Source organism: Gorilla gorilla, chromosome 20 (assembly GCF_029281585.2).
Source record: "Gorilla gorilla gorilla isolate KB3781 chromosome 20, NHGRI_mGorGor1-v2.1_pri, whole genome shotgun sequence".
NCBI classification, from domain to species: Eukaryota; Metazoa; Chordata; class Mammalia; order Primates; family Hominidae; genus Gorilla; species Gorilla gorilla.
The window spans coordinates 39,365,593-39,437,681 of NC_073244.2; positions in this window are offsets into that span (position 1 = coordinate 39,365,593).

The following is a 72,089-nucleotide window of genomic DNA, read 5'->3' on the forward strand; positions in this document are numbered from 1 at the left end:
GAAAAAAAAATTAACTCAGCATTTTTTTATCCAGTTAAACTATCATTTAAAAATGAGGGTGGAATATCCACAGTGGTACAAGGCCTCAGAGGGTTTGCCATAAAAGACCACCTCTGAACCACCTGTGTCAGTCCAGGTCCATGGGTGAAACAGAGCTGGAAGCTCAAGCGCTGCAGTGGGAAAATGGAGGAGAAAGATCAGGCAGGGGCAGCAGGGGAGCAGCTCACAGACTGTTCCTTCGGCCCAGGCTCCAATATGGCTCAGCACAGTGCTGTCACTGATGCCGGCTTTATTTAAATATGTGAGATTTGGTTCATTATGGATTTTGCATTAATTTTGATTTTTCAATATTATTTGTCTTTGATTGCTCAGTTTTTTTGATACCCCCTTAAATTTTGCTCCTGAGGCAAATGCCCCACCCACCTCACCCTCTAGGCCTCTAAGGATAGGGATATTTGCAAAACAACCACCTCAGTTAATCAATGCTCCAACCCAGGCACCATCCAGGTTCATGGTTCTTCTCTGGTTGTGAAAATTAAAAACCGGGCCACCACCCACTTCTCAGCCTTATCCTCAGCCAGCCAGCAGAGCATTGTAGAATGTGAGCTTGCATTGTGAACACTCTGAAAATGTAAATTCAGCCTGAGAACCTTCTGGCTGGAGATGGCTCCTGCTGCGAGAAGGGAATATGACAGATAGCATAAGATATTACAGTAATTTTACTGACAAAGCACTAAGCATATCACAAAAGAAGTTCAAAATCAATTCATCTGCTTCCAAGCAGAAGTGAGTCTAACAGGCAGTGAAGCATCATCTTGATAATGTAGTTGTTCCAGAAGAAGAAGGAATTAACCAGGCTACCCTAAATGTGTCTGTATGACATGCTTTTTTGTTTCTGTTACCCTGATAAGGACTTAAAAATTCCATTTGTATGGAAATAAACTAAGCTTCCGAAGTTATCTTCCTGTTGCGGGGAGTTATCTCAGGAGGTTTGCTGCAGAATTTTTCTCTGACTAAATGGGATCTTAGGCTCAGAGGCTGCAAGGTTTCAGCTTTTGTTGTTAAATAGTAAAGCACACCCTACTTCCAGCCACTACAACTGTGCTTCTTTAAGGGCAGTATCCATTAAGGTTGTTTGATTACAAAGAAAACTGGCTCTAAGCAACTTGCTATCCTTCCAACAAGTTCTTTTTCTACTTAATATTAACTAAAGAATCAGCTGAGAAGGTTAAAATTAGAATGGGAACAGTGCAGCGCATTGGGTGGTAGAAAATATTTGACAACTTTCTCAGAGTTTATTCATTCCAACAATAGAACCCGCTGCAACCATTCTTTTCTGCATTCTCTACAATTTTTTCATTTTTTTTTAGTATGATGTTTTGCTATCTAGCATTCTTCCCTCAAGACTGAAAGTCCCAAGAAAATGAGTCCAATTGTCCATGTTTGAGTCATATGCCCATGCTAGGTTGACAGTCTCACCAAGATATTCCTTAGTGAGTGAGGAAAGTTTGCCAAAGAGACATGGCAGTGCTGTTCCAAGAAAAGAAAGAGCTGGGTGCTGGGTGGGCAAGGACCACAGAGGAACTAAGAAGAGAGGCCATATCTCCTACTGTCCCATCTCCAAAGACAAGGAGGAAGTAAAAACTGAAAAATAACAGACTGATTGGCGCCAGTGGCCAGGCCTGTAGGTTAAAGATTAACCCCCACCCAAACCGCTTGTGCTATCTACACATCACAGACAACGGTAAGAAGAAATACTTGCGTTGCTCACCACCCCCACCTAGTCATGTACCCCATGCTTGCTGGATCTATCATGACCCTTTCACGTGGACTCCTTAGAGTTGTAAGCCCTTAAAAGGGCCAGGAACTCCTTCTTCGGGGAGCTTGGTTCTTGAGATGCAAGTCTGTCGACGCTCCCAGCGGAATAAAGCCTCTTCCTTCTTTAACCTGGTGTCTGAAGGGTTTTGTCTGTGGCTTGTCCTGCTACATTTCTTGGTTTCCTGACCGGGAAGTGAGGTGATTAAGGGACAGTCGAGGCAGCCCCTTAGGCGGCTTAGCCCTGCCCTGCGGAGCATCCCTGTGGGGTACTCCGGCCAGCTTGAGCAATGTGGATCCTGAGAGTGCTCCTGGGTAGGCATTTGTCCCAGTGGAATGCCTCATCAGAGTGGTGCATGGCAGGTCCTCATGGAGGATCAACACAGGGGCTGAACACTGGGAAGGAACTGGCGCATGGAGTCCGGACATCTGGAATATGGTAGGACTGGTCCCAGGAACTTACCCACCCCATTTGAGTGGAAGCATGGCCTGATCACCCATGGTGTGCCCTTATCAGCACTTTGGTCTCAGTTTTGATTTTGATTTGGCTCAGCTTGTTTGAAAAAAAGGAAAGTGAAAGTGAGTGAATGCTTGTTTGAGATGGGCAACAGATAGACAGTGGTTGCCGTCCGAAGTGAGTGTTGAGCCCTGAGCTGCAGTTCCGTAGGATACCTCGTACAGCTAAGTGGCAGTTCGTGCTGGCGCCTGGTACCAGCCTGCCTAAGCTAAGAGGATCTGAGATTCCCGCAAGGGAAGTGGCCAGTGTCAGGCGAGGCAAGTGAGTGACCCCTTTACCCTTTCCCTTCTTGTGTTGTGAGCATTGTTTTTGTCTGGCGGGGGTGAGGGTGGTGGAGATGGGTGAGATGCAAAGTAAGCCCACTCCATTAGGAACTATGTTAAAGAACTTCAAAAAAGGTTTTAATGGAGATTATGGGGTTAATATGACCCCAGGAAAACTTAGGACCTTGTGTGAGATAGATTGGCCAGCATTAGAAGTGGGTTGGCCATCAGAAGGAAGCCTAGACAGGTCCCTCGTTTCAAAGGTATGGCACAAGGTAACTGGTAAGCCAGGATACCCAGACCAGTTTCCATACATAGACACTTGGTTACAGCTGGTTTTAGGCCCCCCATGGTGGTTAAGAGGACAGGCAGCAGCAGTACTAATGGCAAAGGGACAGACAGCCAAGGAAGAATCCTGCTCCACCCGCCAAGGGAAGTTGGCTCCTAAAGTCCTGTCCGACCCAACATCAGAGAATTCATGGCAAGAAATGGTGCCAGTAGCCCCCCTCTTTCACCAAGAAGGAAGGCCTCCCCCTCCTGAGTCCACTGAGCCTGAGCTTCCACAAGACCTACGTACCCCTAGGCCACCCAGAGTAGAAAAGAAAGGATGCGAGACCTTGGGAGAAACCCCTCGCTTGGCAGCCCGTTTGAGGCCTAGAACTGGGATACAAATGTCCCTGAGAGAGCAATGGTATACTGGGGTAGACAAGGATGGGCATATGGTGGAAAGGCATGCCTTTGTGTACCAACCCTTCACCTCTGCCGATCTCCTCAATTGGAAAAACAATACCCCATCCTATACTGAAAAGCCTCAAGCTATAATTGATTTGTTCCAAACTATTATCCAGACCCACAACACTACCTGGGCTGATTGCCACCAGTTGCTCATGTACCTCTTTAACATGGATGAAAGGCGAAGGGTGCTCCAAGCAGCAACTAAGTGGCTAGAGGAACATGTTCCGGCTGATTACCAAAACCCCCAAGAGTATGTGAGGATCCAATTACCAGGAACAGACCCCCAGTGGGACTCAAATGAAAGACAGGGTATGCAAAGGCTAAACTGGTACAGGGAAGCCCTTCTGGAAGGGTTAAAAAAAGGGAGCTCAAAAAAAGGGAGCTCAGAAGGCCACAAATGTTAACAAAGTCTCTGAGGTCATTCAAGGGAAAGATGAGAGTCCTGCATAATTTTACGAGAGACTATGTGAGGCCTATTGTATGTGTACTCCCTTTGATCCCGACAGCCCTGAAAATCAGCGCATGATTAGCATGACTTTAGTTAGTCGAAGTGCAGAAGACATTAGAAGAAAACTACAGAAACAGGCTGGGTTTGCAGGCATGAACACTTCACAGTTATTGGAGATAGCCAACCAGGTGTTCGTGAATAGAGATGTGGTAAGCTGCAGAGAGAACCGCAGAGAAAACGAACGCCAAGCCTGGTGAAATACCAACATGCTAGCCGCAGCTATTAGAGGGGTCCCCCCAAAGGGGCGAGAGAAGGGGGCCCCGGGAAAAATACCCAGTCTGGCCATCCACGTTTGCAGTGTAACCAGTGTGCTTACTATAAGGAAATAGAATATTGGAAGGACAAGTGCCCCCAGTTGAAAGGGAAACAAGGTGGCTCTGAGCAGGAGGCCTCAGCAAGGATGAAGAGACCTTGTTCAATCTGGCAGGAGGGTTACTGGACTGAGGGGGACCGGGCTCATGTGCCCCCAAAGAGCCCATGGTCAGGATGACAATCGGGGGCAAGGACATTGGGTTTCTTGTCGATACTGGTGCTGAACACTCAGTAGTAACCACCCCAGTCACCCCCTTATCCAAAAAGACTATTGATATAATTGGAGCCACAGGGGTTTCAGCAAAGAAAGCTTTCTGTTTCCCTCGGACCTGCACTGTGGAGGGGCATAAGGTAATTCACCAGTTCCTGTACATGCCTGACTGCCCCTTGCCTTTACTGGGAAGGGACCTACTTAGCAAGCTGAGATTCACTATCTCTTTTACAAAGCACAGCTCTTTACAGCTAAAGTTACCTGGAACGGGAGTCATCATGGCCCTTACAGTTCCTTGGGAGGAGGAATGGAGACTCTTCTTATCTGAGCCAGGCCAAGACATAGGACCAGCTCTGGCTAAGCGGTGACCAACAGTGTGGGTGGAAGATAACCCTCCAGGGTTAGCAATCAACCAGGCCCCCATACTCATAGAATTAAGCCTGAGGCCCAGCTGGTCAGGCAAAAGCAGTACCAGGTCCCCAGAGAAGCCCTTAAGGGCATACAGGTCCATCTCAAGCACCTGAGGGCCTTTGGAATTATAGTCCTTTGTCAGTCTCCATGGAACACTCCCCTCCTACCTGTTCCCAAGCCAGGGACCAAGGACTACAGGCCAGTACAGGATTTGCGCATGGTCAACCAAGTTACAGTGACTTTGCATCCAATGGTACCTAACCCGTACACATTGTTGGGGTTGCTGCCAGCTGAGGACAGCTGGTTCACCTGCTTGGACCTAAAAGATGCTTTCTTTAGCATCACACTAGCCCCTCAGAGCCAAAAACTGTTTGCCTTTCAGTGGGAGGATCCAGGGTCAGGTGTCACCACTCTGTACACTGGGACCCAGCTCCCCCAAAGGTTCAAGAACTCCCCCACCATCTTCGGGGAGGCACTGGCTTGAGACTTCCAGAAGTTTCCTGCCAGAGACCTAGGCAGTCAGGTGCACCAAGGGAATGGATACCCTGTTTCGGCACCTGGAGGACTGTGGGTATAAGGTGTCCAAGAAGAAAGCTCAGATCTGCAGACAGCAGGTACATTACCTGGGATTTACTACCCAACAGGGAGAGCGCAGCCTGGGATCACAAAGAAACCAAGTCATCTGCAACTTGCTGGAGCCTAAGACCAGAAGGCAGGTGAGAGAATTCTTAGGAGCTGTAGGGTTCTGCAGCTCCTAAGAGCTGTGGATCCCAAAGTTTGTGGATCCCAAATTTTGCAGTATTGGCTAATCCCCTGTACGGAGTCACAAAGAGAGGAGATAAGAAAACTTTCAAATGGGGGTCCCAACAGCAACAAGCTTTTCATGAGTTAAAAGAGAAACTCATGTCAGCCCCAGCCCTGGGGCTACCTGACCTAACAAAAACTTTCACACTGTATGTGTCAGAAAGAAAAAATGGCAGTTGGAGTTTTAACCCAGATGGTGGGGCCCTGGCCAAGACCAGTAGCCTACCTCTCCAAACAGCTAGATGGAGTTTCTAAGCGTTGGCCCCCATGCTTAAGAGCCTTGGCAGCAACTGTCCTGCTAGGACAAGAGGCAGATAAGCTAACTCTTGGGCAAAACCTAAACATAAAGGCCCCCCCATGCTGTGGTAACACTAATGAACACCAAAGGTCATCATTGGCTAACAAATGCTAGACTAACTAGGTACCAAAGCTTGCTCTGTGAGAATCTCTGCATAACCATTGAAGTTTGCAACACCCTGAACCCCGCCACCTTGCTCCCAGTGTCAGAGAGCCCAGTTGAACATAACTGTGTAGAGGTGTTGGACTCAGTTTATTCTAGCAGGCCTGACTTCCGAGACCATCCTTGGATGTCAGTAGACTGGGAGCTGTACGTGGACGGGAGCAACTTGGTCAACTCACAAGGAGAGTTGTGTGGGATATGCAGTGGTAACCCTGGATGCTGTCATTGAAGCCAAATTGTTGCCTCAGGGCACTTCAGCCCAGAAGGCCGAACTCATTGCTTTAATTCGGGCCTCAGAGCTAAGTGAAGGTAAGACTGTAAACATTTACACTGACTCTCAGTATGCCTTTTTAACTCTCCAAGTGCATGGGGCATTACACAAGGAAAAAGGCCTATTGAACTCTGGGGGAAAAGACATAAAATATTAGCAAGGGATCCTGCAATTATTAGAGGCAGTTTGGAAGCCCCAAAAGGTGGCAGTCATGCACTGCAGAGGACGCCAGCGAGCTTCCACCTTGATCACCTTGGGGAACTCCTGAGCTGACTCAGGGGCTCAAAAAGCAGCATCCACCCCCTCCCGGGCATCAGTCACAGCCCCCCTGCTCCCTCAGGCACCTGACCTTGTACCTACTTATTCTAAAGAAGAGAAGGACTTTCTCCAGGCAGAGGGAGGGCAGGTGATAGAAGAGGGATGGATCCGGTTATCAGACGGAAGAATAGCTGTGCCACAACTGCTAGCAGCTGCAGTTGTACTGGCTGTGCATGAGACCACCCACCTAGGCCAAGAGTCACTTGAAAAGTTGTTAGGCCGGTACTTCTACATCTTGCATCTGTCAGCCCTTGCCAAAACAGTGGTGTAGCAGTGTCACCTGCCGGCAGCACAATGCTAGGCAAGGTCCAACTGTCCCACCCGGCATACAAGTTTATGGAGCAGCCCCCCTTTGAAGATCTCCAAGTAAACTTCACCAAGATGCCCAAATGTGGAGGTAACAAGTATTTGCTAGTTCTAATGTGTACATACTCTGGGTAGGTGGAGGCCTATCCAACACGGACCAAGAAAGCTCGTGAAGTAACCCGTGTGCTTCTCCGAGATCTCATCCCTAGGTTTGGACTGCCCTTACGAATCGGCTCAGACAACCGGCTGGCGTTTGTGGCTGACTTGGTACAGAAGAGAGCAAAGGTATTGGGATCACATGGAAACTACATACTACCTACTGACCACAAAGTTCCGGAAACGTGGAGTGGATGAATCAGACTATCAAAAATAGTTTAGGGAAAGTGTGTCAAGAAACAGGATTAAAGTGGGTACAAGCTCTACCTATGGTATTAAGATTAGATGTACCCCTTCTAAAAGAACAGGATATTCCCCTTATGAAATATTATACCATAGGCCCCCTCCCATACTACAGGGACTCCGAGGCACTCCTCGAGGGCTAGGTGAAATTGAGTTACAGAGACAGCTACAGGCTTCAGGGAAAATTACACAAACAATTTCAGCCTGGGTAAATGAGAGGTGCCCTGTTAGCTTATTCTTCCCAGTTTACCCTTTCTCTCCAGGTGATCGGGTGTGGATCAAGGATTGGAACATAGCCCCCTTGCGGCCATGGTGGAAAAGACCCCAGACCGTCATCTTGACCACTCCCACAGTTGTAAAGGTAGAGGGAATCCCAGCCTGGATCCACCATAGCCATGTAAAACCTGCAGCACCTGAGACCTGGGAAGCAAGACCAAGCCCAGACAACCCCTGCAAAGTGACTCTGAAGAAGACGACAAACCCTGCTCCAGTCACACCCGGAAGCTGACTGGTCCACACATGGCCGAAGCATAAGGAAACTCATCATGAGACTCACTTTCCTTAAATTTTGAACTTGTACAGTAAGGACTTCAACTGACCTTCCTCAGACTGAGGACTGTACCCAGTGTATACATCAAGTCACTGAGGTAGGACAAAAGGTTGTTGCAGTCCTATTATTTTATAGTTGTTATGAGTGTACCGGGACTCTAAAAGGAACTTGTTTGTATAATGCTACTCTATACAAGGTATGTAGCCCAGGAAGTTACCAGCCTGATGTGTGTTATAACCCATCTGAGCCCCCTATGACTACCGTTTTTGAAATAAGATTGAGGACTGGCAGCTGGGGAAAAGCTGATACGAGTAAATAACTGGAACAGATGAGAAAGGAGCCCCAAACAAATTATCTTAAAATTTGATGCCTGTGCAGCAATCAACAGTGACCTATATGGAAATAGGATAAGATGTGGCTCTCTAGATTGGGAAAGGGGCTATATAGTAGAAAATAAGTATGTTTGTCATGAATTAGGAATGTGTAGTGATGAATGTAGTTACTGGTCCTGTGTCATTTAGGCCACCTGGAAAAAAAGATAAGAGGGACCCTGTCCGCCTTCAAAAAGGAAAGAGTAACTCTTCCTGCACTAGTGGTCATTGTAACCCATTAGAACTACTAATTACCAATCTCCTTGATCCCTGTTGGAAAACAGGAGAGTACGTAACTCTAGGAATTGAGGGAACTGGACTGGATCTCCGAGTAAATATTTTAATCCAAGGGGAGGTCCACAGGTGCTTTCCCAAACCAGTGTTTCAGACCTTTTACGATGAATGGAATCTGCCAGCACCAGAGCTTCCACACACACACACACACACACACACACACACACACAAAGACAAAGAACTTGTTTCTCCAGTTATTAGGAAATGTAGCTCATTCCCTCAATGTTACTTCCTGTTATGTATGTGGGGGAACCACTATGGGAGACCAATGACCTTGGGAAGCCCGGGAATTGGTGCCTACTGATCCAGTTCCTGACATAATTCCAGTCTAGAAGGCCCAAATTAGCAACTTCTGGGTCCTGAAAACCTGGATTATTGGATAATACTGCATAGCTAGAGAAGGAAAAGACTTCACCATCCTTGTAGGAAGGCTCAATTGTCTAGGACAGAAGCTGTATAACAGCACAACAGAGACAGTCACCTGGTGGGGTCTAAACCATACTGAAAAGAATCCCTTCAGTAAATTTCCTAAATTACAGACTGCTTAGGTCCATCCAACATCTCACTGAGACCGGACGGCTCCCTCTGGACTATACTGGATATGTAGACACAGAGCCTACACTCCGTCACCTGATCAATGGGGAAGTAGTTGTGTCATTGGCACCATTAAGCCGTCCCTTTTCCTATTGCCCGTAAAAACAGGTGAGCTCCTAGGTTTCCCTGTCTATGCCTGAGAAAAGAGGTGCATATCTATAGGAAACTGGAAAGATGATGAGTGGCCCCCCAAAAGGATCATACAGTACTATAGGCCTGCCACACGAGCACAAGACGGCTCGTGGGGATACCGAACCCCCATCTACATGCTCAACCAGATCATACGGTTACAGGCCATATTAGAAATAATTGCTAATGAAACTGGCAGAGCTTTGACTCTTTTAGTCCAGCAGGAAACCCAAATGAGAAATGCCATCTATCAGAATAGATTGGCCTTAGACTATTTGCTGGCAACTGAAGGAGGAGTCTGTGGAAAATTCAACTTGACCAATTGCTGTCTACAAATAGATGATCAAGGACAAGTAGTTGAAAATATAGTTAGAGACATGACAAAGCCAGCACATGTGCCCATGCAGATTTGGCATAGGTTTGATCCTGGATCTTTGTTTGGAAAATGGTTTCCAGCTCTAGGAGGATTTAAAACTCTTGTAATAGGCATAATAATAGTGTTAGTAACCTGCATGTTACTCCCCTGTATGTTACACGTATTTCTCCAGTTACTAAGAGGCTTCGTTACCACCTTAGTTCATCAAAACACCTCAGCACAAGTATACATGAATCACTATTAATCTGTCTCACAGGAAGATCTAGATAGTGAGGATGGGAATGAGAACTCCCACTAGTGAGTGAGGTTCTCAAAGGGGGAAATGAGGAGAGAGGCTATTTCTCCTACTGTCCTGTCTCCAAAGAAAAGGAGAAAGTAAAAACTGAAAAATAACAGACTGATTGGCACCACTGGCCAGGCCTGTAGGTTAAAGATTAACCCCCACCCCAACCGCTTGTGCTATCCATAGATCACAGACAATGGTATGAAGAAATACTTGCCTTCCTCACCACCCCTACTTAGTCATGCAGACAATGGTATGGAGAAATACTTGCCTTGGTCACCACCCCATCTAGTCGCGTACCCCATGCTTGCTCAATCTATCACAACTTTTTCACGTGGACCCCTTAGAGTTGTAAGCCCTTAAAAGGGCCAGGAACTCTCTCTTCAGGGAGCTCGGTTCTTGAGATACAAATCTGCCAATGCTCCCAGCTGAATAAAGCCTCTTCCTTCTTTAACCCGGTGTCTGAAGGGTTTTGTCTGTGGCTCGTCCTGCTACAGAACCAATTCTTCTCAAGTCAGATCCACACTTTTATGAACACTGAAGTTCTGAAGTTTCCCAACAACGAAATGTTTGGAAAATGCACTTTGTACAGTGTCTGATACAACACGCAAAATCTTATCATCTTCACCATCATCAGCTAATGTTATTACTTAGAAAATCTGGCCGAGTATTAATAAAGGTGGGGTGTTTACTGTGGGAAAGTGAAGGCTGTCTTGAAATGGCTTGTTTTTTTCTCAATAGAAGAAATAAAAAAGGGTGGCTGAGAGTGGTGGCTCATGCCTATAATCCCAGTACTTTGGGAAGCCAAAGAGGGTGGATCCCTTGAGCTCAGGGGTTCAAGATCAGCCTGGACAACATGGCAAAACCCCATCTTTACAAAAAAATACACAAATTAGCTTGGTGTGGTGGCTTGTGCCCGTAGTCCCAGCTACTCATGGGGCTGAAGTGGGAGGATCGCTTGAGCCCAGGAGGGGATCAAGAGATTGCAGTAAGCCAAGATTGTGCCACTCCACTCCAGCCTGGGCAACACACTGAGACTCAGTCTAAAAAAAAAAGAAAAAAAAGAAAGAAAGAAAATACAAAAGCGAGAAAACTGGTTATTGTTGGTATCCGCTTCTAGAGAGCCCTGGATTCCTGCTGCAGCCTGTGGGTCACTGCCCCGCCACACAAAGGACCATGTACCCATTAGACACGATGGGCACACACTTAGGGGCACACAAGTTTTTTTAAATTAGAAGAAAAAAATGAATGTTTAAATTGAAGAAAATGCATAATGTTATATATTTGTCTTTATACCAAAGCAGTTGCAAAATTTAACCACAAAAGTCATAATGTAGCCCCAAGTCACCCCCCACCCACCGTGGAATTTGTATGCTCTGTACAGGAGAGCAAGGGCTAACTTTACTCCCATTCCTGACCAATGATCTTCCTCCAGCTCACATGGGACCTTGCTGAATCATCCCCAGTGCTTTTCTCCGAAGTGGGATCTAAAGTTGTTCACAAATTCTGCATTCTTTTCTTTTCTAAAAACTCTACTTCTGTGACAGACTACAAATCCTGCATTCTTTATTCAATAAATATTAATTAAGTATTTAGTATTACACATGCAGATGTTCTGCAAAATACTGGGACAAAATTGGCCAAGACAGGCTTAGTTTTTGTGCTTATGGGGATTAAAGTCAAATTGTAGAAACATGTAATCAATGTGCTTATCTTACTGGGCTGTAATTACTTAGTAAGTAGAGGAATATATATCTATGTCTAAGATTTTCTACATTTACACTGATCATAGCATATATAACCTACCCCCTGAACTTGACATTCGCACACACACACACAAACACACACACACACAGAGTTCAGACAAATATGTTGTCTCTTCTTCTGTAACTTTTCCCCCAAATGCCTATCCTAACTACCCCCATGAAGTCCCCCGATAAAAACCCTTATTCAAACAAGTCCAGAAGACAGACTTCTCATTGGGACCCCATAAGAACAGAGGAAAGAATAGATGAATGGATGGTGTTAAATTAATATGTTAAGACCCTACCCCCCAGATGGATGGTATTAAGACAGTGGGTCTTTAGGAATTAATTAGGTCATGAGGGTGGAACTTTCACGATGAGGTAGTGCCCTATAAGAAGAGACATGCAACAGCTTCCTCTCCACAATGTAAGAAAACCTGGACCCTGCTGGCACACTAATCTTGGACTTCTCAGACTCCAGAACTGTGAAATGTTTGTTTAAGCCACCCAATCTATAAGGTACTTTTGTTACAGCAGCCCAAACAAACTGAGACAAATGGATGGATGGACGGATGGACAGACGGATGGATGAATAATAGACTGAATAGAGGAATAAGAGGTGGATGGGTGGAGGGAAGAAATAACGAGGATGAAAGAAGATGAATAGAGAGATCGAGGAGTGGATGCCTAGATAAATACATACATAAAAGAATAAAAAGAAGATAGAAAATGAAAGAAAAAAATGAATAACTAGAAAGATGGATAAATTAATATACATACAGAACTTTGACAGTAGGGATAAATAAATGGGTAGAATCCCAGCACTTTGGGAGGCCGAGATGGGCAGATCACGAGGTCAGGAGATCGAGACCATCCTGGCTAACATGGTGAAACCCCATCTCTACTAAAAATGCAAAAAATTAGCCGGGCGTAGTGGCAGGCGCCTGTAGTCCCAGCTACTCAGGAGGCTGAGGCAGGAGAATGGCGTGAACCTGGGAGGCAGAGCTTGCAGTGAGCCGAGATTGCACCACTGCACTCCAGCCTGGGCGACAGAGCCAGACTCCATCTCAAAAATAAATAAATAAGTAAATAAATGGGTAGATGGAAGGAGAAAGCAAGAACTGATTTGAGGAAAAAGGGAATGAAGGGATGTGTGAATATATATATTATTTAAAAAAGTATAGAGAATTCAGTAAGCATGAACATAAGGGCGAAATGAGTAAATGGATGAATAGATGGACAATTAGATAAATGAACGTAGTGATGGGCTACTAAATGGGCAGATGGAAGAATCAAGTAATGCGGTAAGAAGGGATAGATGTAGGGAAGGTCGAGCTGATATTTGGAAGGGCAGATATATAGATGAATAGGAGGGTGATGCAAGATAGATACACTGATGACTGAATGGATAAATGAATACACAAATAATGGGTGGCCAGAGTAACACGGTAGACATAGACGGAGTTTCATTTGGTCGGGTACAGGGAATGGTAGATTTGTGGGTACATGAATTTATGAGTGGATTGCATGAATAACTGGATGAGTGGATAGATCAATGGATGATGAATTGGTGAATGAAGATTCAATAAACAGGTGGGCATATGAGCATATATGAGAAGATACTGTATTTAATGCGATATACTAGAATGTGAAACACAAAGTGTTATGTTATAGCTTGGCCTAATACTGCTTTCAACTCTTTGGGGTCTGACTGCCTCAGAAAGCATCTGAGGTAATTAGCTCTGTAAAACCTTGAAAGCAGATGTTCATTTGGACTGCAGTGACACAGGAAGATTTTATAGGGAGGCTGGCATATTCACCAAAGTGAAGAAAACATGGGGCTGAAGGGAGCTGAGGGCCCCATCTTTTCCTCCTCAGGATGAAGAAGTCCTCACCTCCTATTTCTCTGAGACAATTTGTCTGGCAGAGATTATCACTGATAAATTGTTTGTTGTTAATTAAATAACAAAACAGGTGGGGTGGGAAGATATTCTGCAAGTTCTCAGATATTCCCTTTTTGGTTGTGGCACATATGTATATATTCATCCAGTTAGATTCCTGTTTAGAAGGGCCTGCTCTGTGCCAGGTCCTGGGCATGTCCCCATGTGGATGACAGGAAAGAGTAAGACAATCACTGCACTGCACTGAGTCCCAGAGCCTCTACACCTAGCAGCCACATGACCCTGGGCATGCTCCCTATCTCATGTCATTGTCATAGCAACCCCATGAAGTGAGTACTAGGACCATCCCAGTTTCAAAGACGAGAAACCTCAGGCACAATGGGATTGGAACACATAAAACACTCCCTGTATAACAGGCGCTGTTTTAAGTGTCCAAAAACATTAGATTTTTTTGTTACTCTGCTGTAGGTTACAAACTTCGTCCCAATCCCCCACTCTCTCCCTGACTTTGTGATTTTGTAATGTCACTGCAGCAATTCCCATCAAGAGATGGCATCTATCTCCTTAATTATTGAATCAGATCTGACTTTAGCCAACAGAATGTGGGAGATGTGATGCTGTGCCAATTCCAGACCTAAGCCTCAAGGGACACTGAGGTTGCCATGTGAAAAAATTCAAGCTAGCTCCTAGAGGATGAAAGGTTTTATGGATGAGAACTCTGGACAACCAGTGACAAATAGCTAACTTCCAGACCTGGGAGTGAAAGCCTTCTAGACCAGTCAGTCCCCAGATGACCCTCAACTGACTACAACATGTAAGTGAGCCCATCTGAGATCAGCTAAGCTTTGCCCAGATAAGCAGAACTGCCCAACTGCTCTCCAGACTCGTGAGCTAGACTCATGGCTGTTGTTTTAAGCCACAGAGTTTGGAGTGATTTGGGAGACATGACAGGAACCTATAAAGGCCACATAAGTTTGAAAGAGAGATAAACTTAAAATGACCAAGATATGAATATATGGGAGCACAAAAAAAGGGAAGGAATTCTCCTCCACAAGGGAATCAGTGAGGTTCCTGGAGAGGGTGATGTTGGGATCAAGCCTTGAGAAAAGTAGAGTCAAGTTTCTGCCAGGAGTGTCTGCAGGGCATCACCATCACCACTGGCAGAGCAGTGAAACCTAAGCGCCAAAAACCCACCCAAGAGCCTCAGACAAATAGGTGAGTCGGGCTTTCTCCCAGCCACCAGAATCAAGACTTGTGTAGGCAACAAGCTGGTCAGGACAAGCAGCACAACATCTCTACTTCGGGGCCAGACTGCTGGACATCAAGCTACAATCTAAAACACCCAGCCAGGGGCTACGCCCTCCATCTCCCTGCTTCTCCCACCCCTGCACTCACCAAATCCCTTATCCTCCCATACTCCCATCAGCATTCATAACAGCTCCTGTCAAGAGCCATGTAGCTCCAGACTCAGGGAAATGCTCAAAGCCATGTTCAGTATCAAAATGAGACAGGAGAAATTATGTTTAATTCAACAAGGAAGCAACTGGCTTTGGAGATGAGATGCAGTGGGCAAGAAGACGGGGGTGGCTGCCAGCTGCAGTTACCACAAAGAGGTGCTCTGTGTGCAGTATACACCATACACCAGCCACGGGGCTACTGACTCTGGGAAGGAACACACAGCCAGCTACTGAATGGGCAGCTGCAGAGTGAGCTAGGCATGATATATAAACTGCCTTTGATCAAAAAGATATACATACTCATAGTTTAAGAATCCAGTACATTTACAACACTTGCTACAAAAATAGCAGCCTTCTGCCTCTCTCTATTCCTCCCACCCTCAACTCCCAGAGACAACCACTTGCAACGTTTAGCTGATTCATTTGATATTACCTTGATATCTCTGAAATATAAAAAAGGACCAATATAGTGTGCTTTTAGTTTTAGGTATTATCTCTGATCTTCCATAATTGGAACATTCTTCTTTCACAGCTCCCCTGCCCCCACCATACCAACGTGAGTCTTCTTGAAAGAATCTCTCCAGACCATTCGACTTGCTCCAGTCTGGATCAATCACCCTCACATCTGGTGCACAACTATTGCCCTGGGGTCTCCCTTCATTCTCTACCTGAGAATTTCCTTCACAACTCTCTTCAGTTAGATATCCTGCATTTCCATTCTCTGTTTTTCTCACTCCCCTGATTTAAACCCTACTTTTGGTGGAGCACATCTCCTAATAATTTGATATCAAAGAGTACATGAGACTTTAATGTCTAAGAAAGCCATTATTCAGTCCTTACATTTGCTTGATAGCTTGGCTGGATGAAGATTTCTAGGTTGAAAAGTATCGTCCTTCCAATCTTCCCAGGCATTAAACCAACACTGTCTTCTAGCTTCCAGTATTGCTGCTGAAATGTTTCAAGCCATTCTGTTTCCTGATCCTTTGTATATGATGCATCTTTTTTTCCTTCCTGGAAGCGTCTAGTATCTTCCCTTTGTCCTTAGTATAATAAAATTTTATCATACTACAAAAAAGCTATAAAAAGAAACATTCAGAGAACAAGAAAGTATTGAACACTAAAAATTGTAGAACATGAACAAAAATTCCTACCGAAGTGTTGGATGACAAATATTTAAAAATCTACAATAAAGGTCAGGCACAGTGGCTCACACCTGTAAATCCCAGCACTTTGGGAGACTGAGGCAGGTGGATCGCCCTGAGATCAGGAGTTCGAGACCAACCTGACCAACACGGTGAAACCCCGTCTCTACTAAAAATACAAAAATTAGTTGGGCATGGTAGTAGGTGCCTGTGATCCCAGCTACTCGGGAGGCTGAGAATAGCTTGAACTAGGGAGGCAGAAGTTGGAGGGAGCCAAGATCGCACCATTGCACTCCAGGCTGGGCAACAGAGCGAGACTCCATCTCAAAAACAACAACAACAACAACAAAACAATAAAACAGAGAGGAAAGGCAATCTAAGGACACTTCGGGTTGTGCTGACTTCTTTCATGTAACAGGCTTTCCTCAGCTGTCTGGAGATCCTGAGCTGTCTGTGTAATTTAAGGTCAGGACACTAACACACTGATTGGAGGCTCAATCGTATGATGAGATCTATCAACTATGGGCTTTACCAGAGAGGAGTCATGGGGCATTCCCTTAAAGAACCTCCAATATCAGTATCTCTGGGGAAACCGACCAAAAAGAGAGACCTAAAAATTTCTCTAAACCCCTGCCTATAGAGTACAGGCCTGGCAGTCAGCATCCTGGAAGCTGAGTGTGAGAAGAAAACCAGGGGTCATTCAATATAGAAATGTTTATATAACCCCATTTTCAGTACAGTGTCCCTGCTGTCTTTCATGCCTAGTGTTTCATCCTCTCTGAGAAAATATACTTTCTGCTTTTTCAAGCCTCATCTTTACCTCCACTTCCAGAAGTACCTGGAAGTGCCAATTTCCGAGCCTTTAGTGGTTCTTCAGTGTAAATCAGGTTGCTTCTCAGGAGACCAGAGAAAGCTGACTCCTAAGCCAGAGTGGGGAGAAGCAATCAGTTCCCACTTGTCCATGTGCTTTTCAACTCCCCAAATTTCCACGTTTTTGTTTCCTCTCCCTTTTTATGAGTTTACACCTATCTATATTTTAAATCTTCTTACTTTCTGTTTACGCTCAGAACTGCACTAATATGCTAGTTGATGTATACATTCAATCAGCCATCTATACCTAGAACCTAAGCTGGCTTTCAACCACCAAAGAAATCCATACTTCCCTTTTAGTTTCCTAAGACCAACCAAATACCCTTCCTATGGAACCATGAAAGAGAGAAAAGTTCCCACAATATCTCACTCTGGGCTGTAGTAGATGATAATAGCTATTGTTTGGGACTGCCCAGCTCCATTCCCTTTCTGTGGTTGGGCATATAATCCACAAATAATCAATCATAGCATCTCATTACCCAGGGCAGTGATTGGCTCAGGAGTGGACATATGATTCAACCAAGACCAATCAACATCCTCTCCTGGGACAAATATACAGATGTTGGGAAGAGCAATTGCAATATAAAAAGAGTTTCTAAGATGAAAAGTTGTTAATTTGGGGCTGCCAAGGGCTATCTTTTCAACACATAGAAAACGTCTATCTATAATGAGGAAAAAATAAAGCCAAGCAGAGATGTGTGAGAGAGAAAGTGCGTCCAAAAGAGAGGCAAAGAGAATGCTGATGGCATGCAAAGAGCAAAAACAGAAAGAGAAGGGGATCTGGAATAAGATGAAAAGAATTTTGTAGCATGGACATGGAGACTGGAAACAGATTTTTTAGAATGGGAAACAGGGGAAGAAGTACAAAACTAACAACATGAAATAGATGAAAGTATAAAACTCACTGTAAAGGTAAAAATGTAGTCAAATTCAGAATACTCTAACACCACCAATGGTGGTGGATACATAATTTTTAACTCTAGTGTAAAAATTTAAACACAAAAGTATTAAAATAACTATAGCTACAATAATTTGTCAATGGGTATGTGACATATAACAGGTGTAAATTGTGACATTAATATAAAATGTTGGGGGAAGAGAAGTTAAAAGTATAAAGCTTTTGTATAAAATGAAAGTTAAATTGTTATCAGCTTAAAACATACTGTCTTAAGTATAATATGATTTAGGTAAGCCTTGTGGTAAACACACACACACACACAAAAATCTGACATAGATACACAAAAGATAAAGAGAAGGGATTGCCCCTACAAAAAGTCATATCACATAGGAAGACAGCGAGAGAGAAAGAATGGAACAAAGGAAGTACAAAATAGTAAAAAAAAAAAAAAAAAAAAAAAAAAAAAAAGGCAATATTAAAACCTTAACCATCAAAAATTAGTTTATATGTAAATGGATTAAGTTCTCTGATATAAAAATACAGAGTGGCTGAATGAATTGAAAAACAAGATTCAGATAAATTCTGCTTAAAAGAGACAGTTTAGCTTTAAGGACTCAAAGACCTGACTTAGGCTTTCAGTCCATGCCTGAAAGGGATAGAAAAATATATTTGATGAAAATGATAGTCATGAAGTCCTTGCCCATGCCTATGGCCTCGATGGTATTGCCTAGGTTTTCTTCTAGGGTTTTTATGGTTTTTAGGTCTGACATTTAAGTCTTTAATCCATCTTGAATTAATTTTTGTATAAGGTGTAAGGAAGGGATCCAGTTTCAGCTTTCTACATATGGCTAGCCAGTTTTCCCAGCACCATTTATTAAATAGGGAATCCTTTCCCCATTTCTTGTTTTTGTCAGGTTTGTCAAAGATCAGATGGTTGTAGATGTGTGGTGTTATTTCTGAGGGCTCTGTTCTGTTCCATTGGTTTATATCTCTGTTTTGGTACCAGTACCATGCTGCTTTGGTTACTATAGTATAGTTTGAAGTCAGGTAGTGTGGTGCCTCCAGCTTTGTTCTTTTTGCTTAGGATTGTCTTGGCAATGAGGGCTCTTTTTTGGCTCCATATGAACTTTAAAGTAGTTTTTTCCAATTCTGTGAAGAAAGTCATTGGTAGCCTGATGGGGATGGCACTGAATCTATAAATTACCTTGGGCAGTATGGCCATTTTCACGACATTGATTCTTCCTACCCATGAGCATAAAATGTTCTTCCATTTGTTTGTGTCCTCCTTTATTTCGTTGAGCAGTGGTTTGCAGTTCTCCTTGAAGAGGTCCTTCACATCCCTTGTAAGTTGGATTCCTAGGTATTTTATTCTCTTTGTAGCAACTGTGAATGGGAGTTCACTCATGATCTGGCTCTCTGTTTGTCTGTTATTGGTGTATAGGAATGCTTGTGATTTCTGCACATTGATTTTGTATCCTGAGACTTTGCTGAAGTTGCTTATCAGCTTAAGGAGATTTGGGGCTGAGACAATGGGGTTTTCTAAATATACAATCATGTCATCTGCAAACAGAGACAATTTGCCTTCCTCACTTCCTAACTGAATACCCTTTATTTCTTTCTCTTGCCTGATTGCCCTGGCCAGAACTTCCAACACTATGTTGAATAGGAGTGGTGCGAGAGGACATCCTTGTCTTGCGCCGGTTTTCAAAGGGAATGCTTCCAGTTTCTGCCCATTCAGTATGATATTGGCTATGGGTCTGTCATAAATAGCTCTTACTATTTTGAGATACGTTCCATCAATACCTAGTTTATTGAGTTTTTAGCATGAAGGCTGTTGAATTTTGTCCAAGGCCTTTTCTGCGTCTACTGAGATAATCATGTGGTTTTTGTCATTGGTTCTGTTTATGTGATGGATTACATTTATTGATTTGCGTATGTTGAACCAGCCTTGCATCCCAGGGATAAAGCTGACTTAATCGTGTGGATAAGCTTTTTGATGTGCTTCTAGATTCGGTTTGCCAATACTTTATTGAGGATTTTCACATGGATGTTCATCAGGGATATTGGTCTAAAATTCTCTTTTTTTGTTGTGTCTCTGCCAGGCTTTCATATCAGGATGATGCTGGCCTCATAAAATGAGTTAGGGAGGATTCCCTCTTTTTCTATTGATTGGAATAGTTTCAGAAGGAATGGTACCAGCTCCTCTCTGTACCTCTGGTAAAATTTGGCTGTGAATCTATCTGGTCCTGGACTTTTCTTGGTTGGTAGGCTATTGAGTATTGCCTCAATTTCAGAGCCTGTTATTGGTCTATTCAGAGATTCAACTTCTTCCTGGTTTAGTCTTGGGAAGGTGTAGGTGTCCAGGAATTTATTCATTTCTTCTGGATTTTCTAATTTATTTGCATAGAGGTGTTTATAGTATTCTCTGATGGCAGTTTGTATTTCTGTGGGATCGGTGGTGATATCCCCTTTACCATTTTTTATTGCGTCTATTTGATTCTTCTCTCTTTTCTTCTTTATTAGTCTCACTAGCGGTCTATCAACTTTGCTGATCTTTTCAAAAAACCAGCTCCTGGATTCATTGATTCATTCAAAGATTTAAAGTGTCGACTTTAAATCTTTCCTGCTTTCTCTGTGGGCATTTAGTGCTATAAATTTCCCTCTACGCACTGCTTTAAATGTGTCCCTGAGATTCTGCTACTTTGTGTCTTTGTTCTCATTAGTTTCAAAGAACATCTTTATTTCTGCCTTCATTTAGTTATTTAGCCAGTAATCATTCAGGAGCAGGTTGTTCAGTTTCCATGTAGTTGTGCGGTTTTGAGTGAGTTTCTTAATCCTGAGTTCTAACTTGATTGCACAGTGGTATGAGAGACAGTTTGTTGTGATTTCTGTTCTTTTACATTTGGGGAGGAGTGCTTTACTTCCAACTATGTGGTCAATTTTGGAATAAGTGTGATGTGGTGCTCAGAAGAACGTATATTCTGTTGATTTTGGGTGGAGAGATCTGTAGATGTCTATTAGATCTGCTTGGTGCAAGGACTTCATGACTAAAACACCAAAAGCAATGGCAACAAAAGCCAAAATAGACAAATGGGGCCTAATTAAACTAAAGAGCTTCTGTACAGCAAAAGAAACTACCATCAGAGTGAACAGGAACATACAGAATGGGAGAAAATTTTTGCAATCTATCCATCTGACAAAGGGCTAATATCCAGAATCTACAAAGAAGTTAAACAAATTTACAAGAAAAAAACAACTGCATCAAAAAGTGGGCAAAGGATATGAACAGACACTTCTCAAAAGAAGACATTTATGCAGCCAACAGACACATGAAAAAATGCTCATCATCACTAGTCATCAGAGAAATGCAGATCAAAACCACAATGAGATACCATCTCACACCAGTTAGAATGGTGATCATTAAAAAGTCAGGAAACAACAGATGCTGGAGAGGAATTGGAGAAATAGGAACGCTTTTACACTGTTGGTGGGAGTATAAACTAGTTCAACCATTGTGGAAGACAGTGTGACGATTCCTCAAGGATGTAGAACTAGAAATACCATTTGACCCAGCCATCCCATTACCGGGTATATACCCAAAGGATTATAAATCATGCTAATATAAAGACACACGCACACATATGTTTATTGTGGCACTATGCACAATAGCAAAGACTGGAAACCAACCCAAATGTCCACCAATGATAGACTGGATTAAGAAAATATGGCACATACACACCATGGAATACTATGCAGCCATAAAAAAGGATGAGTTCATGTCCTTTGCAGGGACATAGATGAATCTGGAAACCATCATTCTGAGCAAACTATCACAAAGACAGAAAACCAAACACTGCATGTTCTCACTCATAGGTGGGACCTGAACAATGAGAACACTTGGACACAGAGTGGGGAACATCACACACTAGGGCCTGTCCTAGGGTAGAAGAGTAGGGGAGGGATAGCATTAGGAGAAATACCTAATGTAAATGATGATTTAATGGGTGCAGCAAACCAACATGGCACATGTATACCTATGTAACAAACCTGCACATTGTGCACATGTACCCTAGAACTTAAAGTATAATTAAAAAAAAAAAAGAAAGTGATAAACAAAAAAGAGCCAGGGTGGCTATTTTTATATCAGACAAAACAGACTTTAAGTAAAAGAAAATGTCACAAGAGACAGAGAAGGTCATTATATAATGATAAAGTGGTCAATTCATCAAGAGGATATAAGAATTGCAAATATATATGCATATTGGGTGCACATTGGAGCACCTATTAAATAAACCAAATATTAATGGCTATAGAGGGAGAAACAGACAACAATACAGTAATAGTAGAGGATTCCCATTTTCTTTCTTCCTTTTTTTTTTTTTGAGAGAGTCTTGCTCTCTCAAGGTGGGAGTGCAGTGGTATCATCTCAGCTTACTGCAACCTCTGTGTTCCAGGTTAAAAGGATTCTCATGCTTCAGCCTCCCAAGGAGCTGGGATTACAGGCATGCACCAGAATGCCCAGCTAATTTTTGTATTTTTAGTAGAGACAGGGTTTCTCTATGTTGGCCAGGCTGGTCTCGAACTCCTGGCCTCAAGTAATCCATCTGCCTCGGCCTCCCAAAGTGCTGGGATTACAGGCGTGAGCCACTGCACCAAGCCAGTACTCCCACTTTCAACAATTTATAGATAATCCAGACAGAAAATAAATAAGTGAACAGTGGACTTGGGGGACTAATGGGCCTAACAGACATATACAGAACACTCCACCCAACAGCAGCAAAACAGAAATTCTTTTTAAGTGCACATGAAAAAACATCCAGGACAAATCATATGTTAGGCTACAAAACAAGTTTTAACATATTAGAAAAGACTGAAATCATATCGATTTTCTTTTCCAACAAAATGGTATAAAACCGGAACTCAAGAACAGGGGGACAGTTGGAAAATTCACAAATATGTAGAAATTAAACAACACACATCTAAACAATCAACAGGTCAAAGAAGATGTCAAAAGGGAAAACAAAAAAAAATCTTGAGATGAATGAAAATGAAAAAATAGCATATCAAAACTATATGGCATGCAGCTAAAACAGTTCTAAGAGGACAATTTATAGTGACCAACACCTACATAAAGAGAAAACATCTCAAATAAGCAACCTAACTTTACACTTTAAGGAATTAGAAAAAAAAGAGCAAACTAAGGCCCAAGTCAGCAGAAGGAAGGAATTAAAAATCAAAACAGAAACAAATAAATGAAAATAAAGACTAGGAAAATAATAGAAAACATTAAGGAAATTAAGACGTGTGTGTGTGTGTTTTTAAGAGATAAGCAGAATTGAGAAACCATTAGATAGACTAAGTAAAAAAAGAAAACTTTCAGATAAAAAAACCTTTAAAATTAATAAAATTATAAATGAAAGAGGAAACATTACAACTGATATGACAGAAATATAAAAGATTTCTAGAGATACTATGAACAATTATATGTCAACAAATTGGATAGCCTAGAGAAACAGATAAATTCCTAAAAACATACAACCTACCAAGACTGAATCATGAAAAAACAGAAAATCCAAACAGACCAATAATGAGTAAGGAAATTAATCAGTAGTCAAAAATCTCCCAATAAAAACAAGCCCAGTAACTGACGGTTTTACTGGTGAACTCTACCAAACATTTAAGGAAGAATTAACACCAATCCTTATCAAATTTTTATCTGAAAAATTGAATAGGAGGAAGCACTTCCAAATTCATTTTATTAGGCCAGCATTACCCTGATATTAAAGCCAGACATTATAAGAAGACTACTAATCAATATCCCTAATGAACATAGGTGTAAAAATCTTCCACAAAATACTAGCAAGCTGAATTTACCAGTACATTAAAAGGATCATACATTATGATTGAGCAGGATTTATTCTTTGAATGAAAGGATGATTCAACATTCAACATACACAAATCAATAAATGGGAACCCACATTAGCAGAATAGAGGATATAAAACATATGATTATCACAACAGATGCTAGAAAAATAATCTGACAAAATTCAACATCATTTCATGATAAAAACTCTCAACAAGTAACCACCACATATGACAAACCCACAGCTAACATGACACTCAACTGTGAAAAGTGGAAAGCTTTTCATCTAAGATCAGGAACAAGACGGGGTGCCCATTTGTATCACTTCCATTCAATCTAATACTGGAAATACTACTAAGAGCAATTAGGTAAGAAAAAGAAATAAATGGCATCTAAAGAGGAGAGAAGAAAGAAATTGTCTATGTTTGCTGATGACATGATCTTGTATATAGAAAACCCTAAACATGCCACCAAAAAACTGTTAAAACTAACAAATTCAGTGAAGTTGCAAGATACAAAATCTACATACAAAAATCAGTAGCAACTATATATACTAACAAAAAAGTACCTAAAAACAGAAATAAACAATTCAATTTACAATAGCATCAAAAATAAAATAATAAATTTAACCAAGGAGGTGAAAACACTGGCAAAAAATTGAAGATGATATAAGTAAATGAAAAAATATATTTATGAATTGGAAGAATCAATATTGTTAAAATGGCCACATAATCAAAAGTAATCTACAGTTTGAATGCAATTCCTATCAAAATTCCAATGTCATTCTTCACAGAAAAAGTAAAAATAATCTTACAATTGGTATGAAGCCACAAAATAACACCAAATAGCCAAAGCAATCATGAGTGAGAAGAAAAAAGCTGGAAGCTTCCATATTGTTTAGAAGTTAGAAATGAAACAAAACAAAAAACAAAGCTGAAGGCATCACACTGCCTGATCTCAAAAATATATTAGAAAGCTACAGTAATTAAAACAACATGGTACTGGCAGAAAAACAGAAACACAGAACAATGGAACAGAATAGACAGTCCAGAAATATATCCATATGTTTACAGCCAATCTTCAACAAAGGTATTAAGAATACACAATGGGGAAAACATAGTCTCTTCTTCAATAAATGGTATTGGTAAAACTGTATATCAATATGGAAAAGAATAAAATTGGATTATACCATATACAATAATAAACTCAAAATAAATTACTCAAATATAAGACCTGGAAATGCAAAATGACTAGAAGAAAACATAGGAGAAAAGCTTCTTGACATTGGTGTGGGTAATGATATTTTGGATATGACACCAAAAGCACAGGCAGCAGAAACAAAAATAGACAAATAGGATTATATCAAGCTAAAAAGCTTCTTCACAGCAAAGGAAACAGTTAACAGAAGAGACAACCTACAGAATGGGAGAAAATATTTGCAAGCCGAATATTTGATAAAGGGTTAATTTCCAAAATATATGAAGAACTCAACTCAATAGCAAAAAACAAACAAAAAACAACCAAATAACTTTATTAAAAAACAGGCAAAGGGACCAGCTGCAGTGGCTCACATCTGTAATCCCAGCACTTTAGGAGGGCAAAACAGCAGGATCTGTTGAGCCCAGGAGTCTGACACCAGACTGAGCAAAATGATGAGAAACTGTCTTTACAAAAAAAGAAAGAAAAAAATATTAGCTGAGTGTGGTGGAGCACGACTGTGGTCCCAGCTTCTCAGGAAGCTGAGATGGAAGGATCACTTGAGCCTGGGAGGTCAAGACTGCAGTGAGCCATGATTGTGCCACTGCAGTGCAGCCTGATTGACAGAACAAGACCCTATCTCACATATGTAAACACATGGATATATGTCTAAATATAAAACAAACAAACAAAAATCGGCAAAGGACCCAATAGACATAAAAATGGCCAACAGGTATATGAAAAAATGTTCAACATCACTAGTCATCAGGAAAATGAAAATTAAAACCACAGTGAGACATTACCTCACACTTGTTAAAATCGCTATTATCAAAAAGACAAAAAATTAGTATTGGCGAGAATGTCGAGAAAAAGGAATCCCTGTACGTTGTTGGCAGAAATGTAAATTAATACAGCCACTTTGTAAAACAGTAGTGACATTCCTTAGAAAAATAAGAATAGAACTACCATAGGATCCAGTTGTCTCACTTCCAAGTATTGTGAAAGTTGATTATAAAAATTGGGTCATTCTACTGAATGAAAACAGAGTTGAGAAGCCAGAGGGGGAAAACACTCAGGGTACATAACACCGCTCCAAGAATATAATTATTTGCAAGCCTGGCTGTGAAATTGCCTGTAGTAACCTGAAGCCAGTTTAATCTAATAGCTACTGACACAACCTGCTGCAAATCTAGGACTAGTTTTACCACCACCGCCACTCACCAATCAGAGCTTTCTTGCTCCCCAGAACTTTACAAGTGCCACGAACTTTCTTGAAGAACAAATACATAACATTTCTCCTTGTTATAAAACTTCCGACCTTCTCTTTGTTCTTTGGATACACCAAAGACCACCCAGTCTGTGTATATCTTCCCAACTGCAATTTTTCCTAAACAAAACATTTTCATGTCAGAGATTCATCTCTATAGTTTATTTGACTTCAACAGTATATATCAAAAGGAAATGAAATTGGTATGTCAATAAAACATGCGCACTCTCATGTTCTTTGCAGCAGTATTCACAATAATCATGATATGGCATCAACCTAAGTGTCCATCAGTGGATGAGTGGATAGAGCACATGTGAGATATATATATATATATACACACACACACACACACATACATTTATGTAAAATGGAATACTATTCAGCTTTTAAAAAAGGATAATTCTGTCACTTGTGAGAACATGGATGAACCTAGAGGAAGTTATGTTAAGTGAGATAAGCCAGGCACAGAAAGACAACTACCATGCGATTTCACTCAAATGAGGAATCAAAAAAGTTGTTGAGGTTTTAGTTCAAAATGGCTGACTAGAGGCAGCAAGCCCATGCCTCTCTCACAGACAGGAACCACAATGGCAAGTAAATCCTCACACTTCACATAGATCATCTTAAGAGAGCACGCTCGGATTCACCACAGAAGCAATGGGACCCAAGGAAAGCAGGGAATAGTGGAGCCAGGCAGCCTGCGGAGCCGGGACGGTGTGGAGTGAAGAGAGGCTCTTACTCCAAGGAAGGGCTGAATGAGGTGAGAAGCTCCGGGACCCACATCTCCATCACAGACTTTTACAATCCTAGCCACAGAAGAGCCCCCATAATCCTCCTTAGGCCTCCAGCTGAACACACAACCACCCAGAAACTTTGCAGAGGCACCGCTCAAGCCCACCTGGAATCCCACAGTCAGCCTGGTGCCAGCTGCCATGCCAAGGAGGGAGGCCAGGCTCTTTGCACACCCCCAGGAGAGACAGCACAGCTGCTGTGCAGAGGAGCTGCCAGACCACACACCACACTACTCCCGGCCTCGGCTGCTTCCTGCGAAATGGGGCTTACCTGTCACAGGCCCCCTGTACAGTTGACCCACCCCTGCAGAAACACTGGCCTTGGCTAGGTGTTTCTCTGAGACCCCGACTCCCAGAGGCCACCGACAAGCCACTGACATTTGTCACTTTCTGCTGACCCCGGGCCAGGGAGAGAGTGAGGAGGCCTGGGACCTCTGCATGCCCCCAAGAACAAAATTCAGAACTGCTTCTGCAGGAGCAAAGTGTGAGTAGGTCATGTGCCCCCCAGTTGCCAATCTCCAGTGCCCTGAGGGGCCCTCCCTTCCCCCAGTGAAAGGCCACCTGGCTCCTGCCTGAACATTTCCGCTGCAACCACAGCTCTTCTGAGAGCCCAGTCCCCACAGGCCTGTGCTGCCCTCAGGCTCCCACCACCTGGGCTTTCTGTCTATCCCCTGCCTGAGGGTTCTATCAGCCTCTCAGGGACCAGCCAGCCCCTTCCCCATCACAGCCAGCTCCTGAAGTCTAGGGTGCCTCAACCCCAGTCCAGCCCCTTAACCCATTTATGCCTGAGGTTGCAATTTTTTAAATTTTTCCAATCAGACCTTGGTGATGATCTTGAGCAGTAGGATATAAATAAGTCCCACATGCTTAGTATTCCAGTAATGGAACACTAGGCATAAATGGGTTTTAAGGACCCATACTCTCTGTCCAGTAGGCCGTCTAAGGGCCTGAGAACTGGGGCGCTATGTAGACCAATCCAACAGTGCTGGCACCTAACCACTTTTCTCAGGGCCTGAGGTCAGGCCAGCCCAACCAGTTGACACTACCACAACTGATACCCATCCACAGGGGCTGAAAGGCAGAGTGTATCCCCTGGCCCTGACAATGCAACATCATTACCACATCAAAGGAAAGAGAGCCATACGCTGAAAAGGTTCTGCCCCAAAACCACTCCTGTGGAGAGTCTCAAGACAGGTGTGTTCCATAGCTCTCAACCCACTGTGGCTTGGATGTAGACAACAGTGAGGATCTGAACTGAGAGTCATGAGTTCCAGGACTGGTGTGATTGGGAATAGATCACATTCCTGCCTATCTAGCACATGGAGCTAGTGCAGCCCCTTCACCCCATGTAGAGACCTCAGCACATGTCACTGGGAGCTCCCAAGCCATCTCCACAAGGCTTGGTGCCTATACTTGGCATTGGAGTATTTGTGGGCAAGCCAGGGGGTCCAGCTCTGCCCAGCTCTACCCACTCCCTGCTGAACAGAAAACTCAGGGCACCAGGCACTTCACTGTCCAGCCCATCACCAGAAGCAACAGAGAGCACCTCCCAGTAAACAAAGACCAAGTACCTACCCATCTGCTGTGCTACAAGCTGGCTCTTACCCGTCAGCGCCATCTACTGGCCTGCAGGTTGAACTGCACAGCCAAATATAAAGCCTGGCCAATGGAAGTGCGTGGGCTATAGAAGCAAAGCTTTAGCAACACAACGTACTCCACAGTCACTCCCTAGGGAAAGGGAGGGATGGAGAAAGAAAAAACAAATAAGAAAAAAAAATCCCATCTGAACAAAAATAAATTCAAAAATAAGAGTGGTTTTCTGTGAGCAGCTGCTCCAGATGAGAAAGAATCAGCATAAGAATTCTGGCATCATGAAAAAATCTGAATGTCGTGACATGACTAAAGGATCATATTAGCTCTCTAGCAATATACCCTAACCAAAATGGAAACTGAGAACTGACAAAGAGTTCAAAGTATACATTGCAAGGAAATTAAATGAGATTGAAGACAAGGTTGAAAACCAACACAAGAAACTATAAAAACAATCCAGAAAATGATGGGAAAGATAAATATATTTTAAAAAATGCAAAAGGACTTCTTGAAATAAAAAGCCCACTTAAGACATTTGAAAATATAGTTGAAAGCTTTAACAACGGATTATACCAGCAGAAGAAAGAATTTCAGAGCTTGAAGACTGATCATTGAAACTAATTTGTCAAAAGTAAAAATAATCTTGAAAACCAAAGCCAGAAAAACCATATTTCTCTGGTGAGAAATATGAATTATCTAAAGCAATAAAACCTATGACTTATTAGCATTCCTGAAAGAGAAAAAGCCACTGGAAAACATATTTGAAAATAACTCAAGAAAATTTTCTTAATTTTGCTGGAGAGTTGAACATCCAGATACAAAAAATTCAGAGAACATCTGTGGGATTCTATACAAGATGAACATCACCAAGGCATATGGTCTTCAGACTATGCAAAGTGAATGCTGAAGAAATAAAAAATATTAAAGGCAGCTACAGCAAAAACTCAAATCACCTAGAAAGGAAAATTGATCAAACACTGGACTTCTCAGCAGAAACCCTAGAAGCAAGAATAGATTGGAGGCCTATTTTTAGCCTCTTTAAATAAATGCAAACCAAGAATTTTACATCCTGCCATACTAAGCTTCATAAATGAAGGAGAAATAAAGTCTTCCCCAGACAAGCAAACACTAAGAGAATTTGTCACCACTAGACAGATCCTACAATACATGCTCAAAGGCGTTCTAAATATGGAAATGAAAGTACTATACTCACCATCAGAAAAAGATACCAAAGTACAAAGCTCACAGATCCTATAAAGCAATTACACAATTGAAACTCCAAAACAACTAGTTAATAACACAATGACAGGAACAAGACCTCACATATCAACATTAACTTTCAATGTAAATGACCTAAATTGTACACTTAAAAGATACAGAGTGGCAAATTGGGTTATAAAAAAAATAAGATGCAACCATCTGCTGTCTAAAAAAGACCCACCTACTGGCTAAAGACACATTCAGACTCAAAGTAAAAGGGTAGAAAATGAGATCATGCAAATATCATGCAAACAGACACTAGAAACTCTTAAAAGGGAGGAGGGTAGAAGGGGAGTGAGGGCTAAAATATTACCTGTTGGATACAGTGTTCAATATTTGGGTGATGGAAACACTAGAAGCCCCAATTTCTATCATTATGCAGGCAATACCCTTGTAACAAACAAGCACATATACCACCAGTGTCAAAAATTAAAATTTTTTAAATGAAATAAAATTTCAAACTCACAAAAGCAAAGAATGGTGTTCGCCAGGTACTGGGGATGGGGGAGCAAAATGAGATGTTGCTCAAAGTAAACAAAGTTTGGTAGACAGCATGAGTAAGTTCTGCAGATCTATTGCACCGAATGTACAATAATAACGTATACTTGGGAACTGCTAAGAGAATAGATCTTAAATGTTCTCACTGCAAAAAAATGTGCTAGCTTGATTTAATATTTTCACAATGTATACTGTATCAAAACATCACATTGTACACTGTAAAGATATATAATTTTATTTGTCAATTATACCTTAATAAAATTGGCAGGGAGGGATGGGTGCAAGAAATAAAGGATATGAGCAAGAAATGAAAGGCATCTGTGCTGGGCTCGACTTTTCCAATGTATTCACTTGACACATCGGTGACAGTCTCATGTTCTGACTTTTCTGACACTGTAGTCTGGAAAAAACTATCCCCTATATGCAACACAGCCATTAAAACACACACACAGACACACATACACACACACATACACACAGAGGAACTTAATACAGTAATATTCAATATCACCAACTTTGCCTGTTACCATGGTAACCAGCAGCATTAAGTCCTGCTGCTAAAATTTCAAGAGCAGATGACATGAACTATTTATGTATAATTGCATTTTATAAAGAGAAAGAACTTGTCTTTCATATAAAATATGACTCAGTCTCAGATGAGATGGGTGATTATATCACATTGCCGTCAGAACAAATGTAGCAAGTCCCTTGTCCCCACGCCCTCTACCCCAGTGCATGTTACTTCCATATGCAAGTGGAAAGCAAGATGGCAAACAAGGGTTAGCCTCCCACAGAAAGTGCCTGCCCTGATTTGAGCTGGCATCACTGCAAAGACGCTCAGGGTTCAAGTATTCACTTCTCCAAATTGAGTTAAGGGACTCTTTTTCATTTCTACTCTTACAAGCTTGTGCACCTGCTGTCTGTCCCCTGTGGTTGGCTTGTCTTGAGCCACAGCCACTTGTGTAAGTCATCAGCATGGAGTGGACACAGACCAGGTCAAAAGTCTTCATCTTGTAGATAGAGATTGAGAGGGGTCATAACTGGATGTTTCTGGAGACAGGGTTGTGCTCAGTAGTGGCATCCATTTGCCAGCAATAGCACAGGCCTAAACTAGTTCAGCATTGGATCATGTTGATTTTTCCCTCATCTGGGGGTTTTCTGCAGACATTCTAATGTCAATTTCGCAGACCATCATCCTTCCTGAGCCAAGCTATCAAGGAACAAAAAGAGTAGGTGTTACCTATGTGGTGACAGCTCCCACCCTTGAGCACTGAGCCTTGTTCCTGAGCATTGCAGCACTGTTCACAGCCAAGTGAACCGTCTTCAAGAAGCCTTCGTCACTCATGTGTTCAGGACCAGGAAAAAAGCTTATTCAATAACTAAGTAAGGTTATGTGATTATCTCTTTAATCATATCTTTAATAAGTTTTCTGGGAATGGTAGAGGTTTTAAATGAGAACGTATTCAACCAAATAACGTTGAGCTCCTTAAGGGAAGAAACAAATTCCATGTTTTATTCAAGGTGTGATTCCAATTCTGGGTACAGAGCCCCCCACAAAAACGGCTCTGCTCTAATGTTTGTGGGATGGGTGGGAAGATGGACAACGCATGGATGAAAATTCCCAAACAGGAAAATATATCTTGAATGAAAGAATGAATGAAAATACTGGTTTTAGAAAGGAGGGACGGATGGAGAGATTATCAGGGCAGGGAAGATCCTGAAGGAAATGAGCAGGCTTTGCTGAAAGAGTTTCTTGGGCATGGGAAAGACCCAGATGGGGTTGGCCTGCCATTTACCCCTCTGCAGGAAATTCCTCCAGGCCACACCCCACCTTCTCTGATTTTCTCAGCTGCCGAACCTTGATTGAGCTGTGTTCCCTGTTACAATGCCAGAATTGAAAAGGAGAAAACAAATTAGAAAATAAATCACGATAATTTCCCCTGCCTTAACAAGGCACTTGCATTCACGTACTGTGTGCCTAAGAAGGGCAGTTACCAGTGCAGTTCTGTAGTGAAAAGGTTTCTTGAGCCAGAGAGAGACCCAGAAATGGATCCTTGGTGGCCATCTGGACAAAGCCCTTAATCAGTCACCTATGATGCCCACTTGCTAGTCCTGCATCCAGGTTCATGGGAAGTCTGCAGCCATGACAGGCTCTGCCTGGGGTTGGCCCTCCACCAAAGAGCCTCCGGTCCCTGCCTCTTGGGGCAAAGACCCCTACTGCCCCCAGCCTACTGACCCGCCCCAGGCCCCTGCAGTCTTTATCATCACCGCACCGTGCAGTTTGGGTGGCATCTGGTTCTAAAATGTTCCCAGGCTTCTGCCTTGCTTCTCAGGTGCACCAGTCTTTTCACACATGGGTGGGCTTCTCTGAAGCTGCTGCAGTTACTCCCAGTGGCCAAATCATTTCTTACTTCCCTTAATAAACAAGGCAACAGGGTTTTGATGAAAGAGTTTCTTCTTTGGAGGGCAGAACAGCTTCCTTCCCTTGATTAAAATGTTTGCCAGTTGTTTCTCATTCTGGTCTCAAGGTGGCTTAAATCTTCCGGAAAGTCAGACACTTCACTCACTGGTAATTATTTTTCCTTATTAAAAATCTATTTGCCTCCATGTGACCAACATGCTACTCTCCATCATGATGTTGAGCCATTCCCACCTCTTCCATCCATCTCCACTCCAATTTGGATGTATCATCTGATCCCACCAGGTAAGAGAAAGCAATTAGCCCTCCGCCCTTGAAGTTTGACCCCTACAAGATTAATCTGGTTCCTCGGAGTGTCTGAGGACCTGGTGAAAACAAGCAGGGCCTTTTGTCAGGTCTCTCCTCACACCTGTGAAGGTCTCTGTTCATGACTATGGGGCATGACAGCATTCACAGCACAAAACACTTCATCAGCATTTTAAGTATACCCTTGCAGCTCAAAATTGTCAGCACTTGAAGGTTTTCCTCTTCAGAGATGGTCTTATCACAACAGCACTGTGTGGTCATTCTCCTGAGTGCTGCTGCCCTGCAGATAGGTCCAAAGCCCAACTTGCAGAGTCACTTCTTCACATTGCTGCCCAAGATGCACAGGACTTCTGAGGTGCTGAGGTTGAGGAAACAAGAACACCTCAAGAATTTTGTACCCATAGGGCAGAGCCTAGACATAAATGTTTTAAAAAGAAAGACGATTTTCCATGATCTTGGAAATTTCTAGGTCAGATTGCTTTCACACCTATTTTGGAAAAGGGGCCTACTCCATCCCTGCATCAACCATAGCAAAGAAAGTCAACAAAGACCAAAAATATATCTGAATGAATGGGTTTTCATTTATTCTTTCAACAATTTATTGGTTGATTACTCTGCATCAGGCAAGGTTCTAGATGAAGGCACTAGAGCCTCTATTTAATCTGAATTTATCTTTTCAATACATGAGCCAAATTCTGCTGACTGGGAAGCACTAATGAGACAATTAAACAGAAGTCTAATCTAGAGTGACTGGGGCGGTGCTGGTTCACTTTGTTTAATCAGGGCAGGCTCTTTAAGGAAGCCCTTGAAGGCATACATGGGAGAGCCTGCTCTCCCTTGCTGGGCCTGGCCACCTCTACCCCATCCTCCTCTAAAAACAGCGTTTTCAAGATCAAAGAGGCTAAACTGACACCACTGTCAAAATCTAATTAAAACCTCTCTTCTTCTAGTAAAGATGTTAACACTGGATAAAGCAGATCTTCATCCCCAACAAAAAAAGAACTTGTTTTAATTAAACATCCAATTTTAAGTTGGTTTTATTGCTATTGTTGTGTTTTTGTTTCCATTTGTGCCAGACAGAGGACAGGAAGACTGCAATCTCTTACAAAACATACGAACATATGTCCTAGATGGCAAGATCCCTAGGCATCTTCCTCTGAAGTCCTCAGTCGCACTCTCACTCACAGACATCTGCTGGGGTGGAGGGACTGTCAAAAACTTTTTCAGGTAATCTGGTGAGATGTATTCAAAGACTTAAAAATGTATCTTTTTTTTTTTGCACTTGTCTTTAATTATTTCCTTAATCTCTGGAAATGGAATTTATCTGCAGTGAGGTTCATTATAGTGCCATTTGCGAAGCTGAAAGGCTGGCAACAACCTAACTGTCCAGCCACAGGGGATAATGATGCATTCATCTACTGGGGCATGGGGCACGAGCCCAGGAGAAGGTGACATGATTTACAAGAAATCTAGAATGTACTGTTGAGTGAAATGGTATGGACCAGTATGATCGCATTGTCATTGATTTTTACCTGTATATTCATAAGCTCGAAGAAATCTAGACCGTTAAATCTCAAAATGTTCAGAGGAGTGACATTGTGGAAGATTTTTATTTTCTCAGCAACATTTTCTTATTTTACAAACATCACATATATGACTTGAGTAATTTTTTAAAGTTAATGTTTACAAGAGAACAAAATAGTTGCCCAGAGTAACCCTGTCTTCTAAGTATACCTCCTAACCCAAAGTGGGCAGTAACTGGCTTGTCTGGCACCCATGGGTGATCTTGTCTAAGCTTGCTGCCCTGTTCTTAGGGTCGGGGGCTACCTGGGTATTAACTTGAGTCTGTGGATTGCTGTGAAGTCATTGAGAAGGAACACAGGCCCTCCCAGAGTGCAGGCACACTTGACCATGCAGTGCCCACCCTGCCAGGACTCATGGGAGAACCAGCCATTCTGCTCAGCTCCCGGTTAGTCAGTCCCTTCCCCGCTCAATGTGTCCAAGCACCCACCCTCAGTGCATTTACTGAGAGTCCCCTGACCATCAGATAAGGACTGTCCACAGGCCGTGAGGGAGGGAGGGGCGTCACCGAGGCTGCTGGGCCTGCTTTCACATTGCCTGTCCGTGGCATGGAGGTTCCTCCCTCCCTGATCCACCCCTTGTTCCCCTGCCCATGTGAATGCTGGGATTGGGCCTGAGAAAGAAGGAAAATTGCTTCGGCTTCCAAGACTAGCCTTTCTCATGTTTGTCATGAGTGTTCTTCTGAGCAGAAAAACAAGCTTCACAAACCTCATGACTCACCTTCATGTTTTCTGTATGCTTCCCTCTCCCCTGCCTTGTCTCACTGATCCCTTGAGGCTCTCCCTCCCCAGCCCACATTTACTCCATAGCTTCCAGTAGTTTCAGGTTCCCTGCAAAGTGCAAATATACACACAATTCTGTGAGTCAGGCAGTATCTTAAAGAGGTTCCATCACACCCGAAGGTTTGGAGTCACTAGCCTGTTTGTGACATGTCTTCAAGGATGAACGAAAGATTTGAACTCTTCAGCCTTAAAATAATAAATAAAACCTGAAAATGAAAAACCTCACCAAATTAAGCTTCTGCCCATTTTAGAAAACAAGGGCAACCACGGAGGAGATGACTCAGTTCTTAAAGACAAGGTTACCCAAATGGGCGCATTGTGGGGTCCAAGAAGGATGCTTCTGAGCTTGTTGAGCTCAGCATCAGCACAGACATCTAGCTAGTCCGAGAACTCAGATAGGGACCAGGCTCTGTCCTGGCGGGTTAAATCTTAAATCTCTACATAGCCCATTACTATCAGCAAATGGATCTTTATTTAAGCTCTGATATTGTATTGTGTGTATATCCTTCTCCCCAGCTCTGAGCTCTCTGAGAGGACAGCCTACAGTTTTTCCATTTCTATCTCCAGGGCCTACTCCCAAAAGACGAACCTTCAACTGTCTACATTGCACGTCTGGGCCTTCAGCATCGCTGATGCGCCAGCTGGCACCAGCTTCAGCAGCCCAGCGCATCTGCTGTGCTTGCATCTGCCATGTCATCATGGGGTCCTGGGCCCCTGAATGCAGCAGGTCAGCTTATGTGGCCCCATCCTCTGCATCTCTGTCTGCCTCTGCAGTGCAGACGGCTCTGAAGTCACACCAGCCTAACTTCCAGGCCCAGACCTCAGGGGGAGCCAGATTGCCATATCGTTCCTGTATCCAGATCCGATTTTTCCTGCTGCCTCTGTTCTTCCTAGGCTGCCCCTGTTACTCAGGCCATCTCGTCCCACTGTCAACATGAGCACCAAGAACTACATCATTCCATTGCTTTCAGCATTCCCTCCATCAATGGTGGCACCGTACACAGCTGTCTCTGTGTAAAACAAGAGTTCCCCTGCATGAAGTATGTGGGGGGCCCTTTGCTGAAATCTTTTATCTCAGATTCTTTTAGAAGAAGTTTCATTCTTTTCCATGAGGACTTTTCTTTCATCCTCAGGCATCAAATGCCCGTTAGAAAGTTCTCAGTTTTGCCTGCATGTCAGTGTTTCTAAACAGTCTCATTTTTATTCCTGTTGTTGTGAAATAAATGCCTTAATGTCCTCCTTGCCCATACTGACTGTTACAATCTGCCTGGCCATGCCTCGACCTTCCCAGATACCATGCACCTGTCCCCCTTGCCCATACTGACTGTTGCAATCTGCCTGGCCATGCCTCAACCTTCCCAGATACCATGCACCTGTCCTACACCATAATTAAAATTTACTGCAATCTTAGCTTTGTCATCTGGACCGTGCCATATAAAAAGAAAGGCACAACCTCAGAATGTTTTTCCTTCTAAATTGCTGTAAAATTATGAGTTATGTCAACTACAATAAAACTTCAATTATTCAGATGCACTAGGGGAACATGACCAAATTTTGAATGAGTGAAGCGGCTTTACAAAAAAGCAGAAGGTGCGTAAGGAAAGAAGCGAGATTTCAGAGCTTCTCATTTCTGCTACAGGACAATCAGCCTCGCGCTGCAGCAGAGGACACAAGGAACCCACCTCGGAGTAAATCAGAAAGCACACCACAAATCAGCTCCCCTGATAGGGTAAGGTGGAAATACACTACTGGAGGGAGGCCTCTCTCCTGTGCCCATGTGAGATGTTGGCTATAAACCCCATCCTGGCCAGAGCAGTGATTTTCCACTAGGCAAATTTAAATGTGTGTTATTGTCTAGTATGTGAGATAACAAAATTGAAGATAAACTTTCACTCACCAAAAACTTGCCATATCTCAAGTAGAGTGTCCTCCCTCTTTCTTGCCCACATCTCACCTTCATTCTAGTCATGGGTGCTTATAAACCCTATTCTGTTAGAGACAGAAAGGGTTAACAAGCACCATGAGCCAACACAAGTTCAAGATATCATATACTTTTGATTGTCTGTTTTGAAAACGTTTATGCTGAGGGAAATGTTAAAGCAGGTGTCCGAATTAGAACAAGTGTCCATGTAATACAAGCAGATGGATTCTGGCTACCAAGAGCCACAAGAGCAGAGAGGGAACCAAAGGCAAGATGACATGTCATGAGTTACGAGGAAGCAGAAGGCAAGCCACCCACATCTCCTTTAGTTCTTTAGGCATTTAATCAGCTAGAAAAGCTGGTGCCTGCTGCTCCACTCCCAGTGGCCTATCCATTATCACTAAAATAATAATGACAAATTGAGACAGGCACAGAGGACAGGCAAATGTGAAGCCAGTGTTGAAGACGGCAACAGGAGGTGACGGCCAGCAGCCCTCAAACACCAGAAGGAGCCAGTGTCGGCCTTGGGGGCCTCCTCCTCTGGAGAGCAAAGCCAGCTGTCTACATTCATAGCCCACCAGAAAGGGCAGATGAGACAAGGAGGGCTGCAGGACAGTGACAAAGAATTCAACCCCGGAGCTGCATCAGCCCTAAAGCAGCCTTGCCTCATTTCTGCCTGAGTAAGAGCAAGCCCTGGAATCACAGTGAAGGGATTACATTAGACAGGACCTACATTAGACAGGAGTAGGGGCTCTGACACCTGGGCTTAGCTGGGAGCTAAGGGGAGCTGCCCTCTGCAGGCTGGCTCACCAGACTCACCTGCAGAGTTGGCCACTCAAATGGCTATCTAGAGCCCAGCCTCCGCAGCTGTCCAGCAGTCCCCTGATTTTGGGTTGCAGACTCTAGCACCCAAATTCCAGAATCCCTCTTTTGTCTCATGAGCTCATAGGTTAAGGTACAGCCTGGTTTATTATCCTGCACAAAATCCTAATGACTTAACTTAAACAACAACAACAACAACAACAAACAGAAAGGCCCACCAAGCACCCAGAACTCCCTGGAGCTCCAGCTTCTTATGTCCTAAATATCAAAACATCACCTTGTGACTTCATTATTCTCTGTGTTTCCATTCTTTCTATAATTCCCTTCCCAACAACCTTCACCCAGGTAACTCCTGCTACTCCTGCTCTTCTGCAGAGACCACCTTGCATACCACCCCTCCTCTCCCATTACATTAGAGGCCCAGTTGAGCATTTTATTTTACCTTTGAGACATTTATTCCTTTATTCACTCAGCAAATATTTATTGTGCATCTACTAGTCATAGGCACAGAGCTAGACAATGGGGATTCTGCCATGACCAAGAAAGAAACAAACAGTCCATGTCTTCTTGGAGCTTGCCATCTAAAGGGGAAGACATCATTAACAAGACAAAACAAACATCGTATGATAGCATATGATGCTAGATAGCATATTAAATGCTAGATAGAAATTAAATGCTAGATAGCATATTAAATGCTAGATAGAAACAGCACACTGAGCTATGAGAAAACAGCACATGCTGGACCTGAGGTGAGGCCACTACAACTGAAGCACTACTGTAAACTTACATAGTTTTCCTTCCCAGTCCCACCACCTCCTGACAGGAAGCACTCTCCACAAGGCAGGGCCCCATGACCAGCAGCTCACACCACAGCACAGGGCACCAGGCACGATGAAGGGTCGGCGAGGGCAGGGGCTCTTCACCCAGAAGACTCTGAACTCTGGCTTTCCTTCACCTTCCTCTGCACCCAGTTGCACAATTTGTTCCTCATAATTAATCCATTTGACAAGTGAGAAAACTATTTTCAAAGTAAACAAAATAAATCAAAATGGTGCTAACTTCTCTCCCTAATGTCCTCCATCAATCATGGATGACTCGAGCTTTTTAAACAGAGAGACTGGGGCAGTGGAGGGAGTGAAAAAAGTTTTAAACTCAACTGTGCTCCCAACTCTATAACATTAAAATGCTGGAATTGATTTGTTGTTAAAAGGAGAGTTGCAAGTACTATCTATGCCTAGAAGGAGGAGGGAAAAAAATCAATAGTAAACCATGTAATTGGGAGAGGGGTGAAGTAGAAAAGGGTATATTCCTTACTGACTCAGAGAAAAACGCAACAAAGAGTCAAAACACCCTGATTTAGTGCCTAACTTAAGGCTGCACAAGGCAGAGCGACAGTGCCAGGAAGATGTAGAAGAAGGAAGTGTTAACTTGTCAGACCCCACATGACAACTGGGGTCCCTGAAAATGACTCTCACCAGCCTCTAAGGGCAGGAGCTGAACTGTTTGCTGAAAACCAAAAATTCACAAAGGAATAGTGGGAAAAGAGGAAACAGGGATAGCATAGGTCCTCCAGAGAAAGAGAGAAGACAGAGCAGCCAGCATTCCAAATCGGAAGTCACATGCTCACCTCCACAGTACCTGTAAACAACTTTTTTTTAAAAGTTTTTATTTATTTAATTTTGAGACAGGGTCTTGCTCTGTCACCCAGGCTGGAGTGCAGTGGTGTAATCATAGCTCACTGCAGCCTGGAACTCCTGGGCTCAAGCAATCCTCCTGCTTCAGCCTCCTGAGTAGCTGGGACTATAGGCACATACCACCATACTAGGCTAATGTTTTAATTTTTTGTAGAGGGCGGTCTCTCTCTATGTTGCTCAGGGTGGTCTCAAACTCACGGCCTAAAGTGATTACCCCAACTCGGCCTCCCAAAGCATTGATATTACTGGCATGAGCTACCACACCTGGCTCTTTAATTTTTGTACAGTGTATTGCTATGTTGCCCAGACTCAACTTAAACTCCTGGCCTCAAGGTATGCTCCCACCTCAGTCTGTCAAGTGCTGGGATGACATTCATGAGCCACCACACCAAACTGCTTAAGGTTTTGCCATTCAAATTAGAAATAAAGGCAGGCACACTAGGATGGCTACAGTAAGAAATATGGACAATTGCCAGGTGTTGGCAAAGATGGGAAGAAATCAGTGGGAACGTAAACTGGTGCAATCTCTTTGGGAAACATTCTGGCAGTTCTTCCAAAAGCTAAACAGAGAATTCCCATACGATCCCAGCAATTCCACGCCTGGGTATAAATCCAAGAGAACTGAGAACACATGGCCAGAGAAAAACTTGTACATATATATTCATAGCAGCATTATTCATAATAGCCAAAAAGTGGAAATAAACCAAATATCGATCAACAGATGAATGGATAAACCAAATGTGGTACATGCACACAATGGAATATTCACATATAAAGAGGAATAATACACTGATACATGCTACAATATGAAGGAACCTTAAAAAATGCTGCGACAGTAGCCGGACATAAAAGACAACATATTGTATGATTCCATTTATATGAAATGTCTAGAACAGGCAAATCCATGGATACAGGAGTTGGCTTAGTAACTGTCAGGGCTGGAGGAAGGAGAGTGGAATGAGAATGACTGCTAGAAGTACAGGTTTCTTTTGGGGTGATCGACATGTTCTGGGATTAAACAGTGCTGATGATTGTACTCCTTTGTGAATATACTAAAAACCACTGGATTGCACACTTTAAAAGAATTTTATGATATATGAACTACATTTTAATAAAAAGAAAATAAGGGCAGAACACATATGGTAGGAGGTGGTTAACCTACTTGACAAATTTATCTCATCTTCATAAACAATACAGTAATCATTAATAAGATATCTATTTAATAAATCATGCCCAATTTAGCAACACCTTGAAGTAGATGGTTTGAGGTTAAGTATTATGGCCCTGAAAATGGTAAAAATATTACTTTTGAAACATTTTGTAGTACCAAGTTTTTAATAAATTCTATCTGGCTTCCAATAGCTATGTACATTAGGCAGGTATTATGGGCTAAACTGTCTCCCCCACAAAAATTCCTATGTTGAAGTTATAACTCCCAGTACCTTAGAATGTGACTGTGTTTGGAGATAGGGCCTTTAATAAAGAGGTAACTACATAAAATGAGGTCCTCTGGTTGGGCCCTAATCTGATACGAGTGGTGCCCTTATAAGAAGAGATTAGGATGCAAACAGGAACAGGGGAAAGACTACGTAATGGACAGGGAAAAGATGACATCTACAAGCCAGTAAGAGAGGCCTTGGGAGAAACCACCCTGTCAACACCTTGATCTCAGACTGCCAGCCTCCACGACTGTGAGAAAATAAACCTCTGTGGTTTAAGCCACCCAGTCTGTGGTACTTTGTCATGACAACCCTAGGAAACTAATACAGAAGGCGTTCACGTGTTAAATTCAGATTTAACTCTATATTTATTATATGCTGAAGCATATGATAGTGAACTAATAAAGAGTGAACTAACCATTACAAGAGCTATTCCATTTTCTAAAAGCCATCAATAAGCATTTAACTATAAGGGTCCGCCAAAGTAAAACATTTTTTTTGGTTTTTTTAGAGACAGGGTTTCACTCTGTCACCCTGCCTGGAGTGCAGTGGTGCAATCACGGCCCACTGCAGCCTCGAACTCCCGGGTTCAAGTGACCCTCCTGTCTCAGCCTCCCCAGTAGCTGGGACTACAGGTGCATACCACCATGCCCTTCTAATTATTTTTACTGTTTTTCTGTGGAGACATGGTCTTGCTATGTTGCCCAGGCTGGTCTTAAACTTGTGACTTCAAGTGATCCTCCTGCCTTCTCCTCACAAAGTGCTGGTATTACAGACATGAGCCACTATACCTGGCCTAAAATTCTTTTTAGAAAATTAAAATACTTTTGTGTGTGTGTGTGTGTATATGTGTGTGTGTGTATATATACATGCACACTTTAAAAGAATTTTATTATATATGAATTACATATACATGTGTATATATATGTATATATACACACACACACACATACACACACACACACACACACAGTAGAATATTACTCAGCCACAAAAAGAAATAAAGCACTAATAGATACTTTCCTGGGGTATCAACGTGGGTTGCTACAACCTGGAAGAACCTCAAAAACATTATGCTAAGTGAAAGAAGCCAGTGACAAAAGGGTACATACTGCACTATTCGGTTTAGATGCTCTATCAAGAACAGGCAAATCCAGAGACAGAAAGCAGATTAGTGGTTACCAGGAGGTGGAGAAGGCAGAAATAACGAGTGGTTACTTAATGGGTACAGGGTGTTTTTCTGGAATTAATAAAAAAGTTTTGAAACTAGAGACAATTGGTGCTTGCACAACATTTAGTGAATATCCTAAACGACACTGAATTGTACACTTTGAAATGGTAATTGTATGTTATATGAATTTCACCTCATCTAAAAAATCATACTCCTACCAGTATAGCAGGATACCTCTTCCCACACAGGTTCTAAGAAAATAATCAGCTAAGTGTACAGTCATGCATGGGTAAAAGTGTTTGTTTTAGCATGTGTATTGTTAAAATGTTTTATAATAGTGAAAATTTGCCTAATGTTCATCAAAGAGTAGATAAATAAATCAGAGTTCATCTATATATTGGAATACTAAACAACCGATAAAAATAATTAGGTAGATCCACACAAAAAAGTCCCTTCACTTAGAAGCATATTCAATTCCTAAGTGCTATTAAAAATGTAACTGTTGGCCAGTGAAAATGATATTACACACCTGAGGACTTGCCACCTGTCAGTAGAAGGCAAAGCTGAACCGTGTTCTGTCCCAGCTTTATTTACATGGCTTTGTTCACGTGGCTGCAGTTCCCAGAGCAGTGCCTGGCACACAGTAGGTGCTCAATAAGTCTTAGATGGATGAGTATCTAGGAAGAACCATTAAATTTTAAGTTTTAAGAGGAAGTTCTGTAGTTCATATATCACAGACATTGCACTTTGTCAATAAGTAGACAGAAGATTACAAACAATGTATCTGGAAAGCCACCATTCTGAGAAATATAGACATATACATATGTAATATGTGCCAAGAAATAAGTCCAGAGACATACACATTAAAAAGTTAACAGTGATTATCTTTACATGGTGATATTATAAATGATTTAAAAATTTTCCTTTGCATGTTGTCTGAATTTTTCTTTTAACAATAAGCATAGACTACTTTTCTAATCAGGAAAAAATTGAAAAAGCAATAAAGCTATTTCCATGTAGAAAATAAATTCCTTTTATTATCTATAATTCAATTCTGAAGACTGTTAATTGGGCATGCTAGATGCTTTCACTGAACTACTTTGGTTGTTCTGAGTTCTAAATCCATTTAGTTCTCTAAAATAAACAACTTACTCAAAGAAATCTAAACCTGCTCAGAAAATACCAACATTAGTAATGTCCAGCCACACCACAAGTACTGGTGGGCCACTGTTGGTCCAATTATTAAGAATCTGTCTGTTTTGGGTGCAATAAGCAATAGGCTCACTCAGTACCTATCAGGCACCATTAGTACCTGCTACTGACTAACTGGCCAAAGCCCCCAGAGTGTCATGAGGTGGGAGAAACCATCCAGTCAGTCAATAATCACAGGTTAATGAAAGAACACTCCACCAGCTTGCTATTCCCAAAGACCAGAAAGCTGCTATGCTCTTCAGAACTCTTAACAAAAACGACGACGACAAAAATTGTTTTCCTTGACTCTCACCTTGGGAACAAAAGACTAAACCCAAGTACAATGACACAATAGAGTTTATTGTATACTGTTTTCATTTCAGTGTCACTTCTGTTTTCTGTGACTCTTACTTTGGGAGTAAATAAGTCATTTCCTCCAGGATCCTGAACTGGTCATACATAAAATCTTCCCGGCAGGACAAGCCTCAGGTGGGCAGGGAGTCTGTGAAGTAGGGAGTCTCAGTCCCATCTCCTTCAGAGGCCAGTGTGGCTCAAACCTGGGGACCTCACTCATCGAAGGGATATGAGGCGAGGGGTGCGGGTGGTTAGCCTGTGCCAGACCTAAGGGTCCCACTGCCTGTCAGCTCCTGACATGCCTGACTCAGGGTCCAGGAGCCACATCCTCCAGGCTTTAAGCAGACAATGGAAATTCTGATTTTTATGTAAACGCCTGTTTTTGTTCTCTTAGCCACTAATTAGATTTTTTAAACACTATGCAGTCCAAACCAAGAACATCTATGGGCCACCAGTATGCGACACCTGAGCATTTGACCTTGAGTTTGATACTGACTCCAGGCCTTTCTACTCCTGGCAAGTCACCTAAACAGAGGACAGGTCATTATCTGAGGACCTTTGGACTTGAATTCCCTTTTCATCTTTATTTCATGAGTTTCCTCATAAAACTCTGGGGGAGACGCCCCTCTTAAGACTCTGCTGTTGTTTGGAAATCACATCGATTACAACCCACAATCAATTTTCCCCTCTAGTCAACTGCAAAATAGGATTATAGGTCCTATTCCTAGAAAGGGTGCTTAGAAAACCATTAGCAGATGTTCACAACCTGCATTCCCCTACCCCACATTATCCTGGATTCCAACAAAGACAGGGGAGCCAGAGTAGCTCTGAAACCCGGCCTGCTGGAGCTGGAAGTGAATCACTTCCCTTCAGTGGCCCAAAAACCTGGCAAAGAGGAATGATGCCTTGGCCCCAACAGCCACTGCAGAGGCTGGCTCTTACCCCACTGGAAACCTTCGTGTCCCTCCCCTACATGCCTACCCCTCAGTCTGCTGCCCTGCCTCTCCTGCATTTCTCTCTACTCCAAAGGTTCCCGTGCAGAGGGCACAGAGACAATCCAGACTCCCTCTCTGGCCAGCCCCCCAGGCTTCCAGGGCACTAAGGAGCAAACACAAATCTCCCTCTAAGCTAGAAGGACGGGGCAGGATGGGTCCACCCTGCCCATCCGTACTGGATTCGGTAGAAATGAAGTCCATGCACATGTGCCATCTTCCTTGTAGTAGTCCTCATAAAAGCTCTGAGAGAGGTTTCATGTCCTTTTTACAGAAAAGGAGATGGAGGCTTAGAGAGCTTACTTTAATAAGAGAGAGAGAAGCCTTCTTAGAGAAGGTGAACTTCCAACTAGCATCAGAAGTCCCGGCAAGAACTTGAGGGGCACACTGGGAGAACAGTGAGTTTCCCCAAACTTACCTTTCCCAAAGCACCCCTACTAGAGCCCACGAAGTCCTCAACACTCTAGCCACATGGGCTACCATGGGAGGCTTTAGGAAGCTTCGGCACAGAGGATAGGCTCCTTATACCACAACCAAAGACTTCAGAGCCAGATGAAAGGCATGATGGGAGAACACAGTCAGCCCCATAGCAGACGGTTGGAGATGACAGCCTGAAAACCAAAACAGCCCACAGGTGCTTAAAGAACACAGGCCCTGCCTAAAAAGAGTCCATTAGCCCTACTGCTCCTGTCCAGGTTACTTCACACACACATGCACATGCGGATGCATGCACACGTGCGTACACGCACACACACACACACATACACACTCACACATATTTCTTGCAGCAGGCAAGAAATAAGGGAGACTTGAATGAAGTGCAGCAGGGGGCCTGGGAGAGATGCCTGCAGGAAATTGCTCAGAGAAGAATGCATGGGATTCAGCAACCCAGAAAGCTGCAGGTAGAGATTGAGGGGAGGCTGTCAGGGGAGGGAGAATTGACTTTTGTTTAATAACAGCACATCCCTACAGAGCTGTTCTTCCTGTGTCATGTTTAGACATCTAGTTTGCCCTTTGTGTGGCTATCTGACCCACAAGCATCTCCATCAAAAGTAGGGGTTTGGAGCTAGATGAAATGTCAGCGCTGGAAACATTGCTCTGAGAATTTTCTGCATAAGAATTATATTTGAAATTGTATATATAGATGTAATCAGCAAGAAAGAGGGTATAGAGGAGAGGGGGATAAAAGCAATGAATGATGCCAGCAGCAGAAACAGAGACTGAGTCTGGGAATCTCCTACTGAGTACCTTTCCAATAAACTCCTTTCTGCTTGTTAACGAAGGCAAAGCGGTTTGAAAGGAGAGGACCAGAGTAGCGGTGGAGACCTCAAAGCAGAAATCGCTAATAACCACTGCCTTTAGGAGAACCAAACCCCCACCATTTTTATTCTTCAGTCATTCTGCTCAGGAACAAGCTTTCAGGGAGTTTGGCTGGGTGGCTGCAGTGATCCACAGACATGTCACTAGAAGTGCTTCCTTGGATCACAGGAAAGTGGCCAATGATTGTCCTATTTTACACAAGAAAATTAAATGGTCAGACCCAGATGACTTGGCAAGACCAGGGCTAACAAATCTGGGTCCCAGGTTCCACTGCTGAAGAGCAGGTCAAGGGCAGTGTGTGCTTCCTGGCCTGGGCCCTTGGGACACTGCCATAGGCTGCAGAATGGTTTTGTGTTACAGGGCTGGAAGTGCTATGATTTTTTTTCTAAAAAAACAACATTACATAACTTTTCATGCTGTGAAAACATTCATTTATTTTACATCTTCATTTCACATTGTTGCAATTTAATTTTATGGTTACTGATATCCTTCTATACATTAATCTAATACTTCATTTGGTCCAAGAAGTCAGACACTGTGAATTATGCCCATCACCCAAAATTTTACCCAATTTAACAACCTTGATATGATTTAGAATATAGCCATAACCCTATCTTTAAGATAATAATAATAAGAGATAAAAATGTTTGGAAAAACCCCAAGAAAAAAGATGCCAGGGTATGTTTGATAGCCTAAGTTTGCATCACCTATCTACCTCTTGGCCAGAAGAGAAAAGAAAACCTTCAGTGACCATCCTCCCAACACCGTATCCAATGAGAGAGGAAAGATATTTCCTCTTAGTAAAGTCAGGGTGCTTTACCACGTGACCTTAACCACTCATACAGAGACAGCTACACTGATTTTGGGGCCAGGGTATTATGTGTGAGCTTACCTGTGACTACTTATTCAAGAAAGCATTCTCAGCAGAACCCGGACTGCCTTCTCCTTCCCATCTTCTCAAATCCACGTAGAGACAAGGGAAGGTCAAGTGTAGAGCAAACGCTTAGGGGATGTGTTGGGTGGGGCCATGCTCAAAGTTCAGTGCAACACACGAAGAACTCATTAGTGATTGCCAAGTGAACAAGCAACAACCAACCATGAACTCAAAATACTCTTGGAAAGCTTAAAAATATACCCCCCCCCCCCCCTTGGGGATGAGGGATTCCAAAAACTCTTGGGAGGCAGGAATCCTGCTGGCACCCCCAATGCGCTACAGCCATGGCCCACTATAATAAAAGATGGTCCCTACCGTGCATCTGCACTGCCTAAAAGCACCTGGGAGAGGGACTTTCCACCTTTGACAAAAGTAGGTAGGCTTAATGAGTTAATGTTTTCAAATGCTTTCTGAGCTCTTTGATGGGAGCAGCTGTGCCACTACAAAGCAGCCTTTCATCTCCAGGACAGAAATAGTCTCTCTCTTTCTACCCCCTCTATCCAGCTAAGCCTAACCAACCTCAGCAAAGCCACCCTCTCCAAGACAAAAGGAAAGGGAACAGCTCACGCAGAATGTAGCCTCTGATCCTGTCTTCCTTTGCCTAATGCACCCTGGCTAATTTTTCCCTAATGGTATCATCAGTGGCACATGCGGCCCTGCTGCAATGCTCTGTGCCATCTGAACAACAGGAGAAACCCTTCTGCTGGAAAGTGAATGCAAATAGATTCTAATCAATAGGAAGAGCTCAATTAGAGCAAGTTCAGCACACTTCAAAGGTGTTGCTACTTTCTCGCTGGCTTATCCCACACAGCCATTTTGAGGGGCTCGACCTTGGGAGCTGGCTGGCAACAAAAGCTGCTCCAGACAACTCTGTAACTGGACCAGCAAACTTCCCACCATACTGGATGTCTTCTACAAGCCAGAAGAGGGGGAAAACTCCTTATTTCAGTTCAGAGCCACATTTCTCCTCCCGCACACCCCAGCACCTCCATCAGGACACTGAGGGCAACTTAGTGAAGACCTGTGCCTTGGCCACTGGTCTGAAAGGCCCTGGGTATAGCAGTGCACAGATCATCACAACCACCTGCAGAAAGTCGGCTGCTTCTTCAATCTGCAAGGAAAAGACTCCTTCCCAAGAGACCTCTGGTAATGAGGTGTTAAGAGTATAAGAGCTGGGGAAGTGAGGCAGAACAGGAAACATGGCCCAAATGCCAGGCACTGTTTTCTGGGTTCAGATCTTGGCACTAACTACCTATCAGCTGTGGAATCTTGCAAAGGTTACTTAACAATCCTGCAGCTAGGTGCTATTGTCATCTCTGGTTTATAAAGGAAACAAAGGCCGAGGTGGGCGGATCACTTGAGGTCAGGAGTATAAGACGCGGTCAACAGAGTGAAACTCCATCTCTACTAAGAATACAAAAAAATCAGCTGGGTGTATTGGTGCACACCTGTAATCCTAGGTACTCGGGAGGCTGAGGTGGGAGGATTGCATGAACTCAGGAGGCAGAAATTACAGTGAGCCGAGATCATAACACTGCACTCCAGCCCAGGTGACAGCGAGAAGACTGTCTTCAGAAAAAAAAGGACAAAATCCTCTCAATATCTCAAAGCCTTAGGAAGAAAGAAAACTAGCACAGTGCCAGGTGTACAGTAAGTGTTTGATAAATGCTGGCTAATGATATGCCTTCTGCTGCTGTTAGTAATACCGAAGTGTTGGAAAATGTTGAGAGGAACTCTGAAAAAGAGCTAGCGGCCAGAATTTTCAGGAAAAGCTGCCTACATCCTCCTCTTTGAGTTTCATAAGGCACATTTCTGTGGTACTTTCTCAGGACTTTTATTGTGTTGAAGACAAGTTTAACTTTGAGAAACACTGACTTAAATAAATTTATATATTTTTGCTACAAAGAATATCTGCAGACAGATCAAGATGGCCAACTAGAGGAATCTACCACTCATCTCCTTCACAAAAACGACAAAAACAACATAAATAACCATTTTGAGTAGAGTGACTAAAGGAAAACACTGGAAGTGACAAAAACTCTCTGAAGCACGAAAACCTGGAAAGCTAGCACAGGGAGGGAAGCGAAACACCTGGCCAGGATCTGCTCGGGGCCAAGGGAAAGGTAAGCAGGGCATCCCCCATGATCTCCATAGTTACTGAGGCTGCCTGCAATCCCAGCTACAGGCTAGCCCCGCAGTCCCCATAGGCCCTGAGCCCAGTGGAGGAAACTACCTGGAGTCCACAAGGTCACATTGCTCCAGAGAAGGGACACATGTTCTCCACAGTGGGACGGAGTCACTGGGGGAGCGTATTCTGCCCTGGAGGCCATTAGCTCCTATATATACATCTCCATGTCCCTGGGTCCCTGCCGTCATTCCACTGTGCCCACAAAAAAGGCTCAGTGCTGTGATCCCAGCTAGACCTGATGGTGCAGTCATCATCCCTGCCCCCGAGCCCATGCAGTGCTCTACACTCCAGGGAGCAGGCATAGCACAGAGGGGAGGATGCCCCAGAACTAGGGGAGCCAGTGTACATGCTGAGCAGAGACCTAGAGCTGACCACCTCACATCTGCCGCCACCAACAACCCCTCCAGGGGCGGAGGTGCTGCACATGTGTGCACATCCTCCGGGAACTAAAGTGCAGCCAGTCCAGTGATTGCCATCACAGAAAGCCATACCTCCTCCAGAGGTGGAGCTGTGCATGCCGTGTGTCCACAAGGAGCGGCCCACCTGGTGCCCACCAATGCGAGTAACCCCACCCACTCCAGGGCCAGAGCCACCAAATGCCATGCACATCCCCCAGAAACTAAGGAGTGACCTGTTCAGCAGTGCCAGCAGCCCCACCCCCAAAACCAGTGGAGCCACTGTGCCAGGCGCATCCCCCCAGGGCCTGAGAACCACCTTGTCCTGCAACCCCCCTCAATCACAAGCAATGCTGCACCACTGCCTTTACAAACACACGCAATTTAAGATTCTGAGGAAATCTCAGACACTGCTGGCATTAATTACAGTCAAAGAAATCAGACAGGGACTACACTATGATGCCCATCTAGAACAAAAGCCAAAGCACCCTACCCAACAGACACCATAGGAAACAACTATAGGAAAAGGTATTTCTCCTCAAAAGTAACTCCATATATTTGGAAGACATGACTGTACTCTACCAGATGTGCAGATATCAACATAGGAACGAAAGAAACATGAAAAAACAAGTAAACATAACACATCCAAAGAGCACAACTCTCCAGTAACAGACCCCATAGAAAAAGAAATCTATAAAATGCCTGAAAAGGGATTAAAATAATATCAAGGAAACTCAGTGAGACATAAGAGAACACAAAATCAGAAAAACAATTTACAATCCAAATAAAACATTCAACAAAAAGATATAAAAAAGAACCAAGCAGAAATCCTGGAGCTAAATAACTAAATGAATGAGATAATCAAGAGCTTCAAAAATAGACTGAGCAAAAGAAAAAAAATTTCTGAACTTGAAGATGAGTATTCTGAAATAACCTAGTCAGACCAAAGAATAAAAAGGGTGGGAAGGGAATTAAAAGAATGAAGACAGTGAAGAAAGCCTACAAGACATATGGGACACCATCAACTGAATAAATATTCAAAATTTAGGAGTTCCAGAAGTAAAAGAGATTTTAAAAAGCTATTCAATAAAATAACAGCTAAACTTTTTTTTTGTTCCCTCAAGATGGTAGATTGGAGGCTTTTAACATGCCTCAGCCACTTGGAAATAGCAAAATAGTGAGTAAAGATCAACTCTGAAGAGTTTTACTTCAAAAAGGAAAATGTGAATTCACCAGAATAGTGAAGGATACCCCAAATCACATTGAGAAAAAGGTAGGCAAGCAGCCCTTGTGATAGTGTTTGGCTGATAAACATGAGTGAAGCCCCTGTACATGAAAAGGGCAAAGAGTTTTCCTCTATGACTCACCTTTCCACTTGGGATCTGTGCAACCCATGCCAAGAAAGGGGACCCTGATTCTCCCAAACCCTGGAACTACCACGAGGAGAGGCTGGGAGACACTAAGAGGGAAAGATATTGGAAAATGCTGCATGCATTTTCCCAACCTTGGACCACGGGGAAGATGTCATTTTTAATCCACACTAACACAAAGTCAGTCATTGTTTGGTGACCTAACAATGCAGCCACGCAGGCATTTTAGTCTCAGACTAGAGACTGGAGCACTTGCTTTGGAGTGGAGTAGAAGCCTCCCAGCCGCAATGGAGCAGCTAGTGTGGAAAATGCCCCAGCAGTAGGCACTGGAATTGGGCAATCTCCCACCACAGGACTAGAGTGGGAAGAGGGTTGCTGAAACTGTGGTTTCCTCTGAGAGGTGAGACTTGCAGCCAAGAGCAGCTTTGTGACCTGGAACTGGTCTGTGTGTCATTGCTTGGAGTCCCAGCATTCTCCCCCAAGACCATGGTGTAGCAGGGCCCTCTATGCTCTATGCCCAGGCAGATATCCAGGCATTTGAAGCACCCACTTCCCTACATTAGCAGCCTAAGCTGCCTCACGCTTGCTAAGCAGAGAATTTGGTACAGTGGGGCTCTGCTTCACACCCAGGCAGATTTCCAGGCTTAAGGAGTACCCATCTGCCTGGATTAGCAGTCTGAGCTACTTCATCCTTTCTATGCAGAGACCATGGTGGAGCAGGGTCAACTCCACTCCTTGCCCAGGCAGACCTCCAGGCATATGGAGCATCCACTTGGCTGGATCAGCAGCCTGAGCCACCCCAACCTTCTGCAGAGACCATGGTGCAGCAAGGCTGTCTCTGCTCCACAGTCAGAGATCTCCAGGCACTCAGAGAACCCACTCACCTGATTTGCTTCTTGAACTGCCTACCCCAGTTTCCTACAAAGACCTTATTGCACAACAAATTACTCCACTCCTCACCAGTAGATATATTTCCAGGCAATCAAATACCCACTCACCTAGATTAGTAGCCTGAGCTGTCTCTCCCTCCCACTGCAAAGACCTTGTTGCAGCGACAGTTTTTCCAGGGCGAACTCCCAAGTATGCAGCATGCTTGCTCCCCTGGATAAGAGCCTGAGCCACCCCTCTCTTCCCATGCTGAGATCTTGGCGCAGCAGCACATTCTCTTCCCCATGACGGGACATATCACCAGGCCTTCAGTGCACCTGCCCCCCGGAAAAGAAGTATGAACTGTTATACTCTTACCACACAAAGAACTTAGTACAGCATCACTCCCTTCACTTCACATTCAGATATAACTCCAGGCATTTGTCACACCTGCTCCCATGGATAATGAGTTTCAGCCACCCTTTGTCTCATGTAAAGACTTTGTAGTGGCAGCAGTCTCTCTGCTCCTTCCCCAGGCATATCATCTCACACGGGGCATACCTGCTTTCCCAGAGTAGGAGCTTGACCCACTCCTCCCATCCCCTGCAAAGACCTTGTTTGAACAGCAGTTTCTCCACTCCCTCCCAGAGCATGTGGCACATCTGCCTGCCTTAATGAGAAGCCTGAGCTGCCCTTCCCTTCAGGTGAAGAGACCTTAGTACAATGGCACTCTCTCAGCTTGATGCTCAGACATACTTTCAGGCATTTGGAGCACCCATTCTTCTAGATTAGGAGTTTAGCGCATTCCCCTCTCCCTTCGAGAAACTTGGGGCGGGGAAGGTTTTCCAATTCCACGTCTAGACACATCTCTGAGTCCTTGGCAGCCTCCACTGCAAAAGCTGGTGCTTGTAACTGCCATTATGTCTGCCTAGTTTGGCCCTGCCCATCTTGGTGCCCCTACCTAGGACTGAGCAGGGAACTCAGATCATTGTGCATTCCAAAGATCAGCCCCTTGCTTGAGGCAAGAGAGAGCTTCCTCCACTAAACAAGGATCAAGTATATTCCTGTCAAGTTTGGATGCAGCCAGCTGTTACCCATAAGCACCACCTACTGGCCCGGAAGTTGAAAGATAAAACATAACAAGAAATCTGAAACAGGGGCACAGTACTGGGGAACAAGATAAGCTTCCTAAGACCTCTACTACCCTGGCCAGAGAAGGGGGCAATGAGCCTGCTCATATGCCCAATATATAGTTACTGCAACCAGCATTTAGCAAAGTTGCCAAATAAAAGCTATCTAAAACCAAGGAACTTAAAATAGACTATTTGGTACTGAAGACACCTGGAACCAAAGCCATAGGACCCTACATAACAACATATATTATGGATACCTTCCTCAGGGGTAGAAAAAAGATGCCATCCAAACAAAAGCAAACTCAAGAAAGGAAAGATAGTTTGTCCACATGAGAAAAAACCAGAGAAACAATTCTAAAAGTATGAAATAAAAAAGTATTACAACACCCACAGAGTGAAACACTAACTCTCCAGCAACAGATCCTAACCAAGATAAAATCTAAATACCAGGTAAACAATTCAAATAATTTATTTTATTTTGTACTTTTTTGAGATGGAGTCTCGCTCTGTTGCCCAGGCTGGGGTGCAGTGGCACAATCTTAGCTCACTGCAATCTCCACCTCCCGGGTTAAAGAGATTCTCTTGCCTCAGCCTCCTAAATAGCTGAGACTACATGCGCACACCACCATGCCTGGCTAATTACTGTATTTTTAGTAGAGACGAGGTTTCACCATGTTGGCCAGGCTGGTCTTGAACTCCTGACCTCAAGTGATCCACCTGCCTCAGCCTCCCAAAGTGCTGGGGTTACAGGCATTAGCCACTGTGCCTGGCGTCAGATTATTGATTTTAAAGAAGCTCAGTGAAATCCAAGAGAAAGCTGAAAACCAACAGAAAAGAAATCAGATTAGCAAGTCAAGACATAAAAGAAGAGATAGGCTTCATTAAGGAAACAGAACTCCTGGAAATAAAAAATTCACTGTAGCAGTTATAATATACAGTTGAAAGCTTTAACAATAGGCTAGAACAAGTAGAAGAAATAATTTCAGAGCTGTATGATAGGTCCTTCAAATTAACCCACACAGATGAAAGAAAGAAAGGAAAGAAAATAATTTAAACAAATCAACAAAGCCTTCAAGAAATATGTTATGTAAACCAGCCAAACCTACGAGTTGTAGGTATTACAGAGGAAGAAGGAAAAAAAGTTAAAAGTATAAAAAATATATTTGAAGAAATAATTCAAGAAAACTTCTCTGGTTTTGTAAGAGATTAAGCCATCCAGGTAAAAGAAGATCAGAAAACTCCTAGAAAACACATTGCAAGAAGAAATACACTAAGACATAAAGTCATAAGACTATCCAAAGGCAATGTGAAGGAAAAAATTCTAAGAGTAGTAAAAGAGAAAGGTCTAATAAGCTGTAAAGGAAATGCCATCAGATTAAAAGCAGACTATTCAGCAGAAACTTTATAAGCCAAAAAAATTGGTGGCTTTTTAGCCTCCTTAAAAAAAAAAATGGGCCAGGCGCAGTGGCTCACGCCTATAATCCCAGCACTTTTGGAAGCCGAGGAGGGTGGATCACGAGGTCAGGAGATCGAGACCATCCTGACTAACACGGTGAAAACCCATCCCTACTAAAAATACAAAAAATTAGCCAGACATGGTGGCGGGCACCTGTAGTCCCAGCTACTTGGGAAGCTGAGGCAGGAGAATGGCATGAACCTGGGAGGCAGAGCTTGGAGTGAGCTGAGATCGTGCCACTGCACTCCAGCCTGGGCAACAGAATGAGACTCCAACTCAAAAAAAAAAAAAAAATGCCAGCCAAGAATCTTATATCCTGCCAAGCTAACCTTCACAGATGAAGAAATAAAGTATTTCCCAAACAAACACGGAGGAAATTTGTAAAAATTAAAATGGCCTTGCAAGAAATACTCAAAAGTTCTAGACATGAAAATAAAAGGATACTTGCTATCACAAAAGGCCATATAAGTAAAAATCTCACAGATTCTCTAAAGCAATTATACAATTTAAACCCCAGGGACAACTAGGCAACAACACTATGACAGAAACAAAACTTCATATATTAATATTAACCTTGATTGTAAATGGCCCAAGTGCTCAACTTAAAAGATACGGAGTGGGAAACTGGATTAAAAAAACAAGATCCAACCACCTGCAGCCTATAAGAGACAACATCTCTGGGCTAAAGACAGCTACAGACTCAAAGTAAATGGGTGAACAAAGATATATCATGCAAAAGGAAAACGAAAGCAAGAGTAGCCATCCTCATATCAAATAAAAGGACCTTAAACAAACAACAGTTATAAAAAAGACAAATAAGAGCATTATATAATAATAAAGAGCTTAATGCAACAAAAAGATATAACTATCCAAAATACATGTTGATATGACTTGGCTGTGTGCCCACCCAAATCTCATCTTGAATTGTGTAGCTCCCATAACTCCCACGTGTTGTGGGAGGGACCCACTGGGAGAAAACTGAATCATGGGGGTGGTTCCCCCATACTGTTCTTGTGGTAGTGGATAAGTCTCACAAGATCTGATGGTTTTATAATGGAAAACCCCTTTCGTTTGGTTCTCATTTTCTCTCTTGCCTGCTGCCATATAAAACAAGCCTTTCGCCTTCCACCATGATTGAGGCCTCCCCAGCAATGTGAAACTGTGAGTCCATTAAAACTCTTTTTCTTCATAAATCACCCAGTCTCGGGTATGTCTTTATCAGCTGTGTGAAAATGGACTAACACACACATGCATCCAACATTGGAGCACCTGGATTCATAAAACAAATACTACTACACCTAAGAAAACAGATTGATAGAAATATAATAATAGTGGGGGACTTCAACACCCCACTGACATGACAAGACAGATCACTGAGGCAGAAAATCAACAAAGAAGCTCTGGACTTAAATTGGACTATAGACTAAATGAACCTAATTGTCACTTACAGAACATTATATCCAATGATCGCAGAATATCCATTCTTCTCAATTCTGCATGAATGTTCCAAAACTGACCATGTGCCTGACCACAAAGCAAGTCTCAATAAATTTTAAAAACCTAAAAATCATATCAAGCATCTTCTCAGACCACAGACAAATAAAATTAGGAATCAATACCAAGAGAAATGCTCAATACTACACAAGTACACATAAGCTAAACAACTTGCTCCTGAATAACCTTTGGGTAAACAACAAACTTATGGCAGAAATTGAAATCTTTTTCAAAACAAATGAAAATAGATACAATACACCAAAACCTAGGGCACAGCAAAAGCAGTGCTAACTGGAAAGTTTATAATGTTAAACACCTACATCAAAAAAAAAATAGAAAGATGAAAATTAACAGCCTAATGTGGACCCTCAAGGAACTAGAAAAACAAGAACAATCCAAACCAAAATCTATCAAGAGAAAAGATCAAGCGGAACTAAATGAGATTGAGATCAATAAAATAATTTATACAATGAACATTCCAACTGATAATACACAAAAGAGCATCAGAGACTAGTATGAACACCTCTACGCACATAAACTAGAAAACCTACAGGAAATGGATAGATTCTGGGAAATATACAACCTCCCAAGATACAACCAAGAAGAAATAAAATCCTGATCTGACAATTAATGAGTAATAAAGCTGAATCATTACTTCCAACAACAATAACAAAAAGGCCCAAACCAGACATATTCAAAGCAAATTTTACCAGATATATAAAGGAGACCTGTTACTAATCTTATTGGAACTATTCCAAAGTATTGAAAAGGAAAGATCCCTCCCTAACTACTTCTATGAATCCAGTAACACTCTGATACCAAAATTAGGCAAGAACACAACAACAACAATAAACACGACAGGTTAATATCCCTGATGAACATAAATGCAAAAATCCTCAACAAAAATACTAGCAAACAAATCCAACAGCACATCAAAAAGATAATTCATAATGATCAAGCGAATTTTATTCCAGAGATACAAGGATGGTTCAACAACTGCAAATCAATAAGTGTGATTCTTTACATAAACAGGACTAAAAACAAACACCATATGAAAATCTCGATAGATGGAGAAAAGGCATTCAATAAAATTCAAAATCCCTTCTAAATAATAAATCCTCAACAAATTACACATCAAAGGAACATATCTCAAAATAATGAGAACCTTCTGTGAAAAATCCACAGCCAACTTTATACTGAATGGAGAGAGGCTGAAAACATTCCCTACTAGAACTGAAGGAAGACAGGATGTCCCCTCTCACCACTCCTATTCAACGCGGTACTGGAAGTCATAGCCAGAGCAGTCAAGGTGCAAAAAAATGAATAAAATACAAATTAGAAAAGAGGAAGTCAAATTATCTCAGTCCCTTAATGATATGATCATATACCTAAAAAAACATAAAAATTCCTCTATTAGTTTGGTAGATTTCAGAAGTGAAGCTATCAGGTCCTGGGCTTTTCTTTGCTGGGAAACTTTTTTTGTACCCTGAGGTGCATCACTGGATTATTTGAAAACTTTCTACTGTTTTGATGTATGTGTTAATTGCTATAAAATTCCTTCCTACTGCTACTTTTACTGTATCCTATAGGTTTTGGTATGTTGAGTTTCTATTTTCATTTGTTTCCAAATTTTTTTTGATTTCCTTAATTTCTTCATTGACCCAGTGATTGTCCAAGAGCATGTTGTTTAATTTCCATGCATTTGTACACTTTCCAAAATACCTTTTGTTATTAATGTCTTTTGTATTCCATTGTGGTCTGAGAATAGACTTGATATGATTTTGATGTTTTAAGATTTGTTGAAACTTGTATTGTGGCCTAACATGTGGCCTATCTTGGAGAATTTTCCATGTGCTGATGAGAAAAAGGTGTATTCTGTAGCTGTTGGATAAAATATTCTGTAAATGTCTGTTAGGTCCATTTGGCCTAAAGTAGAATTAAAATTCAATGTCTATTGATTGCCTGTCTAGAGGTCTGTCCAACGGTGACAGTAGGGTGTTGCAGTCTCTAGCTATTATTGTATTAGAGTCTAACTTCTTTTTTACACCTGTTAATATTTGTTTTATATATCTGGGTGCCCTGGTGTTGACTGCATATATCTTCCTGGTGAAATGACTCCTTTATCATTATATAATAATCTTCTTTGTCTCTTTACAGTTTCTGACTTAAAGTCCATTTTATCTGATCTAAGTATAGCTACTTCTGCTTTGTTTTGGTTTCTGTTTGCACATTTATTTCTATCCCTTCAATTCAATCTATGTGTGTCATTAAAGGTGAAGTGACTTTCCTGTAGGCAACATGTAGTTGGGTCCTGTTATTTCCTTTTTTAAATCCTTTCAGCCAGTCTATACCTTTTAATTGGAAAATTTAATCTGTTTGAAGTCAAGGTTATTATTTATAGGTGAGGACTTACCTCTTTCATTTTGTTAATTATTTTCTGGTTGTTTTGTATATTTTTTGTTCCTTTCTTCCTTTCATTTTATTCTGATAAAAGATTTTTTTTAACTACAGATGCAATTCCATGACTTGATAATGGTCTGATCAGGATTTCTATTTCTTCCTGGTTCAATCTTGGGGGGCTGCATGTGTCCTAGAATTTATCTATTTCCTCTGGGTTTTCTAGTTTGTGTGTATAGAGGTATTCATATTAGTTTCTGATGCTCTTTTGTATTTCTGTATTATCAGTTGTGATGGCCCCTTTATCATTTCTGATTGTAGTTGGAATCTTTTCTCATTTTTTGTTGATTAACCTGCCTAGTGGTCTGTCAATTTTGCTTACCCTTTCAAAAACCAACTTTTTGTTTCATTGCTTCATTGCATAATAGTTATTTTTTCATCTTAATCTCATTTAGTTCTGCTTGATCTCTTTGCTTTCTTTTCTTTTGCTAGATTTGAGTTTGAATTGTTCTTGTTTTTCTAGTTTCTTAAAAATTTTAAAACTTTGATCAAAGAAACTGAAGAGTTCACAAACACATACAAAAAATAGAAAAAATATCCCATGTTCATGGATTGTAAGAATGTTGTTAAAATAACTACACTACCCCAAAAGATACAAAGATTCAATGTAATTCCAATTGAAATACCAACAACATTCTTCACAGAAATAGAAAAAGCAATCCTAACATCCACATAGGGTTGCAAAAGATCCCAAACAACTAAAGCAATCTTAATCAAACAAAAACAAAAACAAACAAAAAACAAAGTTGGAGGCATCATACTACTGGACTACAAAATGTACTACAAAATGTTAGTACATACTGTACTAACCAAAACAGCATAGTACTTGCATAAAAACAGACACACACACAAACAGAACAGAATAGAGAACCCAGAAATAAATCCATTTATTTACAGCTATCTGATTTTCAACAAAGGCACCAAGAACATTTAGTGGGGAAGGAACAGTATCTTCAATAAATGGCACTGGGATTATCCATACCCAGAAAAATGAAACTAGACCACTATTTCTCACCATATACAAAATTAACTCAAAATGAATTAATGACCTAAATGTAAGAACTGAAACTAAAAAACTACTACAAGAAAACATAAGAGAAATACTTCAGGCTAATATCTGTAGAAATAAAACCTCAAAAGCAGAGGCAACAAAAGCAAAGATAAATGGGATTACATAAAAGTAAAAAGCTCTGCACAGCAAAGAAAACAATCAATGGAGTGAAGAAACAACCTATAGTATAATAGAAAATGTTTGCAAACTATTTATCCAACAAGGGATTAATATGTAGAATATACACAAGGAACTCAAACTACTCAACAGCAAAAAAATAATAATAAAAATAATCGAAGTAGCGATACAAATGGACAACTATATGAAAAAATGTACAACATCATAATAAGAGAAATGCAAATCAAAACCACAATGAGATATCATCTCACTCCAGTTAGAATGGTGATTATCAGAAAGACAAAAAAAAAAAAGCAGTTGCTGGTGAGGATGTGGAGAAAAGAACTTTTACACACTTTTGGTGGGAATGTGAATTAGCCATCATAAAAACAGTATGGAAGTTGCTCAAAGAACTAAAAATAGAACTACCATATGATCCAGCAATCCCACTACTGGTCTCAGTCATATGTATAAGCTAAACAAATTGATCTCCCAGAAGTAGAGAATAGAATAGTGGCAACTAGCAGCTAGGAAGGGAGGAGAGATAGAGAGAAGGTAGTTAAAGGACACAAAAATTACAGCTTGATAGGAGTAAGTTCTAGGGTTCTACAGCATTGTAGGCTGACCATAATGAACAATAATTTACTCTATATTTTCCAATAGCTAGAAGGGAGGACTCTGAATGTCCCCATAATGAAATTATAATGGTTTGATGTGACAGATATGCTAATTACCCTGATTTGATCATTATAAATTACATACAGGTATTAAAATATCCCTATGTCTTGACCATCTGAGCTTTCACCCATAGCAGAAACTCAGACTTCTGCCCACATGTGACCTCCCTGAGGATAAGCTGGACTTGTAACAGATAGAGGTATGGTAAAGAGGCAGTCGCAATTAGCCCTTCCATTTTGTCCCCATAAGGAGGTAGGGACACAGTGCTTTAGTTCCTTCCCAGACTCTTCTTCTCGCCCTGCCAAGTCACTGTGCACCCAATAAAGTCTCTTTGGAATACTTTCAACGTCATTGCCTTGTGTTCAATGTATTTTGCATCGTATTCAACACTCTCTGTAGCCCAATCTCAAACTAACTCTCCACTCTCTCTCTTACTGCTTCACTACACATACCATACTGTGGCCAGACAGCTCTCCAAGGGAAGACCTCTGCTTAAATGGCAGAGTGAAGTGTTTCCTAAAGTCCTCTAAAATTCTCTCTGTCCTCCCAATCCCCTTCCTAAAAATCTGTGGTCAAGTTAAGAAATGTTGCATGGTAATCCTTGATCTAGTTTCCTCACAGTTGTTACATTATTGCCTGGTGGCCATATTTGCAGAAAGCCCAGAACTCTGAATATTTAGAGTTGGGTGAATTTTTTTTCCTGACCTCTCCCACCTACTAGTCATATGATCTTGAACATGTGAAAACTCATCTGTGAATATTTTCTCATGTAAAAAATGTGAGTAATACAGCTTTGCCTATATGCTTAGAGTCTACTTCAGAAGGGTTCCTTAATGTCTAAGTCTCTTAACATTCTTATGAGAATGTCTGAGCATTCCCAAGTGGCATATCTGGACAGTGCTCTGTAGAAGGCATTCTACTGGGTGTGTGGGAGAGTGAAAGATATGTAAGATCTAGCTCCGGTTCCAATGAACCTTTGTAGGTGAGGAGACTCCTACCAAAAAAGTCTGTACTACTGCACATTAATAGTCAAATGATAAACTATGATGTACAGAGAAAAGAGAAGGCACTGTAGACTGGGTGGTAGGGGGATCAGCTCATCCTGGTCTGTCTGGGACTTCCCTTGTGTTAGCACTGAAAGTTCCATGTCCTAGGAAACCCTTCAGTTGTGGGCAAACCAGGAGGGCGGTCACCCTATAATGGTTAAGGAAGGCTTGGCAGTGATTGGAGTGTGTCTCAGAGGGGCATTTTAGGTGGTGGGAAACACACAAATTGCCTCTCTACTAAACAAACATACACCCACCCTATGACTCAGCAATTCTAGCGATATAACTGTGAGAGATAAGTTCATGGCAGCATTATTTATAATAGCCCCACTGCAACCAAGCAGATGTCCACCAATAGGAGAAGGGATATATAATTGTGTATTTATAGACTGGACTATTAAATACAACACAGGTGAATTTCTCAGGTATAATGCTGAGTGAAAGAAGCCAGACTTATGAAAATCAGAATCTGTATGACTTCTTCCATATGACAGAAGAGAGAATAATTAGGAGCTATTGATTACAAGGGGACACAAGGGAGATTTGGTGTGCTAGAGAGGTTCTATGCCATGATCTGGGTGGTGGTTACATGGGTGTGTGTATATATATATAAGTTAATCAAGCTGTTTACTTAAAATTTGTGCATTTTATTGCATGTATTATTCCTCAAAAAAAAATTTTAAGCTGCCACTTATTAAGCCTATGTGCTCTGCACAGTGTTAAACGTTTTTATCCTCACAATCCTGTGAGGTGTAGACATTGGCCATTTTATAGATTAGGCCCAGAAAAGGAAAAAGAAAATTTCTCATGACCAAGTGTTTCTCAAAAAGTGTTTCAAGGAATAGCAGTTCTGCAGGTGTTATCTGAAAAAAAGAAAAAAGAAAAAAAAAAAAGGCTTGTGTTCAACTATGTTTGGGGAACTCTGGGATTAAAAGGGTTAAATGTACCTTTTTACTGCAGGATTAATATACCAATGTGCATACCTGATCTCTTTTGTAAAGCCTCCAAGGTGTAGTAAATACTACAGAGAAATACCTGTAGACCAACATTTACATTTTGAGAAAATGATTTAGCCTTATATTGTCAATATTTGCTTTAATATTCTGAGATTTTTTCCCTATGACATTATGCAGTTAATTTTATAGTATAAGCGCTGCACTCATCTAACATTACCAGCTCATATCAGCCCCTCCTCCAGAAAAGCTTTTAGGTGATACTGTTCTTCCCTCATCACAGCATAATGCCATCAGCAAATTAGTTATTACATTTCACAGAGCCTAGTGGAAACCTCTCCTGCCAATTACTGAGTAGTCAATTACATTCTGGACATATGCATTTTACACTGATTAAAAAAAGAATTACAGCCATTGATTTTGCTTTTCAAATTAAGAGATAACATCTATGTAATATAGAATTACAGTGACTTGACTCAATAAAATAGTGATTTAAAAGAAAAAAAATGGGATTTGGAGAAAAACTGTGATCAACACATTGTCCAAAAACAAGGAATAAGAAATGTTGTTAGCCTTTCTAAGCCCCAAAGACTGAAAGACCTCAGGGAACTGTAAGCTCTAACCTAATACTAATACTACCTTGAAAAGCCAAAATGTTAATTTCCTCCAGCACTGGAGAGGATTTGTCTCACTAGAAAATTTTAGATATAAATACCAAGTCAAAAATAATTCTTCAGTGACTCTGAGCATTCTGCCAATGACAACAGATTTGAAATGCATTTTAGAAGCAATGACAGGGAATTAAATAGATTTCTAGTGCTGTAAAGCTTAATATTACTTCACAAAGTGTTAAAGTGTCTGATCTTCCCTCAGCTCATTTGGTACCTTGTGAGCACTGAAGAAAAGCTAAGTGCAGGGGCACTTTATTAATGTATTGGAAGCCACATCAATGGTAGTATGCCTAACACCTTCCAAAAAGTTTTGAGAAATCTAAAGTAAAACGGCATGTGAGTTCCTAAAAGCCTTAACGGAAAATATTGTCAGCTATCACCTACAAAGCTGCCTCTAGCTAAGGGCCAGCTATAAATTAGAGATATTTAATTTTGCAGTAACACTCACAAAAAACTACAATGCATTATGCTTCCCCTGAAAATAATGCAAAGATTCTAATTAGTTTTTAATTGCTTGCTAAATTGTTCAATTTTATTCAAAATGGCATTTAAAGAGCTATGCACCAAAAATACTTCCAATATTTCTGTGAGAAAGTTGTCAGCCCTCCTAGCCTGAAGGCAGCAGAAACTGAACTCCACAAGTGCACAGGCATGGGGAGCTCACATGCTTTTTAGTAAGGGAGGATTTTATTTCAACCACCTGTGACCTCACCAAAACAAACAGGTCTGAGGGCAGAAAACAACTTGATGTAAGCAAATGGAATCTGGGTTGCCTGAGATTCTGGGATGTGAATGCGTTCACCTGGAAAAGATAATGTCCTGGGAGGTCACTCTACCCAGACTCCCCTTTATCTAAATATTCTCAAATGTTTCTATGGTCAAACACCAACCATTTTAGTTAAGATTTATACAGAAATGAGCCAGAGAAACTCTTAGAAATTTGACCTGGTTACCAACTGGCTACTAACAGAGTCATCCACTTCCTTTGGAAATGGTTCCAATCCTGAAGATTCAAGACAACTTCAGCTTTCAGTCAAGATTGAGTAACAGTTATCAGATTTACCCTCCTGCCTTAAATAACTACAAAAGTGGACAAAATATATGAAGCAATGGTTTTCTGGACATTAGGTATCAGGCAACACAGGACTGTGATACGTAAGAAGGGAAATAGAAAAGGTGAACTCTACAATTATACCAGCTTCCTACCTGAAGGCAGTTTCCAGGCCTTAGTACAGGCAGGGGAAATGAAGCTCAGCTGATTCACCAATTCAGGGAGACAGAGTCAGAGTTCAGAGGACAAGGCAGCCAGAATTTGTAAGGCAGAGCACAGGAGATGAGGGAAATGCAGAGCCAGAGAGCACCAGAAACCTGCAGAGGGTCCCCTCAAGGATTACTTGAGTTCCAATCTGTATGGTGTGAGAAGATAATACTCGAGGCTGGGAAAGAGCCACCAGAAAGGAATAAGCAGGAAAAATCTCACTCCTACCAGCCAGAGTGAAAAGACCACATAATACATGAGGGACCAGACAGATTTCTTTAAAATAAAGGGGAATCACATGAGGTATCTAAATAAGTCAAAATCATAGAAACAGAGGTTGGAAGATGGTTGCCGGGATTGTTGAGAGGAGACAGAATTAGTGTCTAAGGGGCATAGAGTTTCAGTTCTGCAAGCTGAAGCTCTGGAAACCTGTTGCACAACAATGTAAATATACTAACATTACTGAACTGTACACATAAAAATAGTTAAGGTGGCAAATTTAACTTTATGGGTTTATAACCACAATTAAAAATAAAATTTAAACATAAATAACAATAAAAATGAATAAAAAGGAAAGAAGGGCCTAAATTAGCCCGAGACTGCTCTGCATGTGCCCAAACGAAGCTTACAAGCAAGCACTGAAAGGATCCAACTAATCCCAAATAACTACTCCACAAAGAAGCCACATTACTTAAAGAAATGAAACCAATCACAGCAATAATATGAAATTCTTCGTATTCATCATCCAGTCAGAAAAAAGACAGCAAAGAAATGGAAAAATATGACCCATATCCAAGAGAAAAAGTAATCAATAGAAACAGAGCCAGAGGCAAGAGAGGTAATAAAAAGGGCAAATAAATATACTAAAATGGCTATTATAAATATATTCAATATGGTCAGGAAGAGAAAAACATCATCATGATGAAGAGAGAGAGTAAAAACCATCTAGAAATGAAAAATACAATGTGTGAAATAAAAAATTCACTGAATGGGATTAACAGTGGTGTAAACAGTGCAGAGGAAAAGATGAGCAAACTTGAAAACATGGTACTAGACATTATCCAGAAAGAAAAAAATGACAGAATGAATAAAGCACCAGTGACATGTGGGATAAAATGAAAGAAGTAACATGCATGCAATTACAGTCAAGGAAGCAGAAAAAAGAGAAGGTGGAATAGAATAAAAATATGAAGAAATAAACTCATATGATGAAGTACAATAAACTCCTTGCAGAATAAAAATGAAGGAAACCACACAAAGACACGATAATGAAATGTTATCCAGTAATAAAATGAAAATCTGAAAAAACATCCAAGAGAAAAAGATACATGACAGCAGCACTGTCAGAAATTATGCGAGCCAAATGACAGTGGAGGAACGTCCTTAAACTAATGAAATAAACTGTCGATTCAGGATTCCCTACCCAGCGAAAGTCATCTTTCAAAATTAAAGACATTTTTCAAATTAAAGCTGGGAGAATTCAGTTGTCAGCAAAACTTAAGCAAAAGAAATGAATAAGATACTAAATAGAAATTTGAGCCTTTACCAAAGAGTAAAGAGCACTGGAAGTGGTCATTATATTAACACTATTAAAAAATTTTAAATCTTTTTAAAGGATAATAGTTTCAAACAAAAATAACAACAACATCTTGAGAAGTTTATAAACATATGTAAAGAGTACAATGTATGACAACAGCACAAACGATAGGCAGGAAGTGGACCTTACACAGAAGGGGATAAAATATTATTTGCAGGTAGTATGTGCATGTTGTAAACCCTGAAGCGGGGTCAGCAAACTCTGGCACAGGCTAAATCCAGCCTGTTATTTTTGTATAGTTCAGAAGCTAAGAATGGTTTTTGCATTTTGGAAGAGGTGGGAGGGAAAGGAAACGTGAAAGCATCTACGTCACACAAAATCTAAAATATTTGCTACCTGGTTCTTTACAGAAAAAGTTGCTAAGCCCTGTCCTAGAATAAAATTTCTCTACCTTGGCACTACTGACATTTTGAGCCAGATAATCCCTTGTTGTGGGGGTTGTCCTGTGCACTGTAAGGTGTTTAGTGGGATCCCTGGCCTCTACCCAATAGATGCCATGAACACCCACCCCCAGTAGTGACAATCAAATATGTCTCCAGACACTGACAAACGTCCTGGGGGTGAGAGAGAAACCTGACTGCAGTTGAGAACTACTGCACTGGAGTATATCTATTTTTTTTTTTTTTAAATAAAAAAGAGGTAGAGCTGGGCCAGGCATGGTGGCTCACGCCTGTAATCCTAGCACTTCTGGAGGCCAAGCAGGGTGGATCACCTGAGGTCAGGAGTTCAAGACAAGCCTGGTCAACATGGTAAAACTCCGTCTCTACTAAAAATACAAAAATTAGCTGGGCGTGGTGGCACTTGCCTGTAGTTCCAGCTACTTGGGATGATGAGGCAGGAGAATCACTTGAAACCAGGAGGTAGAGGTTGCAGTGAGCAGAGATTGCGCCACTGTACTCCAGCCTGGGTGACACAGTGACACTCCATCTCAAAAAAATAAACAAATAAATAAATAAATAAAGGTAGAGCTGATAAGCCAATAGTAGAAATAAAACGAATTCCTCAAAAAAAATTTTTAAACTCTCATTCCAAAAGAAGTCAGAAAAAGAAAAAAGATTTTTCAGATAAGGCATAAGTATAAACCACAGAAAAAATATTGATAAATTAGACTTGATCAAAATTTAAACTTCTGCTCCTCAAAAGACACTGCTAAAAAAATTAAAAACCAAGCCACAGACAGAAGGAAAATATCTGCAAAACACACATTTGATAAAGTACTAGCTTTCCCCCACCGCCCAAAAAAAAAAAAAAAAAAAAATATATATATATATATATATATATATATATGATTCAAGACAACCTGATTTGGAGACAATACAAAAAGAAGGCAAATATGCATATGAAAATATATTAAACATCATTAATAAGAGAAATCCAAATTAAAACCAAAATGAACTACCACGACACATCCACAGAACACTGAAGATTTAAGAGACGGACAATAACAAGTGCTGACAAAGATGAGGAGCAACTAGAACTCTCAGGCATGGCTGGTAAGACTACAAAATGGGACAACCACTTTGGAAAACAATTTGAAACTTTACAATGAAATAAATGTGCACTCACTATATAGCCCAGCAATCTCATAGGTATTTGCCCCAAGAGAAATGAAATATATGTTCAGGCAAAAATTGTTGCCCAAATATTCTTAGCAACTTTATCCATGCTAATCAAAGAGCATGAACAACCCAAGTGGTCCATCAACTGGTAAATGAACAAATAGAAAGAAACAAACTACTGATACAAGAAACAACAGATGAATTCATTTTAAGGGCAGTATGCAAAGTGTAAGAGCAACAGCAAAGACTATATACTGACTCATTTCTTTTCTATGTAATTCAAGAAGAGGCAAAACTATGGTGACAGAAAGCACATCAGTGGTTGCCAGGTCGAACTATGGGCAGAGGAACTTGCCTGCAAAAGAAAATGATGGGACTTTTGGAGGTGATACAAACATTCAATATTATGATTGTCATAGTTACACAACTGCATATATTTGTCAAGACCCAGAGAATCATTTAAAATTGGTGATATTTTTATTGTATCAAAAGAGATGATATAAGCTGATTTAAAACAAAAATAGCCAGGAAGTCTTTAGAAATAAGAATGGAGTAGGAGTGAGATTACATTTTCCCCTAGTCATTAGTAGGAAAAACAACTTGCTACATTCAGGATGTCCGGGAAATAGTCCTTCTGGTCAAATTTGGTAGGATGCTAGTGCTTTCGGTCCTTGTAGCAGAATACACATTTAACTAAAATACTGGTTGGGAGTATTTAGGCCACAGGGTTAACAGTACGCACACATGGGAATTTAGTATTATTCCCAGTAAACGGGGAAAGAATCAACTCTTCCATAGACAGTATCATGAGAACTCCTGAGGCATTTAGAGAAAAATAGTTCCATATCATACAGTACACAAAATCAAATTACAGATGGAATACAAATGTAAATTTAAACAACATTATAAAGTCACTAGAAGATAATATTAAATTTTTAAAATCTTGTGATAGATAAGGCCTATGTAAACAAGTCACAAGACCCACAAGAGTAGATCTGACTACAATTAAAACTTAAATAAAATACCGTAAACCAAGTTCACAAGCTCAGACAGCCCAAAAGATACTTCATACATGAAAGTATAAACATTTCTATAAATACGAGTATAGGTTACTTATAAATATACTTATATATATATGATGCATTTGTTTAAATACTAAACGATTAAAAGCCACACTGTATACAATACCTATAAATCAGGAGAAGAAATGGATAAATTCCTCGACACATACACTCTCCCAAGACTAAACCAGGAAGAAGTTGAATCTCTGAATAGACCAATAACAGGAGCTGAAATTGTGGCAATAATCAATAGCTTACCAACCAAAAACAGTCCAGGACCAGATGGATTCACAGCCGAATTCTACCAGAGGTACAAGGAGGAACTGGTACCATTCCTTCTGAAACTATTCCAATCAATAGAAAAAGAGGGAATCCTGCCTAACTCATTTTATGAGGCCAGCATCATCCTGATACCAAAGCCGGGCAGAGACACAACCAAAAAAGAGAATTTTAGACCAATATCCTTGATGAACATTGATGCAAAAATCCTCAGTAAAATACTGGCAAACCGAATCCAGCAGCACATTAAAAAGCTTATCCACCATGATCAAGTGGGCTTCATCCCTGGGATGCAAGGCTGGTTCAATATACCCAAATCAATAAATGTAATCCAGCATATAAACAGAACCAAAGACTAAAACCACATGATAATCTCAATAGATGCAGAAAAGGCCTTTGACAAAATTCAAAAACCCTTCGTGCTAAAAACTCTCAATAAATTAGGTATTGATGGGACGTATTTCAAAATAATAAGAGCTATCTATGACAAACCCACAGCCAATATCATACTGAATGGTCAAAAACTGGAAGCATTCCCTTTGAAAACTGGCACAAGACAGGGGTGCCCTCTCTCACCACTCCTATTCAACATAGTGTTGGAAGTTCTGGCCAGGGCAATTAGGCAGGAGAAGGAAATAAAGGGTATTCAATTAGGAAAAGAGGAAGTCAAATTGTCCCTGTTTGCAGATGACATGATTGTATATCTAGAAAACCCCACTGTCTCAGCCCAAAGTCTCCTTAAGCTGATAAGCAACTTCAGCAAAGTCTCAGGATACAAAATCAATGTACAAAAATCACAAGCATTCTTATACACCAACAACAGACAAACAGAGAGCCAAATCATGAGTGAACTCCCATTCACAATTGCTGCAAAGAGAATAAAATACCTAGGAATCCAACTTACAAGGGATGTGAAGGACCTCTTCAAGGAGAACTACAAACCAATGCTCAAGGAAACAAAAGAGGATACAAACAAATGGAAGAACATTCCATGCTCATGGGTAGGAAGAATCAATATCGTGAAAATGGCCATACTGCCCAAGGTAATTTACAGATTCAATGCCATCCCCATCAAGCTACCAATGACTTTCTTCACAGAATTGGAAAAAACTACTTTAAAGTTCATATGGAACCAAAAAAGAGCCCGCATTGCCAAGTCAATCCTAAGCCAAAAGAACAAAGCTGGAGGCATCACACTACCTGACTTCAGACTATACTACAAGGCTACAGTAACCAAAACAGCATGGTACTGGTACCAAAACAGAGATATAGATCAATGGAACAGAACAGAGCCCTCAGAAATAACGCCACATATCTACAACTATCTGATCTTTGACAAACCTGAGAAAAACAAGCAATGGGGAAAGGATTCCCTATTTAATAAATGCTGCTGGGAAAACTGGCTAGCCATATGTAGAAAGCTGAAACTGGATCCCTTCCTTACACCTTATACAAAAATTAATTTGAGATGGATTAAAGACTTAAATGTTAGACCTAAAACCATAAAAACCCCAGAAGAAAACCTAGGCAATACCATTCAGGAAATAGGCATGGGCAAGGACTTCATGTCTAAAACACCAAAAGCAATGGCAACACAAATGGGATCTAATTAAACTAAAGAGCTTCTGCACAGCAAAAGAAACTACCATCAGAGTGAACAGGCAACCTACAGAATGGGAGAAAATTTTTGCAATCTACTTATCTGACAAAGGGCTAATATCCAGAATCTACAAAGAACTCAAACAAATTTACAAGAAAAAAACAAACAACCCCATCAAAAAGTGGGCAAAGGATATGAACAGACACTTCTCAAAAGAAGACATTTATGCAGCCAACAGACACATGAAACAATACTCATCATCACTGGACATCAGAGAAATGCAAATCAAAACCACAATGAGATACCATCTCACACCAGTTAGAATGGCAATCATTAAAAAGTCAGGAAACAACAGGTGCTGGAGAGGTTGTGGAGAAATAGGAACACTTTTACACTGTTGGTGGGACTGTAAACTAGTTCAACCATTGTGGAAGTCAGTGTGGCGATTCCTCAGGGATCTAGAACTAGAAATACCATTTGACCCAGCCATCCCATTACTGGGTATATACCCAAAGGATTATAAATCATGCTGCTATAAAGACACATGCACATCTATGTTTACTGCGGCACTATTCACAATAGCAAAGACTTGGAACCAACCCAAATGTCCATCAATGATAGACTGGATTAAGAAAATGTGGCACATATACACCATGGAATACTATGCAGCCATAAAAAATGATGAGTTCATGTCCTTTGTAGGGACATGGATGAAATTGGAAATCATCATTCTCAGTAAACTATCACAAGAACAAAAAACCAAACAACACATATTCTCACTCATAGGTGGGAATTGAACAATGAGAACACATGGACACAGGAAGGGAAACATCACACTCTGGGGACTGTTGTGGGGTGGGGGGAGGGGGGAGGGATAGCATTGGGAGATATACTTAATGCTAGATGATGAGTTAGTGGGTGCAGCACACCAGCATGGCACATGTATACATATGTAACTAACCTGCACATTGTGCACATGTACCCTAAAACTTAAAGTATAATTAAAAAAAAAAAAAAACTCAAATCCAATAGAACAGGCAAAAGATGAACTGGAAATTTTCAGAAAAATAAACCTGTGAAAATATAGTAAATGATGAGATAATCAAATCAAATAACAGTAATCAAATAAATACAAATTACAATGTTTTTTTCATTCATCAGAGAAGCATTTTTTAAAATTGCTAATATTCAGTGTTATGAAAGCATGTCAAACTGTCACTCCCATATACTGTGGGTAGGAGTATAAACCAGTGCTCTGTTGTTCAAGACACTCTGGCAAAAGCTATCAAAATTTTAAATCCACAACCCTCAATCCAAAAGTCTTCATCCAATAATCTAAACATAGACTATCTTAGAGAAGACACAAAGTGTTGCATTTTGAATCCTTTTTATGTATCTATTTGTAATAATGAAAAACTGGAAATTTGAATACCCATCAATACTGGGGAATAGGTTAAGTAATGACCCATCCATCCACAGCAGACATAGATGTTTTTGCCTGCAAAGCAGTTCTTCCACCTTCTTCTA